General features: G+C 33.1%; 3 protein-coding genes across 8 annotated transcripts in view; 1 reads left to right on the plus strand and 2 right to left on the minus strand.

The window, feature by feature from the left end:
* LOC125830393 (protein MLN51 homolog) overlaps window positions 1-7,045 on the minus strand; it is a 9,264-nt gene extending 2,219 nt beyond the window's left edge. For 3 of the 6 annotated variants that reach the window (XM_049509579.1, XM_049509581.1, XM_049509582.1), the window contains exons 1-9: window positions 6,355-7,045; window positions 5,008-5,110; window positions 4,684-4,916; window positions 3,762-4,600; window positions 1,953-2,058; window positions 1,508-1,633; window positions 832-890; window positions 558-603; window positions 222-435 (exon numbers count right to left, since the gene is read on the minus strand). In XM_049509579.1, coding sequence (XP_049365536.1) covers window positions 408-435; window positions 558-603; window positions 832-890; window positions 1,508-1,633; window positions 1,953-2,058; window positions 3,762-4,600; window positions 4,684-4,916; window positions 5,008-5,110; window positions 6,355-6,818 — 2,004 coding nt within the window. In that variant the 5' untranslated portion in view covers window positions 6,819-7,045 and the 3' untranslated portion in view covers window positions 222-407. The remainder of the gene's footprint in view (window positions 1-221; window positions 436-557; window positions 604-831; window positions 891-1,507; window positions 1,634-1,952; window positions 2,059-3,761; window positions 4,601-4,683; window positions 4,917-5,007; window positions 5,111-6,354) is intronic. The other 3 variants (XM_049509580.1, XM_049509585.1, XM_049509584.1) reach the window with 2 other exon arrangements.
* Window positions 7,046-22,295: 15,250 nt separating this feature from the next.
* On the minus strand, window positions 22,296-35,316 carry LOC125830387 (coatomer subunit beta'-2-like). Its single transcript, XM_049509569.1, has 24 exons — window positions 35,155-35,316; window positions 34,875-34,895; window positions 34,705-34,766; window positions 34,295-34,349; window positions 31,500-31,536; window positions 31,063-31,388; window positions 30,835-30,966; window positions 30,595-30,743; window positions 28,531-28,599; window positions 27,858-28,008; window positions 27,699-27,764; window positions 26,847-27,035; window positions 26,380-26,520; window positions 26,200-26,274; window positions 25,919-26,095; window positions 25,731-25,822; window positions 25,532-25,648; window positions 25,194-25,308; window positions 24,995-25,066; window positions 24,106-24,302; window positions 23,936-24,029; window positions 23,299-23,405; window positions 22,856-22,982; window positions 22,296-22,587 (listed from the first exon to the last, which is right to left on the minus strand). Exons 1-24 carry the CDS (start codon window positions 35,155-35,157, stop codon window positions 22,372-22,374), a joined length of 2,790 nt encoding a protein of 929 aa, XP_049365526.1. The 5' UTR covers window positions 35,158-35,316; the 3' UTR covers window positions 22,296-22,371.
* Window positions 35,317-44,609: 9,293 nt separating this feature from the next.
* Window positions 44,610-59,518, plus strand: LOC125830397 (dihydroxy-acid dehydratase, chloroplastic-like). The gene is given in 15 exon segments (XM_049509589.1): window positions 44,610-44,792; window positions 44,794-45,315; window positions 46,827-46,898; window positions 49,829-49,876; window positions 55,807-55,961; window positions 56,047-56,241; window positions 56,314-56,425; window positions 56,529-56,598; window positions 56,686-56,744; window positions 56,876-56,999; window positions 57,097-57,167; window positions 57,671-57,772; window positions 57,908-57,988; window positions 58,848-59,006; window positions 59,085-59,518. Coding segments are annotated over 15 exon segments (1,872 nt in total). The 5' UTR covers window positions 44,610-44,741; the 3' UTR covers window positions 59,136-59,518.
* Window positions 59,519-72,089: the final 12,571 nt, after the last annotated feature.

Here is a 72,089-nt window from a genome sequence, read left to right on the forward strand (position 1 = left end):
ATCATTCAGATATGCATTCAGATTCAGACATCTAAATCTTAGTGAAAACAAATGAAGTCTTACAATAGTAATGCAAACCCTTTTTTAGTTTATCAAAGGCTATTATGCAGGCCCTTTAAGGATGATATTTTCTGGAAATTTCAAAATACCGGACAATTTGCAAAGAATAAGAAAATCAATTAGATTGAAGTCTGGGAGCTAAATCATTAACTAAAGCACACCTAATACATGAGATGTCACCATGCTCCAGATCAACATTTTTGGAGAAAACGAAGGACCAGAGAGAAGGCTGCAGCACCACAAGCTTCTTTAAGAGATTCGCAACATCCAACTAGAGATGGAATATTCAACTGTAGATTTTGACCTTAATTTGCTTATTTCAAACTGCTTCAACCAACGTAACCATCTCATTGGTCAAACTTCATTTCTGTATATCTGCACAGAAGATAGAGATTGAAGGAACTCAACATTCTAAATGAAGCCAATGAAAAACAGCAGTTTGAAAAAGTAATTTAAAATATGATGGTCTCATTTCAGCAATAAAAAGTGGAGCTTGCCTGCGAGGATTCTTCTGTCGCAGTCTGAAGTCATCATTTGTGAACTCTGGTAATGAAATAGGGGCACACAAGATCAATAATTTACAGGAGAAGTTTCATAGCACAAAAACAACATACCCAGTGAATCCCACAAAGTGGGGTCTAGGGAGGGTCGATTGTATGTAGACCTTGCCAATTCCTCGTGGAGGTAGAGAGGCTGTTTCTGAATACAAGTTCCGTAGCACAAGCTTCGTGGAAATATTAATTGAACAAAGTAACAGATAAGGGTTCTTACCAGGCGGAGTCTGTTGGGGCATCGGTTCACTATTTGGTTTACTTGTCTTATTCTCTTTGCTGCAGACAGGAAGTAATGTAATGTTTCTTTAAAACTTAGTAAGTCTATAATCAAACACTACTTTGGACATCTATAGCTACAGCACTTCTAAGAACCAAGCAATCACTCTAAAAGTGTAGAATTTTTTTTTAAAAGTTAGCCAATAAATACAGATGCTGAATCATATACAGACATTTAACTATCATTGGGAAAACATGGCACAAGAACTCTCTTTAAGATAGCACACTCTTGACATGAAAGATTCACTCAGATTTTCAAAAAGTGCCAAAACGGATGATAGACCCCTTGAATACTTAGAATTGTATTCATAGATTTGCCAAATTCTTTTGGGTTCACAAATAAGAACAAGCTTGGACTCGAAAGTAAATACTCTGATTGGGTCACTTTGTCCTAACTCCTTGTATTCTCATGTGAAATTTAATGCAAAAGTCATGATAAAAGTCAAACTTGTGTTATACTGAAAACAAGTTACTGATGAGTATGAGCAAAAAATAAAAGAGAAAATGCAAAGGAACAAGAATAACTGCATTGACCAAGAGTGTAACATATACATGCCAGTAGAAAGAAAAACAACGAAATCAACATATCATAACAATCTGCAAAGCATTCTACTGACATTGGAGTAGCACCGAGAGATGAAATCTGTCCACTAGGGCGAGGATGGTAAGCACCATCTGCAGTAACATATGGTGAACAGTATTGTGTGCCTAGTGCTCCAGCAGCACCAGCTAAAACTGGCAACCTGAAAAATTCAAACCAATATTTATCTAGTGACACCCAGTTACTCAAACTATAAAGCCGTATCTAAGATCAGGAGAGAACAGGAATTTTATTATATCCAATCCAAGAATTCAGAGAGAGAGATCCTACACATCACACAGCTGTCAATTCATTTTCCCCTCAAAATGTGAAGCATAAGACTAAAGAACCTACTCAATAATATCTCCATGCACTACACGCAAATTCTTCTCCTGTTTTTTCATTATTGTTATTATTATTATTATTTTGGAGGGGGAGGGGGACATTTAGGTTAGCATCAGATTAGGTAAAGATAGCCTCACCATGTCATTTCGGAATTGCCATGCGGTTGACCAACATATCCAGGGAAGGCCATGCCAACAGCAGGAACTCCAACGCCACCTGGGTGCTGGCCTCCAAATTGCACGACTGCAAATCCCATTACAGAAAAAAAATGTTTCCTTAAAAGTACAAATATCACTCTACTTAACAAACAGAAGTGATATGATTACCAGTTTAAAACACTTACTGGACTTGATATTACTAGAGCATAACTTATGGAAGAGAAAACCTAGCTACTAAACAGAACAAGAAAAAGCATATAGAAACAACATGCTGCATAAACCACTCCAAGAGGGAAATGTAACTTTAAAGAAGCTTGCCTAAACAAGATCACTACTGAACAAGTATGCTTAAGAGAGTGTTTCAGAACAAGTCCCATATTTTTCAAATCTGGTCGTATATTTGTTAGTTTAATTGGTTATTCTTTTGTTTAATTGTTATATCCAAACCATGCATGTTAGTTAGCTAATTTCTTTTTTTAGCGTGTTAATTAGTTAGTTGATTTAACTATTTATGTGTAATTTAGCTATTTAATGTTAATGTTGATTTGTTAATGTTAATTTGTTAGATAAGTTATTATCAATATAGTTGAATACTTAATTAGTTAAACCCTAATTTTTTAGAAGTTACATTTTTTCAAGACCAAAAACCCTATTTCTATTAGTACATACATTTTTTCAAAGTTCATTTTGTTAGTGCTTTAGGTCTTGAAGTTACAATACCTAAACCTATTTTTTTTAGAAGTTACATTTTTTCAAGACCTAAGCTCTAATTCAATTAGTACGTACATTTTTTCATGTTCATTTTGTTGGTGTTTGAGGTCTTGAAGTTATGACAATACCTAAACCCTATTTTTTTTAGAAGTTACATTTTTTCAAGACCTAAGCTCTAATTCAATTAGTACGTACATTTTTTCATGTTCATTTTGTTGGTGTTTGAGGTCTTGAAGTTATGACATGTAAACCCTAACTTATTAGAAGTTACATTTTTGCAAGACCTAAACCTTCATTCTATTAGTACGTACATTTTTCAAAAACCTAAACCATAATTCTATTAGTACGTACATTTCTACAAGACCTAAACCCTAATTTTCTTTTTCAAGTTCATTTTATTTGTATTCATTTATCAAACACTTTTTGTCAACTATTTCTTGTTAGTATGGTTGATACCTTCTATGGTAAGTTATAAGTTTATCATTCCTTTAATCGTCAACCCTATTTAAACTAATTGACGATTAACTAATTCATAGTTACAATGTATCATATGCAAAACAGATTAAATAAATGATCTTCACCATAAATTAATCAACTAATTAACAATTTTTTAACTAATTGAGTATTTAAATATATTGATAATAAATATATCTAACAAATTAACATTAACTAATCTAACAAGCTAACATTAATATTAAATAGCTAAATAACACATTAGTAATTAAACCAACTAACTAATTTAACACATCAAAAAAAAAAGCTAAAGAACATGCATGCTTTGGAAATAATAACTAAACAAAAGAATAAACAATTAAACTAACAAAGAATAAACAAATTAATAACAACTGTTAAAGGGCATGTTTGATTTTCCTCATATAGCGGCGCACTTATTTAGTGCTATACAAGTCTATTGACCATAATGGCCGTTAAGCCTGGTCCGTTAATGGAACTTATATAGCACACTAAATAAGTGCACTATATGTAGATTCTGTCAACTTTGTTTGGTCACTTTTTATTTTTCATCCATCGCATAGGTTCCAAACTAGCATATATTGATGCAGGCTATAAAAGGGTTACCTGGCAGAAAGGTTGGAGTCCCAGAAAACTTCTGATTACTGTGACCACTACCCATGTTTCCAGGTGCACCTACAATGTGAGCCCCATATCCCCTTCCAGGACCCTGAAGACTGCCTTGCCCTTTTGCAACCGTGGAACTCATTAATTTATTGGACTCTGAAGTAAATGCAAGCTCTCCAGGTTCACAAGTATTCATAACTTGTGCTGTTTTGGGGGGGGATGAAACTTGAGATCCAGCACCCGGTTGCTGTACTAACTGCTGACCAGTTACTTGCAGAAAAGGTTGCCCTCGACTTTGAGCAGAATATCGCTGGGCAGGGTGGAGCTGGGTTGGTAGAGAAACACTATTGACTTGATTATTGAGCACAGGCGATTGATAATTCCTATGCGGTGATGCATTAAATCCTCTTCCTTGGCCTCTCAATGCCTGGGAATGAGTAGACTTCATTGAAGAAGACAACCCCAGTGGCAACTGCACACTGGATGAAGGCTTCCCAGCAACTGCAGGAATAGAATCATCAATATTAAGCTTGTTTATGCCAAACGAATCATTCGGATCCTTCCGGATTATTGCAGTTGATTGTGCAGAAGCAGCACTTTCGCCTGAAAGAGAAGGCTGAACACTGCGGCTACTTGTCTCAGTTTGCATTTCCCTCTTGTGTGTTATTGTAGTCTCTTTACTGGAAGAGCCAGAAGGATAAAATGGTGGAGAAGCATAATTCAATCTTGACATAAACCTTTGATTTGCAGCTGTAACTGCATCTTTTTCTAAATCTGATACAGAAGCAGATGCTTTATTTTTGCTATAATGTGAAGGTTTTTCAACGGACTGACCAGATCTGAAAAATTAGATTTGACAAGAAGAATTGAAAAAGATCCTTCACAAGGAAAAAATGAGAATAATAGTTGAATTGAAACTTACTGCTTGTTTAGTGGAGGTGGTGCATCAATGTTGTCCTTAAAAGATGGTCTGTACCTCCTTGGTCCCCGACCTCTGATAGCTTTTGAAGGATTACTCTGAATGTTCTGGTTATTATCCTTAGTCTGATCATTACCATTGATGTACGCTTTGGGTCTTCTTCCTTGTGAAGCTCCACTATCAGCCCCTCTCATCCTACCACGACCTCGATAGCGACCCCTTGATATCCTCCTATCCTGAGAATTTTACAAAATCTTGTGAGCAAATGACTAGCAGACAGGAAAAATATAATGCTAGAATGAATAGCAAATAAATAAAAGCAGTCACCTCGTCATAATTCCTCTGCTCCACAGTCAACTCTTCAAACTTGTCATGGCCCCATTTACGATCATCTTTTGATTCCCATAACCTTCTTCCGCCAGACACTCGCCTAAACAAAGTATTTTTTTCATGATTAGTTGCCTAAATAATATGATTATATGAGACAATGACATAAACTAGTGATAATAAATGAAGTCTACTTACTAATGGTTAAATGGAGTAATAAATCATAATTACAACCTACAACATTCAGCACAACTACGACGTGAACAGGATGGGTTTTGGGAGAAAGATAAGAAGCATTATCAATTACACTAATATGTGCAAGCAATTAAGGAAACATATTTTTGTTTAAATTAATGACTGCACTTCCCTTTCAAGGTATTTCTCTTCCTTCAATGGTTAATTCATACAAGAGGCTGGGGAAGATAGTCAAGGAACCTAAAGATCACTATATTTTTAGTCTTTGTCTCAAAGCAGAATGAATTAGTTAATACTCCCTCCAGACCAAAATAATTGATGTTTAGGCTTGGGAACATGGATTAAGAAATTTACTTATTCCTAAAATTAAGAGGCTTTATTTGTAAAATACCCTTAGTTATGATAGTTTTTTCTTTTTAGGTTCACATAATTATCATTATCATTGGGGTTAAGAATGTGTCAAGGGTAAATTTGGGAAAAAGAATTAAATACATTCTTGGTTTTGTGAAACATCAATTATTTCTAAACTGGAGGGAGTAACAAAAGTGTGGTAGAGGTTTATCTTTAATAAGGGAAACACACATAAAGCACATTGTTATGCATATAGCCAGCTGCAGTGTTAAACCAGATGGCCCTCTTTAAGCCTTTTCAAGGAGGTTTTTGTTGACTGTTGCAGTTTGGATCAGGAAACCACAAAGGGAGCAAAGGAAAAGCAACCAAACTTGGAACTTGGATGCGATCAAGAAGGTAACTAGCTTGTGTTTTCGAAAACTTCCACCAGAAGATAGGCTTTCAAATTTTATAGGAAAATCAGACACAGACTCAAGTCTCAAGGTATAGTTATCCTTTATACAGGATTTGTTCAATCATCCGATATCCCAATCCATGCTGTGTAGGGCATGACACAACCCCTTTCAGCAGAGGTTTAACTAAAACCTTTGCAAAATCAGACACTTAATCAAGGTATAGGTGTCCAAAATAATAACATTATGAATGGTGACCTAACTACTTTGGGATTTAGGCAAGTTGATTGATTAATTTCACTAAATCAACAGTAAAACAACTTAAACATATACCACAAACACTAATTTACTCTCTCTCAATTCAAAAATTCATATTAAACTGAACTATCACAATTAAAGTGAAACTTACTTCTGTCGCCCGCCTACATTGTCTCCAAACCTATCATCGTGCATATAAAAAGCTCCAGTCTTGGGCACAGCATAGGGTTCATTTTCTTTTTTCTCCTCTTCCTGCAGCAAATCATGTTCATTCCCATCAACAACCCCTGGAGTAGAACCTCCTCCTTGCTCCACAACTTCCTTCACTCCCTCAGCCGTTTCCTCAACCACAGCCTCAACTTCCCCGTACAATTCTTCCTCCTCCTCCTCTACATACTCATCACCATCCTCATACACCGCCGCAGCACCTTGCCCCTCCGACTCATCATCAGAATCAACACTCCTTAAGGGCTTTTCAGTATTTTCACTTTCTCCGCCTCCGTCCTCATCATCACTTGCCTCTCTCCGCCTCATCTTCAACGACAGCATCGCTTCCTCCGGATCGCTCTCGTAATCAACATCTTCTCCTCCTGCTCCTGTTCCCGTTCCCGTCATCGCAAACAAACAAACAAATCAAAATCAAACTCCAGAAGCACTTTACACTAACACCATTTTCAAAAACAAATCTTTATCAGCAATTGAATCCAAAACCAAAACACTGAATCGAAAATAGAGCAGAATTTGAAGGAGAGTTAAGATTTTTGGGGCTCTGCGTAGTGAATTTGGAGTCTGAAAATGGTAGGGTTAGGTTAAAGTTTTGAAAAAAAGATTGGGTTTTTTTTGGATAATGATGGGGTTATAGAGTGAGGCTACTGATGTCACTCGCCAGTCGTCAGCGAACTTTATATATATAGAGGGAGTAAGATTTTCAACATTTGGTCCCGCAATGGGCCTTGCAGTGCACAACTTGAATTTAGTCGAAGTTTTAATGTGGGCTTTGGACATCGGATGAAAAACAAAAAAAAAATCTACATTTGGTCTACATTGTTGTTATTTTGAATTTTAATTATTAATTTTTTAAAAAAAATGTTCTTGGACTAATTTGATTTTTTTTTTTAAAAAAAAAAAAAATTCCAGTATGGACAAGTACATTAGTATATAGGTGAATTCAACAAAGTCAAATAAAGATGAAATATGATGCTATGAAATAGTCATATTTGTATTTTATATGAACCCGTTATACACACCAATTCTAATAGGTATAACGAAGACCATGACACATAAAGAATCATTGTGTCATTCATATATCAGTGCGGTATCATTTTTCATTATATTATCAACTAAGTTAATTGACGTGGAAGACTAAGATTGTCTTCACTTCATTCAAAATCAGATCTCATCAAGCATAAATCAAATACATCATCAATAAAAGAATATGAATGTCCTCATGATCATATATGAATTTCATATGCTTACAAAAGGAATATATAAAGTATACAAAAGAATTCATGCGAGACAGTTATCATCAAGTGTACGATATTTTTGAATAGATGTTAAGCACATAATTAATTAACACAATAATAAATTTAACAAGTATGTTTCAGAGTATGAATAATGTCAAATAATTATAAAAGTCATCACATAATTGAATATGTATTCAAACTTGACACTTGATATTAGTGTAGGTGCTTATCACCTCATATATGGTATTATCTTTATTTCTAACCCTTATTATCATTTAATTATGAAGACATTTCTTCTATCAGAGTTTTAGAGTTGAACTTATCTCGATCGGTAGTATAGCAAAATCACATAATTATTTTACCTTTTTTAGGGCTCCCAATATATTCAAATACGAGTTATGCATGAGTATACGTAACTATTAATACCCATAATATAATGATGAAAGTTAATCACGTCAAAAAGTCAACTCCAAACTTTTGAGATTAAATCTAAAATTTATTTCAAAATTGAGTTATCATAATACAAGGATCTTTTACCACATATTTCTCCCATAACTAATCACATTAGTTTTCATTTTTTTTCTTCTTTTAAATATGAGATCAAAATCCCTAATTTGCAACACAATTCATGAATTAAATTGCTATAACGTAAGTCATGAATAATCATTAAAATGAAGGTCAGAATCTTACCTCCATGATGAATCGTGAAAATTCTTCCAAAAACTCCTTAAACGGAAGTTTAGTGCTCCAAAATATGTTCGAAACAAGAAATCTTGATTATGCCCTTCTTTGCACACAGATCCCACTTCGCGAACATGGAACCTTGGACGTGGCTGGCACTCGAGAACCATTTTTTAGCCCCAAGCGATAATAGGCTTAAACAAACTATTATCTGAAAATACTCATTTGCAATAATAATAGTAATTTGCAAAATAATCTTTCAAGGAAAGAAAGTACTGAGAAACTCCTCAACTCTAATTATCTATGAAACCTCTAATACTAGGATAGATGTCGGGACAAGACCCACGACAATTCAACAATAACGGAAAATAAATGTGAAATTCTCTGAAAAGAAAGGAGGCTCACCAAAGCTATCTGAAGTGCAAAGTGATCTCAACGAAATGCCTATTGATGACCCTGAACACTTGTATCTACATCATAAAAGATACAGATCGAATGACATTAGTACATTGAATGCACGAGTATGTAATATACCCAAGGCGAAATAATTGAATGAAAGGACTGCAATAGATATAACATAAACTCAACTAGATGTAAAGAATTAAAGAAATGAAATCATTTAATATTACAAAATATTTTCTCATCTCTGAATTTCAACATAATAAGTGATATATTTAAAATACACTTTAACTCTATTGGGAGATTCTCTAACCGACAACCATCATTATGAGCTACATGATGATATAGCGTCTTGTTCACGCTGCCAGAACTATCATATATCGTGCAAGGATATAGAAACTCTCAACTAAGTGGATCCACTAAGCTCTGCCCGAAGGTACTAAGGATTCATCTAAAAAGTAAGATTTTGTCCCATGTTGACAATACATGATTTATGGGGATTGTGAGTTGTCTGAACTCTCACCCCATATTGGTGCTCAATACTACTCTCAATAATATATACTCTTGCTCAAATGTATAAAGACATATTATTTCTCTTGTTTGAGATAATTGTTCAAACTATCCTCTTAAAAGAGGTAACTGCTCTAAAATGTCTTTGAAACTCATTGTTCATTTAGAAAACAAGGTTTCTCTTTGCTCAATGTAAAAATACATTTTGGATTGAGATAATTACTAAAAAAGGGCCTCTTTAAGAGGTAATTGCTCTGTACTTAATCTTTCTGAAAACTCTTTTCATTTTTCTCAAAAAAGTCTACTCTTTTTCTTCATATAAAAATGAAACATTTGAGAAATATTTAGTTCCCTTACATTCTTTCTCAAACTCCTCTTTATTTGCTCAAAATTCAGTTTAAACAATAATATTTTATTTAAAAAATTCTCACTAAGAATTCAATGAATACTTAAAAATAGGCTGAAAATAGACATGAACAATCAACTCAATAATCGCAATACACAATGCACAACAATTCAATGATTAGAAATAGGAATTGAATAATCAACAACTCAAGAACTCAGAACTCAGTATCAACTCATCAAAAATACTCAAATCTAAGAATAGAACCTTAGATTACTCTATTACTAATTTGAAAGTAGATGTGGGGCGTGAGGACGAACTAGTCCAACATTAGAATAGTCTTAGATACCTGGAAGAACGAAGTTCTTTGGCGAAATTGAAGAAACTTGAAGAATGCTTGAACCCATACTTGAAGAATGTTTGAACCATAGATTTTCTCCTCTTAGAACCTTGCTCTAATGACTTGAAGTGTTAATGAACGTAAAATAACTGATTAACACTTTCTAAGCCTTTAATTAGGTGTAAAACCTCGTGGTTTAGGCTTAGAATAGGAGTTAAAACGATGTAGTTTAAGTACCAAACACATAAGGAAAAGACCAAACGAACCCAGCTTAAAAATTGACGAGGTGCCTTAAAAGGGAGGTTTCACGGACCATTTTAGGCTTCATGGTCCGTGAAACACTTCAAGGCCCTATAGCCAGTCGTGAAACTTCACCTGCCCGATAGGGCTTCACTAAAATGGGAGTAACTTTTTACTCCAAACTCGAAATGAGGCAAACTCGGTGGCATTGGAAAGAGGACTCAAAGACCTTTAATTGGATAGGCCATTGGCCACCTAATTCATTTTGTGATGAGAGATATAGTCGTTTGAATTTGACCCAAAACTTAAAAGTTGATGGGTGACTTGTACGGACCCCTAAGCGGACCGTACAAGCCACCATGGGTCGTCTAGGTGACCCCCACCTTGGCAGCCCTAGACGATTGGCCACCATGCCCTAAACGGTTTGTACACCCCTAAAACGGACCGCTTAGGGTGTCATGAAGGGTCCATGATCCATTTTGGGTTCGTGAACTTGCATGTTACCCTTTTTTAGCCTTATTCAAAGTCTAAGGTGTTACAGAACCCCTGGCCATTTGAACTATGCGGATCGTGTCCCTTGGGAGTGCAATGCTCAGTCACCCCATCATCTCTTTTTGAATACGATATCTTAGCTCACGACCACGAAAGACAATTTCTTGCACCAGAAACTACATAATTAGAAGAGTTTTCTCCCTCAACGGGACCAAGAAATGACTGATTAGACTCATTTTATTTCGTTCTTTATTTGTGATACATGAGACACACGTAACTGATCCTTATCTTGTCGAAATGATTATCTCAAGCACCCTTATGTGTCGATTACAAGGCAAAAAAAAAATGTTCTTAGTTTCTTTCTCTGTGTCACTTGATACGGCAAGTGAATATTAAAGGCTAAAAAGAATTGTTTAAAAATCTCTAGCAAGACTTTTTCAAGAAAAAATTGGTGTCTCCCTTATTCTGTTCTAGTACGCAAAACCACCTAAATTATGTGGGATATAAATCGAATATGCAAATAACTCCTAATATATCCTACGAACATGTTAAAACACTCAAAACTATGATCGTCTAAGCACATATTTAATCGTGGTCAACTTTTTGTTTTATTTTAACTAGATTTTAACTTAAATATCTGAATCGCTTCTTATCTCATGGGACTTATTCAAACCATCTACCTAAGTCCTAAATCATCATTCGAACCTATTAGAACTTTCAAACCTCAATTCTTATCAATTTATCCAAAATGGTGACTTAATTCATTTATTAAGTTTTCAACTTCTCAATTTTTAATTTTTCTCTATTACGCATCTAATTGGCTTAGAATTTGTGTCATTTATCATCTCGAGTGATAAATAACCTTATAAATTCATAAAAAGTGTTATTTAGGTGAAAAAAGTCTTAAAATTTAAAATATATGTATTAATCAATACATCAATAATGCTCTACGATATCGAAACAACGTTGCATCAGAAGAAAAAAAAAGGTGTAGCCTAGTTGAAATTTTTTTGTTTCAAAACTCATTTAAACCCTTCGAGTACCAACTTGAACCCCTCAAACAAGTCTCTAATGATAAATATGACCTACACAAAGTTTCAAATTCTAAAATAATGCATTGAAACTTGATTTTTAAAGTTAAATTATTACATTTATCTTGTGGACAACTAACATTTATACTATTAAAGGTTGATATTATGTGATTATTGAGTCAAGTAAGAAAACGTTCTATTTAAGAAAAATTACAGAGATATATGGAAATAAACTCATATTTGCTATAATGAAAAATACTATTTCACTTTCAAAAATTAGCAACAAAAGCTTTACAAAATCTATACAACTTCAACGAATTTCACAAAATTAGGAATTTATAAGATTATCTTTTTTCTTATAAATTTAACAAATTGAAAATTTTGGAGATTTTCTTCCATCCTTATTTTCTCTTTAGCATAAATCTTACATATAGTTATTCTCATCCTACCCCGTTTATCGTTGACATTACTTGCTACTTCCTTTTCACAGTCCATAGTGGTGGTTTTGTCACCATCTAACATCATATACTAAAAAATTGACAAAATTCTCTTAAAAAATAAATAACTATGTTCATTGCTAGTTTTTTTCATCGAAATTATTTTTTCGCTGGAGTTTCCTCTTATATGGCTTCCTCAACTTCTTCTATCATTGTATTTCATATGTATGTGATACATGAGACATACAATACATACATATGAAATACAATGGCATACACAAGAGAAACAAGTGGCATACACACAAGGCTTAAGTCATAGGCGACCTCTTAAAGTTGTCCGCATAGTTCACTTAGACACCTCAATCAGGATTTGTACCAATTGAACACTTAAATTGTTCAAAACATATATCCATTAAACACAAAATGCTTATGTGGCAAGAAAAGTGTAATTCACTGTCCTTGAGCGCATGAATAGATCCCAATATTATTATTTTTAATTTTTTAAAATTAATTTTGTAATTTTTTGAAACCTGGATACATTAACTAAATAACTAAAGTTAATAATAATTTAGTTCAACAATAATTTCTTAATAAAAAAAGGAAAACAAACCCCATACCCCTTCAACAATCGTCTTCTTCAGAGCACTCGTCTTCTTCAGTCAATTTAGAAGATTTACACTTTGTTTTGGTTCCACATTTTTTTCTTCATTTTTTTGTTTAAAAGAGAAACTGGATTCTTACCGGCCAAATTCCTAAGCCACCATCCCCCGCCACACTTCCCCATATACTCCTTCTTTCTTTCTAGCATTATTCCGCCATTCTCAATGTCATCGTCATTATCTTGGAGTTGTAGAAGAGAATTTCATCAAAAATATAATAATCAAATTGTGTCAAAAATAATTCCGGTGAAACACCATTTTTCCGGCAAGACTAATACAAATCTAAAATTATTTTCTTAAAATTGTTAAAGAATTCAAACCCTAAAGAACTCACAACGTAGAGAAATTAAAGAAATATGCGAATCTGAATTGACGTTTGAAAAAAAAAAGGTGAGATTTAGAGAAATGTCACAACAATGCTGATGGGTTTTAGAATAAAGGAGAGGGGGCAGGTGTATGGGTGGGGGAAAAAAATCCTTGTGTGAAATGAGAGAGAAAAAGTGGAATTACGATTATTATCGAAGTGTTTGTGGTTTTAGCTGGCAGTAACTCTATGTGTATGGAGGTGATGTGGTTGGGTGAGTGCTATGGCAAAGAAGAAATGGAGAAGAAAGGTTCTTTTTCTTATCTTTTTTTTTTGGGCAAAAAAAGTAGTTTTATTTTATTTTTCTTTCTAATTTATTTTTTTAATTGTTATTATGGGTCATGCCACATGTCTTTTTTTATTGGTTATTGTGCCACATCATCCGCGAGTGTATGTCACTCACTCTCTATTTTTAGTTGATTGTCAGAAAATGTTCAATAGGTATATATTTTAACTAAAAAAGGTGTTCAATTGGAACAAGTCTTAGATAAGGTGTCTAACTGAATTATGCGGACAACTTTAAGGGGTCGGAGATGACTTAAGCCTACATATGACATATATCTGACGGCTTAAGTCATGCGGCCCCTTATAGTTGTCCGCATAATTCACTTAGACACCTCAACTAAGGCTAGTACCTATTGAACACTTTTATCTATTTAAAACTTGTTCCTATTAGACATTTTTTGATAATAAGTAAAAAAAAAATAAAGTGTATGTAATACACTTGTTGTGGTGTGGCAAAATGACAAATTAAAAGATAACATGTGGCGTTGAGCACAACAATTATAGAAAAAAAGAATTTTATGTTAAAAAAGAATGAAAATGATTTCAAATAAATTTTTCGTCCAACCCTACCCCAACTCCCTTTCTTATTCATCTTCTTCCTAGCAAGATTTTCTTTCTCAAAGGACAAAATTTAATTTCTTTGCTAATTGCTTATATAATTATTTTTATTCCTAATACGTGAGAGAGAGATATTCAAAGAGACTGATACAAGAGTGATGAAGAAAGAGAGTCTGTCAATCGTCTTGAAATCGATAACAACGAGAAATCAAAAGGACCTAAATTAATTTTATCGAATCAATCTGATATTATTTTTGATAAGTTTAGTGGATTTACATTTTAATTTGAATTATAATATTTGTTCGAAGGTGATCGAGATGGACGTTGATCGTCTAACTTTTTTCGGCCTGATGTTCTTTTTTTTTTCCCTCCTAATTCAATTAGTTGATTCAATTTTTATTTTTTAATAAATATTGAAAAGAAATAGAATAGAAAAAGAAAAAAAATGAGTGCACTGGTCTTCAAGAAGATGACGACTTAAAGGGGGTGGGGTGGGGGCTCTTTTTTTTTTTTTTTTTTAAAGAATTAGTAGTACTTTTAAAAATATTTTTTTAAATATTAATTATTTAAATGTCAAGTGGCAGTTAAAGAAGAAAAAGTATTAAGTTTTTTTTGAAAAAAATAAAAATAAAACATTATTTAAGATTTTTTTCACACGCTCAGCGGAAGTGGCAATCATTTATTTTGCCACATCAACATTTACTGTTTAATAGGTATACTTTTTGAACAATTTAGGTGTTCAATAGGTAATAGTCATAGTTGAGGTGTCTATGTGAAATATGCGGACAACTTTAAGGGGCTGCAGATGACTTAAGCCTAACATACAATCACGATCCTATCAACAGAAATTACCATAACCATCACTTATTCCACCGTAACAAACGTAAAAATCATTTTCATACAAAAAAAAGAATGAAGAAAGAGTTTCGTTGAAGTATATTTATTCAAATTTTTTCAAATTTATATTGTCAGAGCAAGAATACATATTGATGAGATAGAGAACATGTACAACGCAATTTTTTTATCATATTATTGGGATAAAAACAGCTATAGCTTGATTGTTTAGCCATCTTCTAAAGTAATTTTTAAAATTTGCTCCAGAAAATTTAAAGAAGTTTCAATGAAACAGAAGAGTCGACAAGCAAATGAAAGATTTTGTTGAATACAAAATATAAGAAAGCAATTTTAAATAAAGATAGCATCAAATCCAATACTCAGAGAATAAACTACTAAGAAGAAACAATTTAATATAATGAAGAGTGTGTACGTGTGTGCGTGAGAAAGAGAGAAACATAAAATCTTGTTCTTTGTCTAGTTGACTGTTCATAAAATCAAGAAAAACAATAAAAATCTTCAATAAAAATCAATATGTGGATCAATTGAACATAAAATCAGATTGAGGAATTGACACAGACATACAACTATTATATACAATTGGTAACATATAGTCCAATATTAATTAACAATTAATAGTCTAAAAAAACTTAGCATGTATTAGCCTAAAAGAAATAAAACCAACTTTTATAGTTTTTTTCTTTTAATCATGTGCAACCAACCCGCATTAATTAAGGAGATGTGGGATTATTTTTTCTTCCTTGTTTTTAACTCCTATAATTAAGAAAGTTAGCTTTTCAATTTCTATAAATTCTCAAACTCAACTTTATTTAACCGTCTATTTAAAAAAATATTAACGCAATTTACAGAAATATAAAGATATATTTGATTGTAATTTTATGAATTAATTTTTTTTAGCAATCAACAATAATTAGTTTATTAAAAAACCGATTGACTACTTTTAAGAAGTGAAATATATATATTTATTTATATTAATTAACCCATTAAAAAAAGGTTACACCAACTTTTAAGGAATGAATTTTTTAAAAATCTTTAAATGACTTATTAAAAGATTGTGACTACTTTTAAGGTAAAAAAAAATGTATTATTAATGCTCTAACGTGTATTAATTATCACATAATTGACAATAATTTAATCAAATAATATTAAATGACATTTTATTAGAAACTGTAATAATACATAAGCATAAATTATACAATAATTAAAGTTGCAATTACATAATGTATACATAAAAAAATATATGTATACACAAAAAATTATTAATAAAAATAGACGTGTAAATTTTATTGATGTATACAGTAATTGTAGCATGTATACATAAACTTTATATTGTATACATAAGAATATTACCATCAATTATACGTATTACTATAATACAAGAATGAGATTTATATGATACATATATAAATTAAATTTTATTCATTAATTGTACATGTGATTCTGTTTATGTATACGGTAACTGCACTATGTATACATTGATTTGTATTCATATGTGTATTCATTGATTTGTATTCACATAATAAACTTGTATACTTTAATTTAAATTGAGATTGGAATTCATTGGTATACATTGAGTTGTATTCATCAAAATCAACATTCGGATTTTTTACAAGGATCTTACGAAAATCTTTCTTACCCATGAAATTGAGAACAAAAATTTCAAAATACTATAATATGAATTTTCGCCAAAAAAAAAAAATTAGTTCCACAAATCACAAAATTTTAAAATTAACGGGGAAAGAAATGCTACATAATTATATATTAAAAGAAATTTTTGAAAGGATCATCGATAAACATACAGTTATATCTAATTTGCATAGACAGTAGGGCTGTCAAAACGGGCCAGCCCAGCCCTACCCCTCCCAAGCCTCGGGGAGGGCCGGCTTTTCATTTCAAAGGGTTGTAAAATGGTCAACCCGGCCCAACCCCAGAAGGGTCGATGGCTGGGGCGGGCAGGCCCTCTTCTTTTTTTTTTTTTTTTATGTCAAATCAATGTTACAAACAGTAACATTGTTTCAATAATTCTAAATAAAATCTAGCAATAAATATTTAAAGAAAAAAATAATAATCTCTTAAGTAAATAATATCTGAAAAACAAACTAGTAAACTAAAAAACACTTATGACTAAAACTTTAGTTAGCAATACATAATTACTTAAAGTATTTTGTTAAATGAAATCAAGAAATTAATTAATTGTTCATGCCATAAAACATTCTATCACATATAATATAAATCGTGTTTACTATCCAAGTCTTATATTCAAAACTAAATCATAAAGATATTCATGAGGTAAGCTCCTTAGAAAAACTCCACAAACACTTATTTAGGCTTTCTAGTTTTTATTCTTTTTTTTTTAATATTTATTTTAATTAAAATTAAATAATTTGGCCCATGGGCCGACCCCGTCCCGACCCCAATCAAGCCTCAAGGGCTAAGGGCCTAAAAGGGTTGGGCTTATAAGCCTCGATTTTAAACGGGCTTGTAAAATACTATCCCAACCCTACCCCAATAACGGGTAGGGTCGGGCCGGTCCCATGGGCTAAGCCCTTTTTGACAACTCTAATAGACAGAGTGAATTAAGGAGAATAAGAGAAAATTTAGAAGAGAAACAAATATATATATATATATATATATATATATATATATATATATATATATGAAAAGGATTTTAGAAAGAAAACAAAAAAGGTTGAATAACCTAAATTTTCGCAAAAACAAAATTGAAAAAACTTCAATTCCACAAATCATGAAATTCAACAATTAATTGGACAAGAACAAGATTATATATAAAAGATGATTTTCAGAAGAATTAAGGAGAAGAATTGAAAAACAGGGAGAGAATCAAATATACGTATGAAAAGAATTCTAGAAAGAGAAAAAGGAGACAAAAAAAGAGAAGAACTCTATTTTAAAACGGTTGACAAAATTAAAAAAAAAGAGATAAAATAGGGAAAATAAAATAATAATTTTTTTTCTTTTCAAGAAAAAAAAAGCAGCAATCAAACGTGTGTGTAGAGAAAAATAAGGAGAACAAAAATACATTTTTTAAGATAAAGAAAAATAACTATTGAATGTCAAATAAATAAAACAAAGTGTTTTTCTTGCTAACAATTAAAAATGGGCTAGTTATTGCTAATCTAGTCTATAGGGTGTTATGTTGTGCCATTTTGTCCAAGAGAATCAATAAGTGAATCATAGCCCTAGATCGATTTCATTCATCGATAACATAAAATCTATTCTTCGTCTAGTTGGTTGTTCATTATTTATTTATTTATTATTTTTATTTTAGTTAATTGATAATTGTATCCTTGAATATTATTTTTTTGAAAAAATAATTAGAATTGGTATAATTCAGTAAGTAGTTAAATCAGAAATCCTAGTGAGTAAGATAGCTGGACTCATAATTTTATATCACTTATATGATCACGTGCACTTGAGTGTGCATTTGGACGTAATAAATTTTTTTGATGTCATTGAAGTAAATATATATATATACTGATAATTCTTGTATATAATGTGGAAGAGCTCATTTGAATATAAATTGCCATAACTTTTTTGAGAGCTGATTGTGCACATATCTCAAATATTTGTGTGGAATATTTATTTTATAGGAGATATGTGGTGGTCAAGATTACTGAAATGGTTGTACTAACTTTTATTCCCTATCCTAAGCCTCTATTGTGATTCTTTTATTATTTTGATATGAATAATGACGTGGAGGATGTGGTACTTAATGATTCGATAAAAAGGTTAACGAAATAGACTAGAAAAATGTGGGAAATTCATAGAAAAATTTAGGAGGAATAACTAATCAATCAAGTACTTTTAGTGAAAGTAAACCATCAACAACAAGTGTCCTAGGCAGTTAAGAAATTCAAATCATCAGTAATAGAAATTAAAGCATAAAGGGTGAGGTCTCAATGGGACGGTCCGGTCAGTTATTTTAAAAAAATTATACCATTTCAATTTTTTTGGATAGTTTATATTGAATAACCAAAATTAGATTTTTTAAAACCATTTCAATCATATCGGTTTCTCTTCGATATCGGTACGTTTCATTTAATTTTCATTTTTTTACTTTTAAAATATCATCTCAAATATACTATTATCAAAATATTTCTTTCGCAAATATGTTCTTGAAGAAGCACTTCAAGTCTTCAACAAGAAGACAAGAATGTAAAACATTGTTGCCGTATTGTTTGATATTAAGCATTTAATAAGATTGCTTGCATAAGTTTTATTGTATTGTTTGATAGAGTATCTATTATAGTATCTTTTAATTTTAAATCTAATTAATTAAAGGCTAACTAAAGAGCAAAGACTCAAAGTCGTCCAGTCACCAGAGACCTAGGACCTAGATTATATTTATATTTGAAAAATGTTATAAAATATATTTATATATTAAATTTAAGATATTATTAATATTAAAATATATTTACATGAGGTAATTCGGTTCGGTTCGGAAATTATTCGATTTTTCATAAATTAAAAAGACCATCCAAATTGTTCGAAACGATTATACACTTAAATAAAAATCTACAATTTTATTGAAAAAATGACATAAATCAATTTGGTTGGATCAATTCGATGGATTTTTCATATTCTTTTGAAACCCGTAACAAACCTAATAAAGGGTCACATCATATATATCCAGACATAGGCTAGAACATTATTAAACACATGGGGTGGACTCACCCTATGTCATGGGGTGTCGACCGACACTGTTTCATTAAAAAAAATTACTATAGTATTATATATATATATAAAAAAAAAAGTAGAAATATCTCTACAAATAACATTAATGACACTGCTTGAATAACTAAGTTTCTTGGCTCATTGGTTTGCAGCGTGAATAGAATGGTCATTCGCCTAGGCGCGGCCCGTCTTTTATACGCCAACTGGCTCTAGTTGAGGATCCAATGGGAGGTGATCATGGTCTAGCCTATTTTGCTCACTCAAATCTGTCACATGAGGTTCCCTTTGGAATAGGGAAATTTGGGTCAAAGAAGAAGTTTCTTGACAAGAAGACCCTGGAGGAGTGTAATTTTGGGGCACATGTACCAAGTTAAAAGTGTAATATCCTTATTACTCAGCTGTTGCAGGACTTGCAGTTTACTAGCTCTGTTTCCCTCAAAATAAAAAATGCTCAACTGATGGTGAACCTAAAGAATGCCTAGGATGAGATATCGTGTCGTAATCACGATATAAAATGCTTTTGATTTGAGGCCCATGTGGATTAAAATAGTACATGGTTGCTTAAATTGAGTTCCCTCTCTAAATGTTCTGTTTGTGTATGAGTAGCTAATATCCCCATATTAACTAACAAATTGTTAGCTTGAGTGTATTGGGTAGTGTTTCCCGAGTGACCATGAGTTAATATAGTCACACACATGGAGGCAATACGTACAGATGCCCAACACTGATCCGGGTCTCATTTTGGAAGAGTCGCGAAGCAATACTGGCATGTAAAGCTTCATTTGATTTCTCTTCTTTCTCCTATTGCCAGGAGAGAGCCAGATTTTGAAACCCAAGTGCAAGAGTAATATGTGAGCGCTTTAGCACCACCCTCTTGCTTGAGCCAGATTTTCATAAAAAGGGTGATTGAAAACAGATGGAAGTTAAAAACACTTTCTGCACTAATCCCGCTTCTATATATGGTATAAGTTTTTCTACATTCACAAGGGTATGTAATAATTTGGAAGGTACAAATTTACGCCTCTGAAAGAATAATGTAAAGCTATGAGGTGTCTAAAGCTATAAACCGAAGCTGGAAACAAATGTCTTTCTACAGCATCCTGACAAAACTCATTGCTACAAAATCACAACACTGGCTTAACAGACATCCAGTCCCTTCAACTGTCCTTCTAAGGCAGCAGAATCTTAGAATGAAAACAAAAAACAATCAGTAAAATTAGGAGGAAAGTGCAAGAAAGATCGCAAAAAGAGAAATATTAGATTTCTTTCAATCTTTTCATTAAGGCAAACGAAAGTGACACAGTAAGGCAATCGCTTAGAGAAGCTGATTATCCGTTGCACTTGATCTTCTACCAGGTGAAGTATAGACGTTGTACAGCCAAATATTTAACTACCACATGCCTTTCTTTGTTTTATTGCATCAATCCCAAGACGTTGTACAGCCAAATATTTAACTACCACATGCCTTTCTTTGTTTTATTGCATCAATCCCAAGAAAGTAGAACAAAGAATTTGGAAGCATTTTAATCGAACAATATGCAAAACAATGCTGTTGAAGGCGCATTTGAGGTAGGTTTAGACCCTAAAACTAGGTGTTGTATGTTGGGCACTTCATTTAGTTTAGAAAACACTTTAGTGGGGGTACCAAGGCTTATGACATGCACCACAGCATTCATGCGCTCTATTTTAAAGAGGACAGCACTAAACACGAACTCTAGATGGTAAAGCAAAGCATTAACAGAAAATTAATGTTATCGAAGAACAAATTTAAGAGATTAGGAATATAAAATTAAAATTGTAGTATAAGAACATATATATACTTCTTAATTCTTTTGACAATATAATTATTGTGTTTGTTTTTCCTTGCAGTATAATATATGTATATATTTGTGCCTTTGCAGAAAATCTTTAACTGCATTTTGTGCTGAAAACGCCAATATAAGTTCGACACTTATTTCATCTTTGAAAATTTTATAAGGGAGGTCCCTCAGGCTAATTAAAATAATAATGTTTCACAGACAAAGTCAGGAAGTAAAATGAGACATGAAGAGCCCTATCACATAGACATTTTAAGAACTTTCTCCAGGAAAAAATCACATTGCAATAGGAGTGTATGCACAATTCAACTCTCACCTTAAGGACGGATTACATACAACTGGAACCATCTGTCTTGGCTGAACCTAATGATGTGGTGGTGTAAGAACTGCAAAAGCATCAAAGCAGAAAAGTATGAGAGACAGAAAGTGAAAAATGGCAACATAAATAAGCAAAAAATATACACCAAACAATTATGTTAAGAGAAACGTGAAAACAAGATGAAGAAGAATCACAGGCAACAGACCTAATTTGTGCAAAGATAACAGGAAGCAGACTAAGGTGAGCCACAACACGATGAAAATCTTAACCACTTGTAGCAACATTTCAAGCTCAAATGACACAAGGATATCAAGAGTAGAGATGACTATTTGAGTCAGATACCCAAGAAAGCTTGATGAGAAAAACAATTGTATAAAGCTTCCCACACGGAAAAACAAACACAAAACACTACATTTGTCTTACTCTTACACAGATGCGCTATATTGTTTTCTCCCCTCCCTGAAGACAGGTGGGTATTGAGATGATTGTTTAAAATGTTTCAATCTAGGGTCAATTGTTTTACTATTTTGCAGGCGTAATGACAGAAGATGAAAATAAAAGAACCATAAAAAGAAAAGAGACGAATTTGGAATCTATGAAAGTGAAATTTAGCAACTAAAGAAATTCAATTAATCACCAGCAACAAAACTAGGATTTCACACCAACCCAACCAATTGCTTTTAGGCTGACGGTTTTCCTTCAGTATTCGTACCATACTCTTCATCACCGTCATTTCCATTAACGAGTACTGCACCATCAGTAGAGTCGGCATCCACCACAACAGCCTCTTCTTGGCCCTCTTGTTGAAGGTCATCTTCACCCCGTTCTTCTTGGCCCTCCTGTTGAAAGTCATCTTCACCCCGTTCTAGCACCTCATCACCATTCAGTTCTGCAGCCTGAACCAGTTAAACCAAGGGAAACAATCACTAACTGATTACTTTTTATCAAAGATAGGTTTAATAAAAAATAATCAAACTATTAACTTTTTTATAAAAAGGGGAACAATTATCAACTTCACGTAAACCTAGCTAAGTAAAAGCAGATGGCTTTTCTTTTACTTCTTATTTAAGAAAATGATCACATGTAAAGAAAACAAACTTTTTTAAAGGAAAAAAAAAAACAATTCTCATAAGCAAAAAAATTAGAAACATGTCCATCTTATACCTCATGATCCAACTCTCCATTTTCATGTGGTTCTTCATCCATTCTCAAGTTGCTGAAAGCTTCTACAAGGTTAGTAGTTGGTCTACCAGCATAATTTCCATAATCTGCCGCTGGTGGATAGACACCCCTACATAAAATAAGGAAAGCAACCAAATTGGTACCAAATTTTCCCAGTGAAACTGTCTGTTAATACAGAAGTTAATCTTTCAACAGACCATACATATTGGAATTAGAACACATCCCTTTTGAGTTCATACTCCAAGCAAGAAAGAAACGAGCAACAAATTGAGCAGCCAGTGTGAAACACTAGGGCAAAAACGAGGAACTTCCATAAACCAAAGCAGGTTCAACCAAAGCATTATTATTTTGAAAATGACACTGGCAGGTAGAGAAGAGAACATAACAAGATGCATGGAAAAAAGAAAGAGATGTGTACTGATTACCTTTCCTCCGCAACTCTAGCTTCAACAGCGTGTGCAATTTGCCAGTGCTCAAACAGGTTAGGATATTCTTCAGGGTCAGCCAAAGCTTCTGCTGCTTTCTGGTTAACCTGCATGCATAATTAATGCAAAACAAGGTCAAAGATCTTGTGCTTATGGCCGTGGAGAACAATTGGCAGTCTCAAACAGCATGAAGTCTGAACACTAAACATGGAATTTTCATTAACAATCAACCTTTACCAATTTCAGACTTAAGGTCAAATCCTTCGGTTAAAACAATCTGCATCTGGGAGGGAGTGTACATTCAGGCCATTGGCCTTTCCAAAACTTAAGAAGAAAAATGCTTGTGGCACACATCATATCAAATAGATACCACAGGAGTGAAAGAAAAAAAACAGTACAATGTCTGGATTTGTTCGACAACTCGCTACCACAGGTGTAAAAGAGCCCCATTAAAAAGTACAGAGGTTTGAAGTTTCTTTGCACCATTTGCTTAATGGTCAAGAAGCTTCATACCCCCTACATTAAAGTTGAAAATCCAGGTGACTGCTAACCTACAGAATAAGCCAGCTCTGGAAAAAAACTTTCCACAGTGCAGAAAGTACACAGAAAAGCAAACACAAAAAGGAAGATCACTGACCTTACTGAGGTCCTTTCTCCAAATTGAAACTATTTCAGGAACCTTACTAGGCAGATAAGATCTTGCCATAAATGCAGCCTCAGGTATCCGATTGCTGCAAACATAATACCACATGGAAATCATTACAATATGAAAAATATACATATATGCAGGATTATGAGAAAAGGTACCTGTCAACCAACAGCTGAATGCACTCCTCCACTTTACCCAACATGAACATGCAAAGGAATGCAACATTGTTTTTCCCGTGCTCTTTGGCAAAAGAAGCTAGTAGAGTTATTCCTTCAGCATCTCCAAGAGAAGAATAGAGTAGCAACAAACCACTCAAGTCATTTGCATGCTTCAAACACTCCTCTACCATCTCAAGCTGCAAAACATAGTAAAACAGCAGCAGTTATGAAAACATGATGAGAAGTTAATACGCACATGCATTTTGCAAAAGAAACATTACTAGGATGCTGCAGAAATAAACTCCAAAGCACCTTCTGCTACTTCACAACAAGAAGAACAATAGCATAACTCCATTGTACGCTAGTTAGGTTGGCTATATGAGTTCTCTAAATCCATTTCACTCCACCCCGACCTTGTTTAATTCAAATTCTCAGGATTCTCCAACATTTCTTTTGACATGTAAAAGATATAAACAGACAAACACTAATTGACTACAAACAGAAACAGAGGGAAAAACTTTAATAGATGACAGGACAACAGAGTATCAACTATTATCCTATACAGAGTGATATACTTGACTCTGCTACTTCCATCAACCAAGAGAAAGAGAAGTGTTAATCGGGTAGCAACCACATCATCGTGAAGCATATTGTGTATAAATTTCTTCGGCAACAGAAAAAGCAAGTGGCAGCTGCGGAATCTGCTATTGGGTTAGCTATTTTCTGAATCAAAGGTTTTCCGCAGAGAAATTTTTGGATACTAAAGTAGTTCACTTGAATGTAAGGAAGAAAGCTTAGCACTTAACTTCTACATGTTTTCTCTTTAAAAATTCAGCACATAATTACTTCACCAAAAAAATTGGATCAAGGGGCAATAAGTAACAGTTACCCTTCCACTTGACATGGCTAGGTCACCCAACTGCTTCCATTTGGACTCACTCTGTGCCACTACGGCAACATCCTGCATACATAGAAAGAGCCACAACTTTTAACAACATACAGTTTTTTTTCACACTAATAATTCTTAAAAAAAAAAAAAAAAGAGAGGTGCTGAGGAAAACCACATTTCACTAGTTATTAGCCCTCACCTTTGCGATCTCTAATTTACCTAGCTGTATAGCTAGTTCAAATCTGTAGTCAGGGTCTGTAGCAACTTCTAATGCTTCCTCTATCATTCCGCGTGATTCCAAGAAATGAGCAACGCTGGTAGGAAAAATCATTCAATAAAACATCAGGTAACTATATAGTAGACAAAAATCAAGACTTACAAACTAGTTGTATTCGACACAACTTATTATAGGAACCAGTACAGCACAAGCTTTATTCATTTTTACAACATAAAATTACAGCATCGGCATCTCTAATTTTAAAAATGCAGTTGATCACATTTTACAACCATGTTGAAAGACTTAAACAGGTAAAATACCTGTTGTGATGCTCCTTAGGAATTGATGGTAAGACCTCATTTGCTCTGTCCCAGTCACCACGCATCACAAGTGTCTTGTACTCAATCAAGCCAAGGAGTAAAGTATATCCCACAACACTACAGGAAAGGAGATGAGTTTATGTATCTATTAAAACAATTTTTGGTTTCCCTTGTTAAAAGCTCACACAAGCTTACTCACTTAAACTCCTTGTCAATCAGGAAAACCCTGCTCTGATTAGCAAGATATCCCAGTAGGTACATGGGCCGATCAAGGTGAAACATTGTGGTCACCTAAAATTAACAAAAAGTATGTCCCTAACTCAGCATGAGAAAAGATGTTTTGCAAATATAATTGCCGAGAGGAGCAGTACAGAGGATCTATCATACCTCACCACCAACACAATAGTTAAGTCTCCAGGAAGAATTATTGTAAATGAAGCAATCCCCAACCCAAATCCCAGTCCTGACCCGTTCATTGATCTCATTAAGAAGTTCAAAAGCTTCTTCAACACCTTGTTCATCTACTGATTTTCCACTATCTAAATGGGCAGAGACCACATCTCGCTGCAGGTTTATCATCAAACAGCAGGAGGATTGTTAATACAATAATGCATGGAAGAAAAAACTTTAACCCGTGAACTTTAAAATTAGTGAAAGAGAGCTCTTACATTATACTTAAGTATGTAGAACGATGTATCACTTGCAATTGCCACCAGATCACCACTGTCGGCCCAGTATAGATTCTGAAGAAGTTGAAGCAAAAGAAAACAGCAGAAAATTAGAACTACCCGCTAAAAGAGTAAAGCGCCACTCTACACTATATTGAGGTAAAGCTTTATATATCTTACTTTGACATTAACATCAATTCTCCGTATCAACCTGCACTCAGCCCAATCATAGAAACAAATGAAATCATTTGAGCACATTGCCAATAAAGTACCCCCATAGATGTGCTCAGCAGAGAAAGTAGGTCGGATGCTCTTCTTCTCCTGAAAGATATTCATCATAATTTACTTTTGGGTCAGAATTTGAAGAAATAAACTAACTACAACTTGTTTGCTTCAGCTTCAAGATAAAAAGAAAGCAATTGCATTTTAAAGTTTATTTAACTTATTGCACGAGGTGAACTAGTAACTTACTTCTCAAGCTTAGATGTAATTCATTAAAAGTAAAGGGTTTAAAACAGAAAGCGCGGAGATGGGCTGGGGGTATTGGATTCGAATATTTGAAGCAATGCATCATAAGACAAATCAAATGACAGCTAATGCAAATCATAATACAATTGCAAAAGGTGTTTGGAAGGACAAATTTGGACCTGGAAACTTTTGCTGAAAATCTTAATCTTTGAAGTACTTTCCCTCACAGCATATTCTCCATCCGAAGACCAAACAAATTCCAGAGCTGAGCCAAACGACCTGTTTCTCCAAGCCAGAGCAGTATATATGATATATTCTCCATCTCCACAAACAACCACAAACCTTCCATTTGGATTATGCTTCAAATTCTGTGAACAGGAAGTGCAAGATTTTCAGTAAATGAACTTCAGTAGTCAATCTTCTAGTGCTAACCCAATTGAAAAAGACAGAAAATGCCAACTACTATATTATATTCATACTCTTTAAACTACTAAACAAGATTTTTTTTATAACTGTGGTGTTCGGGCCAGTTTGTGCACGCCTCGACTAATTCCATGGGGTACCTGCTACCTCACACCACCACAACTATGTCCACCAAGGCTTGGACAGATGGGAAGAAATCAACTAAATGTTTTTGTCTCCATTGGGATTTGAACCTATGACCTCATGGTTCTCAACCACTTCATTGACCACTAAACCATAACTTTGGTTGCATGAAAGCCCAAGAATATTACAATGAATTCTTCAAGTTATTAAAACTGAAAGCAAACGAACTATAAGGAATATAAAAAGAACAACTTTTCGGAACCCTGTCAATAAAGATTAATCACCCATCTTACATACAAAGTTCAAATGGTGCGTATGGTTTCAAATATATGGACAGCTCGTTTAACTAATAGAGTAATAGCAACAGCCTTTCACTGGGGACCGATCTAATTCACTTGTCTTATTTTTTGATAGCCTTAATTCACTTGTTATAAAACAGATTATACAAGATTACACCAATATGCATATGCAGTAATCAAACTCACTTGTGGGTAGAGGTCACAGGATCCCAATTCCTTGACAGCCAAAGGCAGTCTTTCTCCATCAGCAACCTGAAAGATAAAGCAGACACAGAATTCATATAACACTACTGAGGCAGTAAGAACAATCAGGTGGGCAAAAGTAGAGGCAGTGTGATGTCATACCTCATAATCTGCCCCTACACTCTTGATGTTAACAGTCTGAACTTCATTGTGCTTAGCCCAAATAACTTTTCCACTGTTATCCATACTGGCAACAGGTACTTCTCGACCAAGTTTCACCATGATGGTTCCCTCATCATAACCAATTACAACCCTGTACATGTAGCACAATCATCATAACTGCAACTAGAACTAAAGAAATACAAAGAACCCAAAAGAAAATAATAACTTGGTGCCCGAGCCAACTTGCACGCACCTAGACTAATTCCACCGAGTACCTGCTACCTCCCACCAACACAGGTACCGGTTAACTCTGTCCACCAACACTTGGACAGATGGAAGAAATCACCTAGTATTTTTGTATCTATTGGGATTTGAACCTGAGACCTCATGGTTCTCACCCCACTTCATGAACCACTAGGACACACCCTTGGGTGCACAAAGAACACAACTAATATGACAATCTAATTCTTTTTTCTACAATTTTTCCTTAGTCGCAGATATTTTATCAATTTGTTAGGACGCAGCTAATAATGACCTTTCCCTATTTCCTTGTCCAGAAAAACTTTTCTAGCTATGAACAAGCAAACTAATTGAAAAGAAAATTGAAGTTACAAGCAAATGTTCAGACTTCCAAAGAGAACAATACCGCTATAAATTAATTGAAAACACTCACCTCCTTGAACTTCTCATGTAACCAATTGCCCATACTCTTTCAAGACCATAATTCAAAGTGTTCTCAAGTCTACATGAAGTTGCCAACAAACAAAAAGGATTAGTAACTCAAGCACAAACGACTTAAGAGAGAATGTAAGGAGTCAGAATAACAAGAATGCATACAAAACCAATTGACTCATCATTTCGAGAACACAGTCACCAAAAGAAGAAATACCCTGTTTTAAGTGATAGAAAGTTCTTATTTTGATAATTGTGGCTTCTGGGCCAGCTTTCACACACCTCGACTACTTACACAAGATATTTGTCACCTCCCACTAGCAACATATACCAGGTAAAATTTTGTCCACCAAATCTAGGACAAATGGGAAGAATCACCTATTTTATTTTATTGTATTTTGTCTCTACTGGAATTTGAACCTGAGACCTCATGTTCTAAACACACTTCTTTGACCGCTAGGCCACACCCTTGGGTTCAAGTTATAGAAATTTTTCACTCAAATAGAAGTTCAGCTTCTTAGAGAAATTGTGGAATGTAACAACTTTTAAGGTTAACCAATCATTTTCGCCCCCAAAAAACTGAAAGTGAAAAAGTAGCATCACAAAATTGGCACTATGTTAATTTTACCACAAGATGCTAAGCTTCAGTCTGTGAATAGGAAAACGGGAAACCTACTTCAGCTATAGCGTACAACAGAAAAGGGGACTTCGAAATCGTTTCAATGCACCAACTGATTTTGCTCAAAAGTATCTCATAAAGCAGGTCCAGCTATGGTACAAAGATGTGTAAATCCAACACCATATGATAGATTATGTTTGTATGACACAAAAAGTCTGGGGAAGGATATCCATTAATCTCTCAGTCCAAAGTCCAAACCCCACAACAAAAAGAAGTTCCTCCAGGTAACAAGGACATGAAAATACCATTGAAGTCTGGAAGAGAAAGCACGATTATGATGACCATGCCCCGAAGAGAGAATCCATATGGACCAATTACACTCAAAGTCCTTTTCAATATATGAATACAAGTGAGAACCAAGAAATGAAATAAAAGAGTGAAAGTAAAAAAGAAAGGATGATGAGAAACGAGAAGTTTCTGTACCATCTCAGGCTGCTGTTTGATTCACCCCAGACTTTGTTTTAAGGAATTGAAAAGACAAAAAGGCTGTGTTAAAAGCTGAAAAGGGGTCACATGTAACTCTTGTATTACTAATTTGGTGCAAATAGTTCTTTATAGGAAAATGATAATAATTCTATTAAAGAAATGGGGGTGCTGAGATAGGCGTCCAATTTGGACAAAGGGAATGGTAAATAGACACTTCATGCAGCTTGAAAACTGTAACAAGATTTCAGTGGTGAAGGCACAGCTCTTAACAGATAAAGTATGACTTATCACTTACTTTATATTGGTCGTCAAATGTAAATCAATATGAAAATTCACATAGCCTTCTACTTACCTGGTGCAACTGATTTAAACAACTCTAAACAATAATAGAAAAGGATTTTCCTCTTTAAAAAATGGTTAAAATATGTACATATACATTTTTCTCAAAAAAAAATATGTACATATACATGTAGAGCAATCAGGGGTCATTTGGTAGAGAACATTAGAAAAAATATTGCATTAGTAAAGCAAGGGATTTTAGTGCATGCATTAGCATGATTAAAGATACAATTACCCATCAAAATATTTTCCACATCCTTTACACCGAATTTGTGGAGGGTATTTTTGTAAACAAGTATTTTTTTTAGAAATTATGCAATGTATGTCACTTTTAAGACACCAAACCAAATGTTGCATAAGAAATAATCTCAACATAACTAACACAAGCATAACTAATATCAGCATTGCAAGTGTCAGCAAAACTAATACACCAAATTCAACACTATTCTTATACACCCTACCAAATGACCCCTTAGTGTCTTCTCGAAGGTAACGGAAACCAACAAGTATAAGACAACTTCCTAGAAACAGTCATTTTTCAAAAATAAGCAAACCCAATCTTTTGTCATTGATACAAAAATTTTGAGCTAAGCTGAGATAATTAGGTAATCCGGCCATTACCTATAAGTGGTTGAGTGCCATATACGAACAGTACCATCTTCAGAACCTGTAATTATAATCGGAAGCTCGGGATGAAAACATACAGCAGAGACATTGTGAGTGTGGCCTTCAAGAGTCTGAACACAACTTTTTGTCTGATAGTCCCACACCTGTTTCATGGATAACAATACATAAATAATTCAAATCCTAAATAATAAGAATGGAACATAGGAACATAGGAACAAATAAAGACTGGCAAACCTTAGCAGTGTGATCATCAGAACCAGTAATTAGATAAGGTTTATCACCCCCGGTGAAATAGTCTACACAGTTAACCCCTTTAAGATGAGCATCCAGCGTGAAATTTGGATCAGGAGAGCCAAGGTTCCAAATCTAAAAATGTTACATAGGTGAATGACTTGAATGAATATGTTAACCAATTTCTTGGAGGAAGAACGGAATGAGATGAGGAAGCGAAAAAACACTTACCTTTATAGTCCGATCAAGAGATGCACTAGCAAAAGTATTGGTGTCTTTCGGATTAAAGGTGACTTGCATCACATAATGGGAATGACCTTCAAATATTTGAGTGCATAACCATCCCTTCTCCCAATCCCAGAGCTTTATTAGCATGTCATCAGATGATGACAGCACATATGGTAGAGTAGGATGGACAGCCACACACCTAATATAATCTGTGTGTGCCTCGAATACTTTGACTTTATCCATGGTATTGTAATTGTAAACACGAATAAACATGTCATCGGCACCAGCAACAACCCATTGCTTGCGTGGTATAAACTTCGCTGACCTAACTGCAAAACAATAACATAGGTGTATAAAAATACTGCAAACCTTAAGTAAAGCAAAAGGTTGCTCGGGCAAATCCTGACTCAAAAGAGACCATTTGGATACCACAAACTAACCTGGTAATTCAGTAACTTCGAATGATTTAGCCATTGTCTGCATCAAAATGAATTATCCATCAACATTCTTGTCGACAATGCTATTAAATGCATTTTTCTTTTTCAGTATTCAAAGTGCAGATGCAATGTCTTTTTCATCTTAACTAACCGAAGAAGTTAGATTTGCAAATAAGCAAAGAATAGTAGCATCTGCGATGATTCAAAGAACATGAACACTTCATTTTAAAATTATGAACTCCTGTGAGAGCCATTATTGATTTCAGATACAATACTAAGGAACACTTTTCAAACTAATGTTAATAATCTAACTTGTTGGTCCTCCATTGTGGCAAAAACAAGATGTTACCTGAAGAATGCAAAGCAGGTAAAGGAAGAAAAGGTAACGGCTAGAAAGCCAAAAGGCCGCACAGGTAAAGAATAAATCAAAGTGACTCAAGTTCACTAGTAAACTTATCTTTTCGAAGTAAACAACAAGCATTAAAGCCAAAATCATTTTCACATCTATAAGTAACTCTTCCAGGTTAACCAGATTCCTAATAGTCAACAACTTGCTCGTATCTTGCATCCCAATATTGGCTCCCTCCCCACAAAGTATCTGGGTTTGCCTCTTGGGGGAAAACATAGCTTTACAGCTATTTGGAATGGGGGTTTCAAGTGGATGGGAAAGAAGTGGTCAAATTGGAAGCGACAGAAATACTGTAATTAACCATGTTCTAGATGCTTTCCACACTTACACCACGTCACTCTTTCCTACCCCTGGCTCTATCTTAAAGTGCATGAAAAATTGAGAAGATATTTTCATTGGAATGCAACACAAACAAAATAAATTTGCTTTTGTTAAGTGGAAAAATGTTAATTTGACCAAAATTTTGGTGGTCTTGGAATTATGAATTTGAAACACCATAATGGAAGTCATTAGATGAAATGGCATTGGAAGTTCAAGTGTTCAACAAGGAGGAAAACACATTTCAAAAGAAACTACTTTTTAATAAGATAAGGTAAAGCACTTTGGAGAAATTGTTGATACGAAAATTTACTCTGGATTCTTGGTGTACCAGAGTCTCAAGTTCACCACATGGCACTGTTTTATGGTAACACATTGGACAAATTTTGTAGCAAACTATAGTTTTTACTAGGAAATGATAGAAAATCAGCACACGGGTGTGGCCTAGTGGTCTGGGTGCAAACCTTGTCAACCAAGGATCAGATTCCAGCAGAGACAAAAAACACTAGCTGATTTTTTCCCATCTACCTAAGTCTTGATGGATAGAGTTATTAGGTACCCGTGCTAGTGGTGAAACATAGTTTGTTTATTGTCGCTTCTTCAGGGTTACGCTGATTGGCAAGAAAAAGTATGTCTTAAAACCTTGATGACGACACTAAAACGCTGCCTAAGAAAGGCAAAGTGTTGTTTTGTGCCTCACTCAGGGCTTAAGCGTGCCATTGACATTAGTGACAGGTTGAATAGTCAAAGTGCACGCAAGCTGCCTTGGACACATCGTTAACATGAAAAGAAAATCTAATTTGGGAAGAAAAGTTGGTTGGGATACTACCCTTACAAGAATAGCATTTAATTTCTTTTTATTGAGAAAATCATTCACAACATTTCTACTCTCCACAATGCTGAAATTGTTGATATTATAGTACTCAAGGATGGGACCTTTCTCTTAGAAGAAACATTAATGACAGGAAAATTCGAAGAACATAACTTGAGGCTAACAACATTGTTCTAAACCAACATCAGTGTCATTCCATTAAATGGGGGAGCCAAACAGATGGAGATGATGTTCTCAAAAGCTAACACAGATTGCTGACCATGGAAGAAGACTTGGCACAGCAAAGCCCTTCTAAAGGTTTACTGTTTTTCTTGGTTAGTAGCTAGGGAAATCGGCCTCACTCAAACTAATCCTTAGAGAAGAGGGTGTCAGCTGTGAAGAGAGATGCCCTATAAGCGAAGAACATCAAAAAGATACTAGTCATCTATTTTGCACTGCAAGGTGACTCGCCAACAGTGGTGCATGTTTAAGCCATACTGAGACCAGGCCACACACCACTTGAGAGCTTCTGAAGTTCTGGAACAAAGATGGACTGAATAAGAGAACTCAACAAGTCCGGAATACTATCCCCTAGGCCATTTGGTGAATTTGTGGGCAGTTAGGACCAAAAGGAACCATAGAACTTTTTAAGATTAACCATAAGTTCCTAAACAAAAAAAAAAAAAGATTTAACCATAAGTTTAGCGCAATGTCCATGGTAGCTTTTTGGTGCAACCTAGACTATATATAGGATGTGGATGCTATGTTAGATATAACTGGAAACTTGCACATCTTGTAACTATATTTTGGCACTAACTTAATGTTTTTCTTTCATTAAAAACTCTTTATTGAGCATCAAAAAAGTTTGCATATCATCTTTTTTTTTGATAAATAAGTTTGCAGATCGTCTTTCTATACTTCCATCCAATCCTCCCAACCTAAGTCTGCTATGTAAACATATTAACACATTGAAGAATCAACACACAACCAACACAAAAAGTCTAGTGGTCACGTTCCATGACGTGTTCATTTAATCGTGGCTTGAATTAAGCTACCATCAGACCAGCTATTGTAGGTCTCCACATTTGTATATGAAAATTTGGTCCAAGGCCATATAAGATAAACCCTCTAGTCATATCGCGTTACACGCATTCTATTTTGGAATGTCCTATCTCTATGGCATTCTATGAGAATGTCACACATGTCTCTCAGAAGATTCAAGAATTCAAACTTACTAGAAAACAACACAATTTTCAGTACCTGGGTCTGGTAGTTCCAGATGCATACAGTCCCTGAATACAAACTTGCCAATATCCTGCAAGAAGGAAGAAAAAGAATGAGCTGCGGAGAGCTAAAATTAATGATAAAATAAACAGCTCGTCTTAATCAAGCAAACTCAATATCTATGCTTGCTTTCTAGTTTTAAAATGTTATATATTGGAATGACTGGGCCCTATTAGAGAGAAATGGATATAGAGAATTCATGTAGCTGATGCCAAATAGTCGTGAGTTGAGGTAGTTGATTGAATTGTTTATTGGAGGGATACGTTTCTAGGAAAAGAAAAAAATTTAACTTTTGTTTATATTTTGGAGTGGGAGATAAAGTGGGGGTGAGCTTAGTGCATCAGAAAACAAATTGATATAATTTCATAAAATGGAAGTTCAATTACCATGGCTCGGAAGGATGTAGATCCACTGACTTTACCCTTTCCGATCTTTGAGCAAGTTTTCTCTGATCCAACAACAACAGTCAGCATAATGTAAGTACATACCAACAAAAAAAAAAAAATACCACATACAAAACAACCAGTATTATTCGAATTTGAACAATGCTACATACCTTAATCTCCAACCTCAGAGGCTGTCATTTCGAGTTCCAGATTGGGCAATAGCACAATGCAGCAAGTGAAATTAAGTTAGTAATCACAACATACCAGATCTCAAACAAACTAAAAACCCTAAACGAGTCATGAATCTTCATAACAATTGGTGCAAACTAATAATTTAAAAATACTCGAACAATATGCAAAAATTCGAGCGGAAGACATAACCGGATCGGATTGAATCAGATCCGAGAACGCAAAAGTCATTACAAACTGCTTGAAACTAGAAAAACTCACCATTTTCGTAAACGGAACTTTGTGGATGAATTGAGTGAATCAGAAATTCGTGAATGAAGAAGCCCTAGAGATCAGAGTGAGTGAGGGGAAATTCCAGTTAACGGCGAAGAGATCTCTTCCAACTTGAAATGGAGATCGAAAGCAAGGTAGAAAAATCAGTAGATGTGTTTTGCTCATCTAACAGCGGAACCTCTGTGTAATAAAATGGCAAAATGAGAGATGGTATGAAGATGATACTATTACTCCACAATCCCAACACCAAATGTTCAACCTTTATATTTTTTACTTTTATTTACTCTTGACAAATAAATATTTCACATTTGACAATTTAAATTATAATTTACTAGTAATATTTTATTATATATATATGCATATTTTTATACTAATATACTTGAGACTTTGAAATATATGAATTAATTTTTTGATTATGAATCTTTCTTTTCGAAATTATATGGAAAATTCTAATATTTAGGGACCATTTAATTGGTGAGATAATTGAGTTAGAATTTCAAAATATAAATTATTTAATTATTTATCTAATGCTTCAAATATATATATATATATATATATATATATATATATATATATATATATATAAAAATAGGATTACAAATTTATGGACTCTTTATATTATAAGGTGAAATGACTTGTGAGGCGTTTATATTAGACTCACATTGTAAATTGGATCCTTCAACTTCACGAAGTTTCAACTAGACATTTGAACTCGTTTAAAGTAAGAATTTTAAGCTTCTTTAACGGTTGATCGAACTTATATGGCATTTATTTTTCTCAATAGGACTGAGTCTGTGACAACACTCTCTTAAAAGCGACTGTGAGTATGTGTATGAAAATTAACTTAAAATCAGAATAAGATCTAAAAAATAATTGAATGAGAAAATATTTTAATAATGGTAAAACACTAGATTTATACCTGAAAAATGGTAGTCTACACCTTGAAATCTCAGATCTGGCCGTGTATACACTTTTCTGGCGTTGCTCCGACATTTTCGTCATTGAAGCAACATCTTAGGATCATTATTGTCTTCATTTCCTCTAACATAGACTCGATCTATTCGAATCTATAAACACTAGATTTATACCTGGAAAATGATGGTCTACACTAGGGGTGGGCATAAATATCGAAAAATCGAACCGAATCGAAAAAAATCGGTTCTTCGGTGTCGGGTTTTTTTCGGAACTTCGATTCTTCGGTTTGGAGTTCGGTGTAAGGATCCCGAAACTACGGTGCATCGAAGAACCGAAGTTTTATTAAATAAATTTAAAAGTATTTATTATATTACTTAATTTTTAACTTTACTTGGCCCATTTCAATTTTTATATTTAGATCCTAAACTTAAATAGCAAAAATCTAAATAACAAAATAGTAAACCCTAAAGACCTAAAGTCTAAACTAAACAAAACTCAATTTAATTCAAGTTTGAGCAGCAACTTGGTGTTTCTACTTTCTACTTTATGATTTTATCATTTTATGTTGTTACTTTGAAGTGAGAACAACAAATTGATGTTCTTACCTTTTATTGTTAGACGGTTAGTTGTTACTTTGAAGTTTGAAATGTGAAGTGAATAACAATTGTTACTTTATCATATTCTCTCTTTATTTTTGTTGACATCGAAAAACCGATTTAAAAACACCGAACTAAACCGAACCGAAGTAGAAAAAACCGAACCGAACCGATCTAGTTTGGTTTGAAATATGGTGCACACTTTTCTAAAACCGAATACCGAAGAACCGAACCGAAATTTGATTAAACCGACCAAAGAACCGAACGCCCATCCCTAGTCTACACCTTGAAATCTCAAATCTGATTGTGTATACATCTGGCATTGCTCTGATATTTTCGTCATTGAAGCAACGTCTTATGATCATTATTGTCTTCATTTCCTACAACATAGACCCGATCTATTCGAATCTTTAAACACTAGATTTATACTTGAAAATGGTAGTCTACACCTTGAAATCTTAGATCTGACTATGTATACACCTTTCTGGCATTGCTCCACCATTTTCATCATTGAAGCAATGTCTTAGGATCATTATTTTCTTCATCTCCTCCAACATAGACTCAATCTATTTGAATCTATATTTTCGGCACTCATTAAAATCAGTCAATTTTTTTTATGGTCACACGTATATATTTATGTGCATGTGTGAGTTATTGTTGTAATTAGGCATTGTTACATGCCGGAAATTGCAACTCCGATGAACCTTACCCTTTCGTGTTCCACTTTTCGGTGAGCTTCATTTCTTAGACGATTTCATATTTTGTATTTTTATATATTTTGATTTGTTTGTTCTAATGCATCATAAATAGTGGTGGAGCTCTTTGGTGAGTTATAATGGAAAAGATGGCTATTAATTTTTACAAAATATCATTTCTAGCCACATTAAAAATTTTCATATAAAATTCAAACGTTAAAAAAGAAATAAAGAATAAAAAAAAAAAGTTAGTAGATGAATATAAAAATGACATGGTCAATAATATTGATATGATATGGCATTAATTTTTCTGACGTGGATATGATGTATCACTCGTGTCAAAGCAAGTGAACATGCATTGACTAAGTGGATTAAAATTCTTATTTTGAACTGTCACGATTCAATCCATCGGGTCGTGTGGCACATACTCTAACACCTAGATAGGAGAACTCTTACCCCTAACTGGACATTAAATGCGGAAGTGAATAAAAATGAAAGTTAACACCCTATTTAAATGTTAAAAATGCTCAACCTTGATAAAAATAAAATGTTTTTGTCAAGAAATACGCAAACTCTTTCCAAGGAACTAGTCTAAATAGGCACAAGAGTTTCTAAGAGAATACAAGATTTATATTAAATAGACACAGTTTCCACCATGAAGGAAGAAGAGTAGAAATTGTCGGAGATCATCTCCATCTAACAAACATCATTGACCCTACAATCAAACCATACCAAGTGGTCTAACAACCGTAGTATCAATACAAACAACACGTACTGGAAGACATCATCGATCAACCCGACCATGTAATATCAAATTAATTGTTCAAAATGAAACATGTAATATGACAATCACTAGATCCAAACTTTAGCCACACACTTTTAGTATCCCCAATCTAACCATCATGACCCATAACTCTTAATTTCATCCTTCCTACCTTATTTTCATTGCCAATCGTACCATATAGGTCACTTCACACTCATATTAGATCATAACTTAACCATCTATCAAATAGAGATTTCTCGCACCACTTATTTTATCAAACCCGGAGTCCCTTCACTGACCCTGTTAACCAGTCGGCCAGCCTCCTACTAAATCACCTTGACTCACTCCCCCCTATTTGATATATTCCAAACCCCTTTAACAATGATAAATCGTCCCAACAAATAAGTTATGCAACAGACCCCCAATTATCAGCTTGACCTAATGACTACAACTTAGTAAAATAGATAACATATATATATAACCTCCACCAGAATTCTAACCCTGACTCCCTATACTTACCCAGACTTATGTTTACATGAATACGTTTCACAATGTTACGGCCAACTATAGCTAATCCATCATACCTTTCAAGCAACTCAAGCCCCTAAGGATCATTAAGACACCTATTACAATGTTTTAACATACAATTTCGATCTACACAAGAATCATCCCATTATTTAGACACAAGTTTCAGCCACTCAAAGACTAACATATAACAATCACATTATGAAGAAATAAACTTGATTCGTTTATGAAATCAACATACGAGAGAACAATCAAACACGTACAAGGCGTGGTACCTGAGTCAGTCATATAGTAACATATATTAGGTAACGTACTCGAGCCAACTAATAATAACGTGTACCAGACATGATACCCAAGTCAACCAATAGTAACTTGTACCATGTGTGGTACCCCAGTCAATTAATAATACTACATGTACCAATTGTAGTACTTGAACGAATCAATAAAATGTATCAGAAACGTATCTGAGTCAATCAAGAGATAACATGTATCAGGCTTAGTACCCGATCCAACTAAGGGATACACAAACCGTCACAATCACAATCACACTTGTAAATTAAATACAAGTAAACAAACACCCTCACTACATAAGATTATCAACAATCCATTAGTTTACATTCGATCCTTATGGTTTCCCAACATGCATATCACATGTTTCATTATAGAGATAACTAACATGCATACAACTTAACTTGGGACACAATAATCATCACCAACCTTCGGACAATTTTTGGTTTGGAACCCAATTTTCCACAACTCACTTTCCCAGAATAACACCAAGCAATCATCACAAGGTTAACATTGATAATAAAGTTTATCATTAATCTAAGACATAAGTAACTTCATATTCGACTATTCTGATCCGTGCCTAATGACCTATGCATGCAATCTCCAATAATATACAAGATATGATATAAGTAAAGACAAATCTAACTACTCAATGAATAACCTAGCCTACTTGAACGCCAAACAACTATTGAAAAACTCTTAACACGATTTTTTGACTTCGTGGGACAAATTATGATGAACGTAGATAAAAAATTGATGGATTTGATCTACCTTGCACTAGAATTTCTCCTCTCCCTTGTCCCCAAGCTTGGACCAGCTTTTGAAAGGTTTTAGGCATAGTCCTCGTATGTTTTACTATTGAAAAGAAAGAGGAAAATTAAAAGAATTTACATTTCCTTGTTTCTTCCCCGTTGATTCCACTATAGCGTCTGACATGCGCCATAGCAGGAATTCCTGCTATGAATAACGTCATCCCAGATCAAATTTCAAATCCTAAATTTCGTTGTGTCACTCCAATTTAAAATGATAACGTATTCTTAAAAAAAATTGGGACTCATCACGAGATTCCTATTGAAAAACGACATATTAGGTCGTTACATGAACGAGTTCAAGTGTCTAGTTGAAACTTCGTGAAGTAGAATGATCTAGTTTACAATGTTAGTCAAGTATAAAGGCCACTCAGGTCATTCCACCATGTGATAATTATTATAATATTATTTTTATATTATATTTTATGTAGAATAAAAATCTCAATATTTCTTATTTCAAGATAAATCAATAAAATTATAAATTTTCCCTAGTTCGGGATCCCCCTTAAATCTTTTATTAAAGACATGATTAAACTAGAAATAAATAATTGTTTCAGTTTATTTGATGTAACGACCTATTTCGCTGTTATTCGAACGATACCTCGTGCAAAATTTCAAATTTTTTTGAAACACATTGCCCAATTAAATTAGGGTGACATGACGAAATTTCAAATTACAAATTGATCTGGGTTGACACATCATGCCATAGTGAGAATTTTCCGGCTATGGCGCGCCGTTGTAGCAGTTGCATGGTTACTATAGCGGGACAGACAAGCTCAGACCCTAGAAAATATGTTTTTTTATTATTTTCCTCTTACTCTTCATTGGTAAAATAGACAAGGGTTACTCAAAAAACTATCCTATGTTGCTCCAAGCTTATGAACCATGGAGAGGATGGATTCCAGCGCAAAGAGAGTAAAACCCTACGAATTTCAAGCCTATATTCTTCAAGATTCACCCCACGAAGCTAGAAGCTCATGTTCAGCAATTGCTTAATATCCAAATAAGTTAGGCTTAACTTTGTTTTCATAACACGTTGTAGATTGTCGGAGATTTCATGTATAATCCTTCGGGCATGAAGTTTCGAGGGATGAAATCATTATTGGTTATTGTTGCTTAGGATGGTAAGGCACTTGATTGAAAATATTGGCCTGTTGAAAGTTGTTGGATGATATTCTATGGTGGTAAGTTATGGATAAGTTGAGTATGTACCTGCCTGGAGAGGTAGTAATATTTATACAGTATGTGGTTTGGGAGCTGAAAATGGATGAATTTGAAATGATAATTGTAACTTTTTTTGCGCTGAAAATCCTCTATTCCATTGTTCTCAGGCTTAGAGTGGCTCGAGAAATATTATTGGAGTAATCCTCGTCTGTTTTCTCCCTGAAAAGTGGGAGGAAAATAAAAGGCATCACTTAATTAGGGTCTCGTCTATCAATCCCGCTATAGCGGTGTCGTCATAGTGGAAGATTTTCTACTATGGCAAGCTGACGTCAGCTCGGATCAATTCAGATTTAAGTAATTTCGTTGTGTGCCTCAGTTTTAATTTGACATCAAAATTCAAGACATTTTTGAGACTTCGCATAAGACGTATTTAAATAAAGACAGTTTGGATCGTTAATTATACCACCTTTTCTCATGCAGAAATAATATTCATTCGTGAAGTAAGTCGAAAATGTGCTTGATTGTGACCAACGACCCATCACATTTAGGAAATGTGTAGTTTTTCTTTGAAAATCGATATTCCAGTCACCAAGTACGAACATTTTGTTGCATGTATGACTTGTTAGAATGGAGAATGCAATTAAAGGAGACGACACAAAACTTCTTTCACCAAACTTTTTTTTCACACATGATCTTCATCAAAATGGTGAGATAAAAGTTCAAATAATAATATGGCAGTCTTATTCATTAAGGAATTGCCAACATCAACATTTTAGAAGTTGAGATATAAGATTGAAGTGCGTCGTCTCTGAGATATAAAGCAACGCTTTCATCAGAGGGAGTGAAACACATGTTATACTATTTTTCTTAATCATGATTTTGTCCCAATTGAATTTTCCTAGTAAGACTTTTAATGGGGCAACATTAAAGGCGTATTATGAGATGTGTGTAGCCTTTTTTACTCAATAGACTTTTTTCCGTGAGATTTTTCCTAGTAAGGTTTTAATGGCACGCTTTATCTATGGACATCCAAGCGCGAGTGTTATAAATTCATTGAATGGGTGGATTGACCATTTAATTAATACATGAATTACTTACATTCATCTATACATATTTCCTAAGTTTGGAACCATTTTAGATAAAAATATATCTATTAATTTGGGCATTAATATAACGATATTTGAAGTGATTTCTCAACTTATAAATAGGGTTGTCATTCACCATTGTAAGACATTTGAATACGATAATATCTACAATCTACTCTCCACATCTTTTGATCTATATTCTGATACTCCTTCTGTCCCATTTTATGTGACACCGTTTGACTTGACACAATGTTTAAGATAAAAATGAAGACTTTTGAAACTTGTGGTTTAAAACAATCCTGAGATATTTGTGTGATTGAAAATCATTTTATTAAGGGTAAAAAATTAATTTTAAAGTTAAAATTGTGTCTAATTATAGTAAGGTTACACTCTTTTTGCGACGATCTAAAAAGAAAAGAGCACACCATAAAATAGGACAGAGTGAATAGTATATTACTCATAGTTTACAACAAAACTTAAAAAATAAATCAAATATTAATAAAAATGTCAGAAGTTACAATAAATTCATGTAAACAACAAAGGAACTAATCTTACTAAAATCGGAAAAGGGTCAAAAATACTCTTAAACTATCCGAAATAGATCATATTTACCCTTAAACTATATTTAGCTCAAAACTACCCTTCCCGTCAAACTATTGGGTCAAAAATTCCCTTCTTATTATTGGGAGTTGTTAAATGCCACATGTATGCCATGTGGATGCCACATTGCACGTCAATAGGGTTCCACTGCCACATAGACTAAATGGAAAAGGGTCAAAAATACCCTTAAACTATCCGAAATAGCTCATATTTACCCTTAAACTATATTTCGGCTCTAAACTACCCTTCCCGTCAAACTATTGGGTCAAAAGTATCTTTCTTATTAACATAAGTTGTTAAATGCCATGTGGATGCCATATTGCATGCCAATAGGGTTCCACTGCCACATAGATTAAATCCCTAAATCTTAATTACTCTCCCCCTTCATTTTATTATTTTTCAAAAACAATTTCACCCCTTCTCTCTCATTTCGCGGCTAGGGTTTCACAATTTTCTTCGTGGCTGGGTTTCAAAGTGGATATTCGTAGTTGTAGGTTAATTAGTAAATCTTTTTTCTTATTTTATTATGTTTACGATTTCAAAGCATGATAGTTAGGATTTCATAACTTTCCCCTCATTTCGCGGCTAGGGTTTCATAGCTTTCTTTGAGGCTGGGTTTCAAAGTGGATATTCGTGGTTGTAGGTTAGTAAATCTTTTTTCTTATTTTATTATGTTTGCGATTTCAAAGCATGATAGTTAAGATTTCACAACTTTCCCCTCATTTCGCGGCTAGAGTTTCATAGCTTTCTTCAGGGCTGGGTTTCAAAGTGGATATTCGTGGTTGTAAACATAATAAAATAAGAAAAAAAGATTTACTAACCTACAACCACAAATATCCACTTTGAAAACCAGCGACGAAGAAAACTGTGAAACCCTAGCCGCGAAATGAGGGAGAAGGGATGAAATTATTTCTGGAAAATAATAAAATAAGGGAAAAATGAGTAATTAAGCCACAGTGGAACCCATTGGCGTGCAATGTGGCATCTATGTGGCATCCACATGGCATTAAACAACTTCCGTTAATAAGAAGGACACTTTTGACCCAATAGTTTGACGAAAAGGATAGTTTTGAGCCGAAATATAGTTTAAGGGTAAATATGAGCTATTTCGGATAGATTAAGGGTATTTTTGACCCTTTTCCTTTTAGTCTATGTGGCAGTGGAACCCTATTGGCACGCAATGTGGCATCCATGTGGCATTTAACAACTTCCGTTAATAAGGACACTTTTGACCCAATAGTTTGACGAAAAGGGTAGTTTTGAGCTGAAATATAATTTAAGGATTAACATGAGCTATTTCAGATAGTTTAAGGATATTTTTAACTCTTTTCCGTACTAAAATTCAAACTACAATTGTAAAACACACTACATAACAAATTCAAACTACTAAAATCCTAAAACCATACTACATAAAAACTAATATTAAGAAAAAACAATTAATAACTAATCAACTATAAAACATTTCCAAATCAAATAGAAAATCAAAAGATCACATAACAACGTCCAATAATTACTTTTTTTTTCTCTTCTTCATTCAATCTCCTTTTCAAAAATACCATTTTCCTACTGGATTTCATTAAGCACATTCTGCAAGTTTTTTTCTGATTCTTTTAGCAATGTCTTTAGAAGATCTCTATCTTTTACAACATTCTTGATATTAAATGTGTGAAATTTCATATTAATGTGTAAAGTTATTGTATTAACGTTGAAAAAGGGTCTCCTCACTTGTGAAAACATGGTGTTACTCTATTTATGGACATATTTTCTACTTACAAAAGATAATCACATCCATCATTTTTCTAAAATAACAAAATAAGGAAACAAGTGAATATCTAGATATTTTAAAGTGAACTACTTAAATTTAATTGAAACCGCAATACAATACAATGTAACACACACCAAATGAAAAAACGAAATAAATAAATAAAATAGAAATCCATATCATGAATCATGTTTTCGTATATAATTTTATAATTTCTTTCTCTATCGTTCATCTCTTTAATTCTTACTTATCTCACTCAAGAGTCCAACACTACCCACCCTGACAATTGACAATATCTATTTTTGTCTCTAATCCCCCACAAAAACCCTCTGAACAGCTTCTCCGCCGTCACTTACAGCCAATCTCCGCCACTATGCAAGCCCATTTTCTCTCCCCCACTATATACCCCACCACCACCACCACCACCACCACCACCACCACCAGCTTTCAGCCCCCTTTTCCCCAAATGTAGGGCCCACTCAAGAAAACCACCCACTCTCACCATCCGAGCTTCAACCGAAACATCCACCCCACCACCACCACAGACCACTACCTCAACAGACCCATCTCAGCAACTCAACAAATACAGCAGCCGCATTACTCAACCCAAGTCCCAGGGTGGTTCACAGGCGATTCTGTATGGAGTAGGATTAACTGATGAGGATATGAACAAACCCCAAATTGGGATATCCTCTGTTTGGTATGAAGGCAATACTTGTAATATGCATTTGTTAAAGCTTGCTGAAGCTGTTAAAGAAGGGGTTACAGAAACTGGCATGGTGGGGTTCAGGTTTAATACTATTGGTGTTAGTGATGCTATTTCTATGGGGACTAGAGGCATGTGTTTTAGTTTGCAGTCAAGAGATTTGATTGCTGATAGTATTGAAACTGTCATGTCTGCTCAGTGGTATGATGGGAATATTGCCATTCCTGGATGTGATAAGAATGTGAGCCTCTTTTATTCTTTTTGTAGAAAGAATTTTTAAAAATATGCAGTGATAGAGTAAGGAACTTACACTATTAGTGTAATGTGACTGTTGTTAATTACCACATTTGCAGGTTATATATTAATGCATGTGATTGTCTTTTAATTTACCTGATTTGGATAAATTATTTTGGATTTACATACATCGTCAGGGCGTAAATGTAACTCCTTACTGAATTATTCCCTTCTAGGTAGTGCTTCCTTGTTGAAAGATTCTGTTTTTTTTTGATGTTCCTGATAATTTGCGAAATTGTGAACCTTATTCTTAATTGTGAGTTAAAGTATTTGGGTCGAGGGTCTTTTGGAGATAGGGACCCGTGGGATTACACTGGGTACGTTGTTATTGTTGTTGAGTTAAGAGCTAAGTTGTGCGGATTCTTCACTTTCGATGCCGCACCCGTGTCAGATTCTCCAAAAATACAATACTTTTGGCGAATCCGACACGCACCCCTTGACATTTTTGAAGAGTCTGAGCAACATAGGTTAAGAGTATTCAATTATTATGTGAATAAAAGATGCAAACTTTGCTATTATTGTGGAGAAAAAGATGTATGTTTTGCAATTTTATAGATATATTTAATGCATTTGCTGTTTTACTTTCAACAAATTACTGTCTATCCTTGTACGAACTCACACTCTCTTGTTTAGGTTAAATTTCTTTGAGTAGATAAGATTCTTGGTTGATTTCCGGAATGAATAGTGATTCTTGGAACTACAACACTTCCAATTAGAAGTGTATTAAAGTATATTATTTTAAAGATTTTTGTATAAAAGTTTGTGGATTTGATTTAATTTGAGAAAGCAAAAAAGACATGAATTCTAGATATTAGGTGACTTTCTGTTGTGAAGATTTATTCAGTTATGCAATTTCTTCAAAATACCAAATATTTTTATCTGACATGTTACATGTTTTTTTCTTTCAAAAAGTTGTTCCATGACCTGCACTGGTTATAACCAGTGGTGGAGCTAGGATCTTCACCAAATGGATTCAAAATATAAATAAGTAAATCACATGAAGAAGCCAAGAGGATTCAACATCTAATTTGATCTTGTATATATAATGTTATTTTCCGGCGACCTTACGCCCCTTACATCTGCCCACAGTTATAACACACTCAAGTTAAATTGTAATACGTTAAAAAATTTCACATAGCAATTCAAGATTAAGTAAATATAACTTTCTGGCTTGTTAACAATTTCCTGCAATTTGCTTCTTTTGTGCTTTTGTGGTGTTCTCTTTCACTAAACTTCTGCCAATCTATAAGCACATGCTATAGTATTGTAGTTCTATTTTTAGCGGTTAGAGCGGGTGGTACTGAGTAGTCTTGATGGAGTGAAAAGAATGAGACTCTTCTTGGTAACAGGACCCAAACCATTGAGCTACCCCCTAATCATTTTCTTCTCTTGTCTAATTCCAGCTGCCTTTCATGCTGTATCTCATTGAAATGATAACTTCTTGTTGTAATATGGCAGATGCCAGGTACAATTATGGCGATGGGAAGACTAAATAGGCCAAGTATCATGATATATGGTGGAACCATTAAGGTGAGATTGGAACACTCACATTTTAATTCTTTTTTGTGCATCTAAAGCCTTTTTTCATGTAAAAATAGACGTTATCTTCTAAATTTGTCTGCTTGGAACCATTCCATCCCTTTCAATATTTCTTTGGGATTTGTTGAAGTTGAATAACTGTGGAGAATAAACAAAAGGAGAGATAACTAGGATAATATATTTGTGGTGTCTTCAAGGAGTAAATCTCGGGAAGCAAGTTCGTGGGTATTTGTTTGAGTTTTACTTGATTAAAAACTAGGACAATATATTTCATTGTACCCAGGATTCCCGCAGTTAATAAAAGAAAGGGAAAAGAATCGAAAATACCCCTCAACTTTGATTTATTGTTTGATTTTACCCTCGCCGTTAAAATGAAGTTAATTTTACCCCTCCCGTTATTAATTTCACCAAATTTACCCCTCATTAGACGGAATCCCCAAAATTGACCCAAATTACCCAAATTTTTAAAAAAAACCCTATTTCCTATTTTTAACCCAATGCCCCGCCCCATTTAGAATAACCCGGTTAACCCTATTTTACCCATTCTTCCAAATTTCCTTTACCCATTTACCCATTCCCTCTTTGAATAGATAATCTCCTTTGTCTCCCAAATTTTCCATATAACCCAATGCCCTTTACCAAAATTTTCCTCAAAAGCTCAAGCATAGAACCAGCAGAAGAGGCCACTAAGATGCAGACACCCCTTAAGATGAAAGGAGGCTCACGCTTAGAACCAGCTAAGCATTTGAATTCTCGGAGGACAAATATTACTGAAAATTATGATTCAGGGAGCTCTGGATCTAGAAAGAGATCTAGGTCCAGCACAGGTGAGGAATCTGATGGCCATCCAGATGAAACCCAGAAATTCAAAAGGCATATTGAAAATAAAAGCAGCATTTCAGCAAAAAGTTCCCGGTTGATGAAAAAATTCAGAAAATTGGAGGCAGCTTATTTCATGACGAGACGCAGGGTTATTAAAAGGGACAAATCTATGAGAAGTTAATGGGTAAAGGGCATTGGGTTATAGGGAAAATTTGGGAGAAAAAGGAGATTATCTATTCAAATAGAGAATGGTAAATGGGTAAAGGAAATTTGGGAGAATGGGTAAAATAGGGTTAATCGGGTTATTCTAAATGGGGCGAGGCATTGGGTTAAAAATAGGAAATTGAGTTTTTTTTTTTTTTTTTTAAATCGGGTAATTTTGGTTAATTTTGGTTAATTTGGGTCAATTTTGGGGATTCCGTCTAATGAGGGGTAAATTTGGTGAAATTAGTAACGGGAAGGGTAAAATTAACTTCATTTTAATGGCGAGGGTAAAATCAAACAATAAACCAAAGTTGAGGGGTATTGTTGACCCTTTTCCCTAAAAGAAATAGGGAAAAAGAAAGACATTGGGTCCATCAAAAGAAACACGAAAAAGAGAGCTAGCTCGTTACATTTGGTACCAGGAATATTTAACTTTCAGACAGGAATATGGAAAATATAAAGACATGGTGTAGTATTTGAAATCTATTTGATATATCGGGAAAATGCGAGAGTAGAGGGAAGTCCTCAATATGAAAAGCCGCCTTTACAAGACATCTAGAGAATCTGTGTTAGTGACATGGTGGCGTATGTGGCTCTTTTGCACCTCCTTTTACATGATTTTCCTGTATATTCAGCAGATCATGTTTGGCTTATTTGAGGTTTTCATTTGTCTTTCCTGCGAAACTTTGTGATATAGTATTACGACTGGTCAGATTTCTTTGGAAATCTTGTATGTTAATTGTAGGTAATCATATGGTATATCCGTTATGTTTGAGTGAAGGAGTTGTTTATTTAGTGAAAAAAGATATATCTTCATGATGATTGTGGTCTGCTGTCCGGTGCAAAGCCACAAGACCATGCATCTTTTTCAATCAAATCATGACAAAGTTTCTTCTCTTGCTTGTAATTTTCTCGCGTATCACTAAAAAATTATTTCTAAAAATCCCACAAGCATTTTTACAAATTATTAATCAGATTTTCTTAATAAGTTGTTTATGTAGTCGCTAAATCTTCATAAACTTTAACAAATAAAGCATGGAAAAAAGTACATGTCAATCTGCTATAAACTTCTTTATCGTTCCATTATTTGTCATTGCAACAAAGAGAATTTTTTTTGATGCATCAGAAAATGCCAATGAAAATGGAGAACTTGTTATGGATGGGATAGGAGACAGAGCAATCCAAATGGTGTAGGACATGTAAAACCGGTGTTACCACAAATTTATATATTCTTAGCTGTCTTTTTAGGGAAAGAAGTTTGGGGGGGAGTGGGGGACTTTTAGAGGTTGAGAATTGGAATAAGAGAGCATGAATGTAGAGATAGTTTTTTAGGTTTAACTGCTAGAAGGACAGAAGGAATGGTAATGATTAGAGATCACATTAGCTTCTTGCAGGCTTCTAAGTGTCTGCTGTTGCTGCCAATGTACTCCAAAGTACAGCTGATAACAACTAGATATGCCAATACATCAATTGTTTAATCATAAGGGTGACCAACTTTCTAGAAATAATGCTAATTAAAAAACGGCATTAAAGGTTAACAACTCAATGGGAAAGACTAGAGATCACATAAGCTGCTTATAAGCTTCTGAATGTCTGCTGTATGCTGTTGCTGCCAATGTTCTCCAAGATACAGCTGATAACTAGAAAATGCCAGTACATCAATTACTTCATTGCTTAATCATAAGGGTGACCACATTCTTGAAATAATGCTAAATAAAAAGCGACATAAAAGGTTAACAACTCTAGACTCTTTTTTTTTGAGAAAGTTAACAACTCTAGACTCTTATTAACATAATGACAGGTAAAATGATATTTCAAGAGCATTTATTGTATTACATGTTGTTCTGCTTGCTTCTGAATTATTTTTGATCCTTTACCTTTTCTCTGATGTACAGCCTGGTCATTTCCAAGGGCACACATTCGACATAGTATCCGCTTTCCAGGTATGTCTGTTGATTTGTTAGTTTACTGTTTTAATGTCTTCCTACTGCTGTTTTTAGCAGTTCTTCTGTCAGTTTTGCCTTTGAGCACAGTAAGTGCCTGTTTGGCCAATCTGCCAAAATTGCTTATTTTGAGAAGCACTTTTGTAAAAAAAAACTTTTTAGGGAAGTACTTTTGGAGCTCAACAATTTGTGTTTGGCTAATTCATTTGGTAAGTGTTTTTTTTTAAAAGTTTAGATAAACATATTGTGCATTCACCAATTTTTTCAAAAAGTGCTTTTGGGTGTCAAATTATGGAAAATGACAAGTATCAAGGCACGTTTTACAACTAGGATTACTTAAAAAGATTTTAATATACATTTTTAGGGAAAGACTTTAAAATATGTGGAAATAAATATTAACTTGAATCTTTTTTAGAGATAGCTTTGTTATTCCAAAGAGAAAAAGGAGAGATAGAGGTAATGGACGATAGAAGGATGGGAGAAGTAATTCATATTTATATTTTGATGGACTATTCCAAAGTGGGAGAGGAGAAGAAGGATAGAAAAAAAAGAGAGGAAGGAAACTACACAGTAAAAACCAAAAAGGATAAAAGAACTGTATTTAATTGAAAGATATGTTAAATTAATGAGAGATAGTTTGGTAAATATGAATTAATGGTAAGAATATTTGTCTTGAAAATAATAATAATTTTCCTTCTGCTTCTTGGGAAAAGCATAAATTTGTAGCTTCTTCTTCTGCTTAAGAGCGCCTTTTTATTGGGCTAACACCTAAATTTTTTTTTTCTTTTTCTGAAAAGTATGCTTTAGCCTCCAAGAAGCTTAGCCAAACACACTATAAATGTCAGTTTAGACTTTAGACAAGGTTTGAATAGGCCTTGAGGCACACGGCGAATAATATGCTTGCTTGTGATAAATTCATATCAATGGACATCGTCTAGAAAAAGTACCACTAAACTAGGAGAAAACATGTTCTTGTTGAAGTTCTCGTTAACCTATGTAAGTACTTGAGGAACCATGGAGGACCTGTGTTATCAAAGGCGCTCGCCTTAGCACCTAGGCGAGAGGCGAGGCGAGGTTGTGTCGCCGTTCTACTGCAAGGCGAGGGCTATGAAAAAGGGGAGCAGAAGGTGATGAGTCAAGAAGAAAGGCGTCACTTTATTTTCTTTAAGAAGTCAAAGATATATCTTTCAAATTTAAAATGTAATTTTAGGGTTTTTGTCTCACTTACCTCTTTTCAGTCAACTACGCGATTCTGAGTTCTCCATCTTTGTCATCAGATTTCAGCTGCAAAGGTTATGGTCAATCTCTGTTCTTCTAGTTCTTTCTTCTTCTTCCTTTTTGCTCCCCTGTTTCTGGCTTCTTCCTTTTCTGTTTTGGTGACTAGGCGGGGTGGCAGATTCTTCTTCTTCTTTCTCCTCTGTTTACACCGCTTTCGGGCAACTGCGCACTGGCCAATCTGTCCAGTTTTTTATTTTTTATTTTCTGCCTGATTGGATTTTTTTGGATAAGGTTAACAGGTATTATAAACAAGAGAAGTACACCAATAGTGTGCTCCTGAAGTAATTACATCAAAAGTATAAAGGAACAACCAAAACAAAATCTATCACCTATATCCCTTATAAACTATCTAAAAATAGGGTAAAGTCCCTTGGATCCTTAGGTACAGTATGGATACATCTAGTTATAAACTATCTAAATATAGGGTAAAGTCCCCTGGATCCTTAGGTACAATATGGATACATCTAGAGCCGTCAAAATGGGATTAGCCCATGGGGCCGACCCAACCCAACCCGTTATTGGGGTACGGTCGGGATAGGATTTTTCGAGCTCATTTAAAATTAGGGCTTATAAGCCCAATCCATATAAGCCCTTGGCCCTTGAGGCTTGATCGGGGTCGGGCCGGAGTCGGCTCATGGGCCAAAACTATTTATTTAAGGGTAACTTACAACAATTTCACTACTATATGAGCTAATTACTTTAATGCACATTATGTTGTAATATTATGAATCTTACTAGAACGTCTAGATACATGTATCTCATGATACATAGACTCAAAATTAGGTTAATTTGCTATAGATACACTCTACTCAAGTGGATTCGCAAGTGACAAACCCCGCGCCCTCGTTCTCCCTCCCATCTTGCTTGCCACTCTCTTATCTCGCTCGCGTATTTGGGATGCATCATGCATCACACCAGATACATGTATCGCATATCTAGTATCCTAAATACATGCTGATTACACTAGATTTTTTGCTAGTCTTATTGAAACAACACCATTGTTTGTCATAATTGATTTGAAAATCTTCTCATTTTCTTGATGTTATAGAATTTTAAGTTTGGAAAGGAAAAAAAAAGAAGGGCTAGGCTCGCCCCAACCCTCGGCCCTTCTAAGGTTGGGTTGGGTTAAGCATTTTCAGGCCCTTCCAGATGAAGGGTTGCCCGCCCTAGCCCTTCAAATTCCTTGGCCCACAAGGCTTGGGGCGAGTGGGCTGGGCCGACCCTTTTTGACAACTCTTAGATACATCAAAAGTAGAGTTGTCAAAAACGGCCGGCCCAGCCCCACCCCACCCGACCCAAGCCTGGCGGGCTAAGGAATTTGATGGGCTAGGGCAGATCGACCCTTCACTTGGAAGGGCCTGAAAATGCTCAACCCAACCCAACCCTTGAAGCGCCGAGGGTTGGGGCAGGCTAGCCCTTCTTTTTTTTATTTTTTTTCTTGTCAAACTTAAAATTCTATAACTTCAAGAAAATGAGAAGATTTTCAAATCAAATATGACAAACAATGGTGTTGTTTCAATAACACTAGCAAAAAATCTAGTGTGATTAACATGTATCTAGGATACTAGATACACGAGATAAATGTATCTGGTGTGATGCATCCTAGATACGCGAGCCAGATAAGAGAGTGGTGAGCGAGATGGGAGGGAGGCGAGGGAGCGAGATTTGTAGGATACATGCGAATCCACTTGAATAGAGTGTATCTAGAAAAAATTAACCTAATTTTGAGTCAATGTATCCCAAGGACGTACCAAAATTAGGTAAGATTCGTTATATTACAACATAACATGCATTTAAGTAATTAGCTCATATACTAGTGAGCAGTGTTCAGGGAAGCATGAAGCGGAAAAAAGCGATAACCACGCTTCACACTTTAAGCAATGAAGCGCTCACATACTCATTCTAGTCTGTGAAGCGTAGAAGGCTCGCATCGCTTCATCGCTTTAAGTGATGAAGCGCTCGCTTTCCTGAACACTGCTAGTGAGATTGTTGTAAGTTATCCTTAAATAAATAATTTTGGCCCATGGGCCCACCCCAATCAAGCCTCAAGGGCCAAGGACTTATATGGGTTGGGCTTATAAGCCCTAGTTTTAAATGGGCTTGAAAAATTCTATCCCAACCCTACCCCAATAACTGATTGGGTTGGGCCGGCCTCATGGGCTAAACCCATTTTGACGGCTCTAATAAAGTAAAAGGTTGCTAAGCAGTTCATTTTTAGACTTTGGAAGGGAATTTAGTTGTATACTAGTTAGTACATTAATTTTTTGCCTATAAACAGTAATATGTTATTGATATTGAGATTTTGGTTATTTATATATACCTATTTTAATTTTTGGTAATAATTGGCGCCTCACTTCAAAAAGACTGAGCGCTTCGCCTCTTGCCTTAATGAGGCAGGCCCTTGTCGCCTTACGTCTTCTAAAGGGAGCTTTTGTAGAAAGAGAGCAAGTTTCCAAAAGGATGGGATTCTTTGGATGATTTTTTCTTTTCTTTGGTAAGTAAAGCATTTACACAGAAATGCACTAAGGAGGTACGACAAGTCAGCAAAAGCTTTACTAGATTACTATCCTAATGAACTTAGGAAGGCAATGCAAATTCTTAGCCATTTAAGTTTTTTTATTCTAACCTAATCTAAAATAGTTAGACATATATTCTTATAAGATTTCTTACCTTGTGTCATTCCCTCTAAACACATTCATTTGTCTTCTTTGTATCAAATTCTGGTGGAGGATGTTCTTGATGTTCTTTGTTTGTTGATTACAGTAAAATTAATGCCGATGTTTGGTGTGTGTGTGCGCGCCTCTATATATGGAGATAAATGATCACATGGAGGGGGATGGAAGGAGACGGGGAAGGAAAAGGACGGAGAAGAAAAAATGTGGTGCATGAGATGAGAGGTAAAAGAAGGGAAATGAGGAGTTGGGGGAGAAGATAAGTGGGGGTGAAGGAAAAATTGGTCCATGGAAGTTAAAATTATTACATGGAATGTAAGGGGGATGAATGACCCTAATAAGAGGACCACCATCGAAGTAGAAATTAGGGACGCATACTGATATGAATTCACCAAATAAAACTGGTGATATTGACATATAGCATTATTAGAAAAAGGGGGGGGGGGAGGGGGAGGTGGGTGAAGTATGCCTATATTCTGTCTTGGAGCTTCATTTGTTGTCATCATTCATAGATGCCATTATGTTACAAATGGGATTTGGGCAAAAATGGAGGAAATGGATCAACTTTTGCATCTCTTCTGAGATATTTTGTCTTGGTCAATGGAAATCCATGCAGCTTTTCCAGGAGTTCGAGGGGTTTGTCTGAGGTTTGAGACAAGGGGACCCACTATTACCAATATTCCTTTTAATAATGGAAGCATTACGCAAGATGATGGATAAAGGTGTCATGGAAGGATTCATATAGGGTTTCAAAGTCGCAGTTGGGAGCGCTGGGACACTTGGTTTCTTATTTGTTATTTGTAGATGATTCTTTGGTTTTCTTGTGACGTAGACAAGACTCAATTGGACTACTTAGGACAAGTCCTCACTTGTTTCACTTGGTGTGGTGGAAGACTGACACATCTCCTTAAAAATAGGGAGGGCATGGTATTAAAGACTTGAAGGTGTTCAACAAAGCAACAAAGCTTTGATGGATTTGGCTGTGGAGGTTTTGGCAGAGGTAAATACTTTTTGGAGAGGGGTCATAGTTGGTAAATACAAAGCAATGGAAGGAGAATCTTAGCTAGTGAATGTTTAACAAGGTGTGTTTTTTCACTTTGCCAAGTACTAGAGGGGTGATCGTGAGTCATGACTGTGGAAAATCTTAGCTAATGAATATTGTCTGCGTTAGCTGGTGTTGTATGTGCAAAGAGGCAGGTGAGGTCATGGATCATCTTTTTCTTCATTGTGGTCTTACCGTGAGATTATGGTGGGATATGTTTAGGTGGTTTGGTACTTCATGGACAATGCCAATTGCCAAGAACTATGAAATTATTGAGGTTCAGCTGGAAAAGCAGGAGGAGAAGACGTAGGTCATGGGTATTGGTTCCACTAAATGTGGGTAGTGTGGAGAGAGAAATAAGAGACCTTTTGAGGGGCTAGAGTCGAGTTTTTCTCAATTGAGGAGTCTCCGATTGCTTATTTTCTTTGGTGCACCCATAGAGTTACCAGTTGTATAGGAGATTGGGTGGTGTTTGTAGCGAATAATTTCTTTTTTGTAAATTCTCTACCTTTTGGTATACCCCTTGTATATGACCATATTTTTGGTCTTAATTATGAATGAAAGTACGTTTATTTGATCAAAAAAATATAAATTGTCAATGAATACATTGTTGAAGCACAATTGATGTGCAGGTGACATTGTGTGGCAACTGTGTATCTTTTTCTTGACAAGTGCCTTTCCTTTATGAATTGTGACAACTTTAATAGATACTCTTGTTTGTAAAAGCAATTAATGTTGTTCCTGAGCAGCTTCCAGATGTACCACAGTTGTAGTTGTTATGGTTTATATGATCGAAGCATGCTGTGTGACTTTACTTTTTTAGTATGAGAAGGCTAAACTTAAAAAGCAGCTCTTTGTCTAAGACGTTTGAATCATCAATCTTCAATTCTGTTAAAGCTCTGGTGATAGCTTTTTTTCTGCTTTGATTTTATTTGCAGGTGTATGGAGAGTATGTTAGTGGTGCTGTTAGTGATGAACAGAGGATGAATGTAGTTCGTAATTCATGTCCTGGTGCGGGGGCTTGTGGTGGAATGTATACAGCAAACACCATGGCATCTGCTATTGAGGCAATGGGCATGTCACTGCCTTATAGGTAGAAGAATATGATGTAGTAGTACTTTGTTTAACAATATTCATTGCTAATACGTCCTTCCTTCACCTCCTTTTCAATGCAAAAGCTCTTCCACACCAGCTGAAGACTCACTAAAGTTGGATGAGTGTCGCCTAGCCGGAAAATATCTTCTGGAATTGTTAAAGATGGACTTGAAACCTCGAGATATCATCACAAAAAAGTCCCTTCGAAATGCAATGGTAGTCGTCATGGCACTTGGTGGATCTACCAATGCCGTACTACATTTAATTGCTATTGCAAGGTGAGCAAATTTTCCACATCGTTCCCTATACTTTTGGATTGAGTATGTGAGTCATGATTATTATCTCCACAGGTCTGTTGGTTTGGAATTAACTCTAGATGACTTCCAAAAGGTTAGCGATGAGGTTCCTTTCCTTGCAGATCTGAAGCCTAGTGGAAAATATGTTATGGAGGATGTGCACAAGGTTTGTTCAATACTGCGTTTGCCAATTCATTTTTAGTTTTGGTTACATGGGCATTCACTGCTGTTGATTTTGTTCTGATCAATTGACGAGCTTAATTATTTAGATTGGAGGTACACCCGCAGTCATCCGCCACCTGTTGGAGCTTGGGTATATGGATGGGGACTGTATGACTGGTATGTACTTTGACGATAAGAAGATATTTTCTTGTACTGGTTATCTAATAATTGGTGGCACTCATTTCACTTGCTTTTGATTTGCAGTCACAGGAAAGACTCTGGCTGAAAATGCAAAGCTATTTCCTTCTTTAGCTGAAGGCCAGGTAGGTCTTTTTACCAATGTGGCTTCTTCCCATGTGCTGCAGTAATTTTGTCATAGGTCTTCTGCTCCTGAGTGAATTAGGAATGCAAAACTATAGATACTCAATTTGGTCCATCTTTCTTTTTCTTCTAGCAAATTATAAGACCACTATCAAACCCCATCAAAGAAACAGGCCACATCCAGATATTATATGGGAATCTTGCACCAGAGGGGAGCGTGGCAAAGATCACTGGAAAAGAAGGACTATACTTTTCTGGTACATCGTCTTTCTTCAATATTTAATTTTTGGTGTCTGTGGACACTGTTTATATGCTTCTTGAATATATAAATAATTACGGGAATTCGTTCATCAGGCCCCGCCTTAGTGTTTGAAGGAGAGGAGGCTATGCTTGCAGCTATCTCAGAAGATCCTTTGAGTTTTAAGGCAAGCCAGTTAATCCTTTTTCCATCCTTTTTCATTTACTTCGATCCTGATAAACTAGGGAATGGGTCGAGGAGACAATATGTAATTAGGTGTTTGACAAGGCCTCAAAGAAGAAGAGATGGAATCCCAGCTTTGTTTATTTGTCTTCTTGTATCTCTCTGCAGTAATTTTGTTTTTAATTAATTTGGATGAGTTGCTGTAGTTAAACACATCTTGTTGGGACTTCAGATAGGTAAAGTAGATACTTTGTCAAAGTGTCACGCTACTGAGAGTTACTTCTGCTGATTTCTTCAGTTTCAGCTCGCATTTGGTCTCGTAGACTTCGCTTGGATTTGCCTAGCAGCAAAGTATCTTTTAAGCATGGATTTATTCCGAGTTCTCTTGTCAGTTATTAGTGATAGTCATTTTCTTTTGTTGAATAGTAACTGGCTGCAATTGTGTGGGCAGTTCCCATGTGTTGGGTATTAGGTATCTAGACATCTCATCTGTGTACAATATTTCAGGGAAAAGTTGTAGTCATTAGAGGAGAGGGACCTAAGGGAGGACCAGGTATGGCTGAAATGCTGACACCCACAAGTGCAATTATGGGTGCAGGTCTTGGGAAGGTACGTAATGGGAGATCTCTCTCTTCCTTGTCTATTGTATTTTTGTTATAGTCAAAATTGATAATTGACATGTATTTCTTATGGTATCTCTCTCTGCCTTGCTGATTTTTTATTTGGTTCTTTTTTGAACAATAGGATGTTGCTTTACTTACTGATGGAAGATTTTCTGGAGGTTCTCATGGATACGTTGTGGGGCATATATGTCCTGAAGCACAGGTGCATTAACTTCTGTTTCTGAACTTGTTGCATGTTCTACATCATGTAGAATTTGTTCCTTTCCTCCATTCATATTGCTTTCACTATGTTGTCTGGTTGACCATTATAGCTTGTAGTTTGCAGCCTTCAGGAACTTGTGAACCACCTTAATATTCTGGATATGTGAATAATCTCTAAAATGGATCCAATCCTTGATTAGGCGCACATTACATGTTAGAACCCTGCTGCAGACAAAAGCATGTGACATTTAACTTTTAAGTGGAAGAGGGCAGGAAGGGTTTTTTCTTTTTTTTGGGGGGGGGAGGGGGGGGGGGGATTATCCAACAAGTTTCGACTGTTTCGCCATCGGGACTTTCTTGTTGTAAAAGAAAAAATAAAAGAAGATGCCAGACGCTATGAGCATCTCCCCTAATGCATTTATTGTTTAACCACAATAGAAGCACGTTGCATAATGCAGTTAAGAGTTTTACTTGTAAAAGTGCCAGTGAAAAGTTGCCAAAGTTTCTTCACTAATGTTCCCATCTTGAGTTACCAAATGCAATGTGTTTTAAGAGGAGGACCAGTGGTTTAGTAGCCAGATTTTTCCTGGTTTGTTTTCTCATGTGCACCCCCTCTTCTCCACCACACACACACACACCTAGTTTGAGTGTGCTCATGCAGACATGACTTGTCTAATTTATAAAGTGTTAATAATGTATTTCGTTGTATAAAAAATGTGTTGTTGATGCAACTATGGATCTCCGTGGAGTCGTGGTGATAACAGTTTTAGAACATAAACATGCATTATAAACGTAGAGGACCTATCTGTACAATCTTGTTTTATTGTCATTGAGAATCACGCAATTCAAACTTTTACCAGGAAGGAGGTCCAATTGGTCTTGTTCAAAATGGAGACATAATAACAATCGACATTCAGAAAAAGAAAATGGACGTTCAGTTATCAGACGAGGTGTTGGAACATCGTAGAAAAAATTGGACAGCCCCTGCATATAAGGCTGACAGAGGGGTTCTCTACAAGGTACAAGAGTACTTGACAGTGGAAAGTTATTGAATGCAAACATCGTAATGTCTGACATAATTATTATATTTCTTGCAGTATATAAAAAATGTACAATCCGCTTCTAAGGGATGTGTTACCGATGAATAGAGACGAAGCATATTTACCAAAAGCAAAGAGTGAACCTGGGAACGCCTGATTTTTCTTGCAGCTGCAATTGGGGCATCTGCATGGCTCGTAGCTCTTTTATTAGTAGAGGTATTCGATTTATGTTTGCAGGTGTAACTTTATAGTAGTTGGTTCTGTTTTTCGTTCTTCATTTCCCCATTTTTCCTACTCTGCATTTCTGTAACTCCCAGCTTGTTGATTGGTAATTGAAATTGTATAATGCTTGGTGAAATAATATTTGATAAAAGAACAATCACTTCTACTTTGGAAATTCCCAAAAGTATGTAATAATCTCTGAGATTGGTCACTAGCTAGGAGGTTTTTCAGACTTGCTCCAAGTTTATTGATCAAGTTCCTCAGTATTCCAATTTCATTCATTAGTTTGTTTTTCGTTAAACTAGTTATTACGTTGCATCTCTGAAAGTATTTGATAGATTACGTTACATCATACCAAACTACCTATGGAGAAAATTATGAATGATGAAACTTCATTGTTGATTGAAATCATTGTAAACTAGTCCAATTTCATAAGCAAATTTCTCAAAGAAAAATGTTTCAAATCTATGGCATAATTTATTGTTGATGTAGCATTACTGATAATACATAGACCTCCAGATCGAGCGTCTTTAGATAATAGATTCTGGTTTCCAGTTTTTCGCGCATCACAACTCTCCTCTTTCACAACCCCCATTTTAGTCCATGTTTACATTGCATGTCCAAATACAAGAACAAAAGAGAAAACTGTGAGCATTTAAATGTATTGATTCAGTTGAGTTACGTTGAGTTTTAAACGTTAAGTTCAATCCTAGTTAATATATTAGGTTATCGAGTTGTAATCTTTATCCACTTTTGAGATTATAATCTGGAGTAAATATTGTTTCAAGCTAGAAGTTACTTTGAGGGGGTGAAAGGCTTAGAGCTAAATTCTTCTTACTATAAGTTAAGAGTAAACTTGAAGAGTTAGCAGCAAACAAGTGATAGTGAGGGAAATAAATTAGAATAAATATTTTAAGTTATAAAGTTGTGATCTGAATTTGGCTTGTTGTTATAAAGGAGTTGAGTTAAGTCCGACAAAGATATATCATTATTCTTACACGTTTGAGTTGGATTATTTTTGACGTAAAAAAATATGTTTTTTTTTTTTTTTTCACTTTGTTTCACATTATTTATTCTTAGTTTGAATAAATAATCTTTGATAGTTTTGCCTATAAAATTAGTTTCATCACTCCGGTGGTTCTCTGACCCATTATTTTTTTTAGAGCTTTCACATGTAGCAAACATAAAAATTATATTTGTATGTTATAGCTGTAATTTGCATAATTGCGCTCCACAACAAATTTTATGTTTGCTATGGAGCTTTGGATTTGTATAAATCGCAAGATACATCCAATTTATATACAAATTATTCAGTTTTGTATAAATTCATTTATACATTGTAATTTGTATAATAAGATCTGTATTTGTATAATTATAAGTGTATATGACGAAAATATATGTATTTGTATTTGTATATACACTTTTCTCTCGCTTTATACAAACACAAATGCATTTTATACATTTGTATACCGAATGGGTAATTGTATATTGAAAAATGACTAATTGTATACCGAATTAGATGGTAAAAAAATGGGATGTTTGCTGCGAATTATAAATAAAATAAACTATGACTATAGCATTAATTTGAATTAATAGTTTGCTATTTCATACAATTTTTCCTTATTTTTATAAGGATAAAAAACTTAAGTATACAAATTAAGTACCTTAATTACTACTATATAGCAATAGTTTTTTTTCGTCTATATGACAATAGTTTTTTTTTTTTTTCAAAAATAGGATTTAATATAAAAAAAAAAAAAAAGCAGAAAAAGTCAGCCACGATTTAGTAAGATCCCCTGATTTCCTCCAATTCTTTTACCTTCCACGATTTACTCAAATTAGTTATATATTCTCTCCCATCAAAAAAAGATTTTTTAACAAAAATAAAACTCTCTTTCTACACGTTCTGGTCGACTGTTTACTCATGGATGCTAACAAATTTCAATTCTAATTCAACACAACGGACGATGAGACGCATCAGGTATTTCAGATAAATCGTGATTGATTTGGTGTTTTTTAAGTGATTATTTTAATTACATGTTTTTTGTGTTACAATCTGAATTAAGGACGTTTAAAAATCACTTTTGTAGATTGAATTTGTCTATATTGAGTGGTGTAATTGATTGTGCAATTTACGTTGTTTGTATTCACCAATTTAGTGATATTTTTTTGGTAATTATTGTTTGATTTAATTTGTAGGGTTTTGTGGTTTATTATAGGATTCACATTTCGTGAATCTGTTTTAGTAAATTAGTTGCTGAAAATAATGATGTTTTTTAGTTGGTGTATAAACAATACAGTTTATACAGAAATATTGGTAGATTAATATGTGTAATTGATAGTGTGAAAGGTGAAGATGATTTGGTGTAATTGGTATTGCTTATTATGTTTTCATAAACAACATAAGTCATAAATTTTGGTATATTATTAGGAGAAATTAATATTTTATTTGACATAATATGGTATATTATGATTTAAAGGGACGTCGACATTCTTTTATATTTTTTGATTTATATTTAGTTGGTGTAAATTTTATCAACTTGTTATTGAAGTATATGGTATATGGTGTAATTGTGTATATGGTGTAAATGTAGAGTTTGGTGCAATATCAACTTGTAAAATTTATGATATATATATTGAAGTAATAGTATATCAAATTTTTATATTAGGTTTTTAATACCACCAACATTCTTTTAGTTTTTGGTATATTTGATAGTGTAGTTGATCTATTTTTTGATATTTTACTACTTATTAGAAGTGAGAGTTGAGGTGTACCAACATTGCACTATTAAATTGTACAAAAGGGATCATGAATTGTACTATATATGTTTGGCCTACTTATTGTTGAATCAACATGTGGATTGCATGTGTTTCAATATTTTAGATACAAATAATTCCCTACAATTTTCAATGTCTTCACTATTCCAATTCTCTTTTTATTTTTTATTTTACTCCTATTTAGAAATGGTAGGACCAACATTGCACTAAAGAGTTGGACTAAAAGTTATAGAAATTGTACATTGAGGCCCACCAAAAAGATGAACTATTCTTTTTTTCTACTTTCCATTCTCCCCTTTTACTCTCTTTAGTTTATCTTTCATCTTAAATTTTTCATACATCTTTAAAATATTTTGAATTATTAATTATTATGAATTATAATGTTTTGATTTTTACGTAGTTTACAAATATATAAATTTCATTTTAAAAAAATTGAAGATATCATACGCAAATTTATGGTCAAACTTAAACTATTTGATTCGTGAGAAATAAAAAGTGTCACATAAAATGGGACAGACGAAGGATAACTCTCAATTAAATTTATTTCACTTTTTAGTTTCCATTTTTAACATAATTTTTGAAGTTGGATTTGTAGGAATTCTATAGTAGACCCATTTAAATTTGACTTTTTTTGTTTTAAATTAGAGAACTTGGCCGCACTTCGCACGATCATTAAAATTAAATATTTTTGATTAATTTTATATTTACTCTGTTGTTTAATCGTAATATTATTATTTGTTTTAATAATATGAAGATTGTGAAAAAAAAAAACCTTCACAAATTTTACATCTATTAAATGAGGAAGAATATATTTTTTTATCAAATAAGTTAAAATATATTTCCTAATAACAAATTCTTCCATTGCATGAAGTTGATCCTTTAATATATAATATATATTCCGGTGTACCATTCTCCTTAAATGTCTAAGAAATATCTCATAATGTCAAATAACACTGTAATACTCCCTTTCTCCCTAATTACTTGTCCACTTTTAAATTGACACATTTATTAAGAAATCAATAAATGACATAGTGAGTTTATCATTTTACCCCTATTAATTATGAAGTAGATGAAAAGTTCTGCAATTTTCAAAGTAATTAGTCATTTAATTGAGGGTATAATAGGTAAAAAAAATGTTCTTTCTTGATTTGTCAAAATGGACAAGTAATTAGAGACAACTATAAAAGGAAAAGTGAACAAGTAATTAGGGACAAAGGGAGTATTAAACAAATGCATCAGCAAATGAAATTTATATTAAAAATATATTGAATGATGACGTAATGATACCTTAATAGAATTTCCTATCCATTTAAAAAAAAAAAAAACTTCACCCTTTCCATTTCGTTATATCTTCTTAATTAGTAGAAGAATCATCATTTATTATATTCTACTCCACCTTAATTGTACCATCAGAGTTTTAAGAATAAACATTAAATTTTAAATTGAAATAAAAAATCATTGAAAAATGACAGAAAAAATAATAATAGTATATGAAAATTAAAATAAGGTGCAAGAAAAGCCTTTTCACGATAATTTTTTAAAATATATTAATAACAATTAAAATGAAGCTGTTATTTTATCTTTAAAATTAAGTTTGATTGAATTGAATTAGTACACTGAGAAAAAATATTAAACTAATAACTTTTTAATGTTATTAAATGCATTTTCTTTTTAATTGAGTAGTAGATTAAAAGTTCCGAATTAGGATATTAAAATAATATCTTACTCTCTCCTTAATTATTATGGTATTGCAAACATTTATTTTCCTTAAATGGTGATTCATTTTTCATTTACAGTTATATCCAATTAATTTCTAATGTATTGAATGTGGTTATGGGATATTGAAATAATATCTTTATCTTTCCTTAATCATAATAAAATTATAATTTAACATTTATTATCTGAAATGATAATTTTGTTTTAATTCCTAGAACATATTGTTTACTATATTGAATGTAATTATAATAAAACATATTGTATTTAGTATGACAAAAGAACTCAAAAATTGGAGAAATTAGATAAATAGTAATCTTAGCTTCTAAGAAATGTCACATCATCATTTACATATCCAACTTTATATATATAAAAGAGTTAAAAAAGAAAAAATAAGTGATTTAAGAAATTATATAAATAACATTAGTGATCAGATGAAGATTAAGAAAAAACGTCAAATAAATTAGTAGTATTGATGATGATAAAAGTTAAATAAATCATTTTTTCTATTATTTAAATTTTTAACATAAAATTTCCAATCTTTTAAAATTAAAAATTAAAAAAAATTCGACACAAAAATTATTTTAAAGAAAAATATAACCAAAATTGTCAGAAAAAATTGATAAAAATAAATAAGTATCTATTACTATGAATGGTGTCACTACATTTTCTATTTTAACTTTATTGTTACATATGGATAGAAACTTTTAGAAGAAGAAATGATTCAAAAATTTAAAAATAATGATTCCTTAAATAGTGATTCCTTTTCCATTTACAGCTTTTCAAATAATTTTTAATGTATTATATATGGCTATGGATATTGGAATAATAATTTTAGCTTTCCTTAATCACAATAAATTATATTTTAACCTTTGTTTTTGTGAAATGATAATTTTCTTTTCATTCGTACAACATATTCATTAATATATTAAATGTAATTATAATAAACATGTTGTATTTAGTATGACAAAAGAGTTCAAAATTTTAAAAAATTAAATAAATAATAATCCTAACTTCTAAGAAATGTCACAAATATATATCTCTAAGAAAATGATATAAATTACATTAATGATGAAATGAAGATTAAGAAAAGAAGTAAAACAAATTAATAATAATATTGATGATGATAGGAGTTAAATAAATCATTTTTTATTTTTTGTAAATTTTCAATATAAATTTTTCAGTCTTTTAAAATTAGAAAATGCTAAAAAAAAAAAACTAAAACTAAAAATCGAGGCAACAATTATTTTAAGGAAAAAATAACAAAAAATGTCAGAAACATTGATAAGAATAAATAAGTATCTATTGCTAAGAAGGTGTCATCCTACATTTTCTATTTTAGCTTTATTATTACATATAGATAGAAACTTTAAGATGAAGAATGATCCAAAAAATTTTAAAATAACAAATCAATTATGTAAAATACATGTGTAATTCTTATAAAGTTATAATAACTAATTTCTTCAAATGAATAATTAAATAAAATAAAAAAAAGTAATTAAGAAAATAATATAAATAACACTAATTATGAAATTAATAGCATTGATGAGGAAAGGAACTAAATATGATCATCTTTTTAAATTCTTTTTTAAGAAAATATATATAAACTTTAATTAAAGATAAATAAGAAAAAAAAACTTTAAAGATACAAAAAATCAAGACAAAATAAAAGAAGAAAGAAATTAGAAGAATAATGAGGTTGAAAGAAATAATATCTAATTTTCTGTCTTTTCAAATCACAAATTTTTTTTTTGCTTGTTCTCCTCCTAATTTGATACGAATTCCAAAATAGAATGATTTTTTCTCCAAATAATTTTTCTTACCCTTTGAAACACTAATCAACCTTCTTATAAATTTGTCAACCACAATGAATTTTCTCTCCTTGTAGGAGGAATAAACATTTTTTCAAAAAGTCTTTTATTTTGAAAAGAACATTTTGTTACATAATCTCTTTCTTTACATCAATGTCTTCACAAGAATCATGAGATATTCGATCTCTCTTTCTCTTTTGTTAAAAAAGTCACATGACCTAGAAATTTGATGGACATCTTAGCGACAGAAATTGATACCATATATTGATCATCATCATTGTCAGAAGAAGAAGAGCCAAAGTGAAGAAATTTGTTCTTATTTGTAACAAATGGTCAACTATTTTTTTTATAGGCTAAATAATTATAAACAGTTATGAAAAATGAATAGTTTTTATCTTTTCATCTTCCATTTTCATTTACTTAAATCTATATTAGTGTATTGGATGTTATAAAGGGCATAATTAATCGGGTATGATATAAATACTCTTTTAAAAAAAAATACAAATAAGAAATACAAAACAAAGATAAAATGTCAAAAAAAGGAGAAAAAAGATGAATAGAAATACTGGTCATAGAGAGATGCCACATCAGATTGTCTATATTTAGCTTTATATATACATATATAGGTTCATGCCCTTAGATGTTATATTATTACTTTAGCTGGCATCGACATTTTTGTAAATCTGATATCTACTTTGGAACATTTTATAATGTGGCATAGGCTGACAATTGAGATCATAAATTTAAAAATAATAAAATTTAATTTAATATAATACTAATATCAATATCATAAAGATATATATATATATATATATATATATAATATATATATATATATATATATTATATATATATATTTAAAAAATATATAAAAAGTATTATAAATTGTAATAATTAACCGCTTTATTTTTTTAAAATCATATAACTAATTTGATTTACACTCCAAAATTCATAGGTGTCACATAATTTAGACATTAATTATTCATTACTCAATATATGTAATTATATCAATGACATATAAATTGAAATAAAAAATTACATATTTTATTTGAAAATCACGTAATAGTACTATAAGGTATAATAATTAACAACTTAACATATTTTAAAATTTTAGTTGACTCTCCAAATTCCATATGTCTCATGTAATTGAGACAGAGAAAAACATATATTGGTTTAAAATTAATAAAAATATTATAAATTATAATAATTAACAACTTAAAATTTATAAAAAAAATCCTTTAAAAAAATTTAGTTGGCTCTCAAAATTCAATCGGTATTACAATAATTAAAACATAGAAATTAATATAGATTGGACTCCTGCAAACATTTATGTTTCCTTTTTTAAAATTTTTTCTTTTATACTTTATATAAATAAATTTTTTATGTAAAAAGTATTATAAATTATAATAATTAATAGCTTAAAATATTTAAAAACATATAAAAAGTTTTGTTAACTTTCAAAATTTCATCTATACTACATAAATTGGGAGAAATATAGATATATAGATATTTTAAGTTGCTAATGATTGTGAGTTATAGTACGTTTTATGTCATTTTCATATATATTACTCGCTTTGTCCTGATTTATGTGATACAAATGAAATTTCAAAAGTCAATGCATTTTTTATAAGTTTTTTTTTTTAAAAATTAACTTGTTATTTATTGTGATTTATAATATATTTACGTAAAACATACTCTAAATAAAAATAATTAGCAACTTAAAATATATAAAAACATACTAAAAAATTGATTAACTTCAAAGTTCATATGTACCACATAAATTAAAACAGAAACAACAACATATATTGGGCCCCGTGCTGGCACGGGGTCCCAATCTAGTATATATATATATATATATTGAAGTAATTGTTAATTTTTTAGTTATTCATAAACAACATATTTGAGATAATATTTTCATGTAAACAAAAACAATCTGAATACAAAAAGTTTGGATGCATTGAAATCATCATTCTATTTGTAATACAAGTAGATACGTTAATTACGATATTGAATGAGTGATATATGATGTGAACATCAAATATTCCAGCACATATTTTGAAAGTGATAATGATACCATCAATTACAAAAAAATAATTAGCCAAACCACCAAGTAACGACCGTAAGAAGGGATTCAACGAAGGAAAATTCAAGAGGAGTAAAGTCACTTGTAGTAAATGTAGTACATTAGAGCATAACAAAAAGACTTGTCCAATATTGCTTGTTAGAACTAACATTGATGTATTATTTTCAATTATTTTTTTCGTTGTTTTTTGGCAAGAATTCTGAATTTTTTTAAGAATGTTAATTGCACTTTTGTCCAACTTTAATTACTGTTGATTGGTTTATTGGTATTATATTGATCAATTAATTGTCATATCATTGGTATTGATAAGAAATAAAATGTGTGATTTTCAACCATTTGAACTATGATAAAAATTGATTTGGTAGTTAAAGATATTGGTGTAATTATTGTCAAAACGTTGGAAATTGATTGTTAGTTAAATACAATGTTGCATTCTTGGTGAAAAATACAATACAAAATGTTCCAAATAATTGGTTCTATATATTATGACTGAATGTTGGTGTTATATACAAACCTACCACAATAAATTCATACCATGATCGAAATATAAAGGGGCATTTTGACAACCAATGAAATACAACATTGTGATGTATTCTTCATTCATTTGAAAACAAAATGTGTAATTACTTAATATTGGTGTAATAAGCACACATATACAATTAGTGTAATAATAGTTTAATTAGTTCACACGTTCATAATAATAGACGTATGAGTTAGCAAAAATATTGATATTAAATACCAACTTCAAATCAACATAATATTGGTGTAGTAATGACATATGGAAATAAAATCGGTGGTATATATTGGCTAAATTATTGGTATTATACGCCAACCTCACATTGATGTGTGTGTGTGTTTTTTAATGTTTTGGTCTAGAATTCTATAACTTTTATCCCACTTTCATTACAGTTGATTGGTTTATTGGTATTTGAATGATTAACGTACACATACACAATAGGTGTACTAGAATTGTAATTAGTTCACAAGTTCGTAATGATTCAAGAAAAAATTAAACGGAAGAAGATGGAAGGGTTTAGACTTTTGACAGATGAAGAAGAAGGTTTGAATTTATCTAGGGAGTAACTATCAACTTTATTGGTAACATAAAAGGCTGTATTAAAAAAGAAAGAAAATAAATATGATCTGTAAGGCCATTAAATGTAAAACGAGGAGAGAATAAAATCAAAGAAACGTGTATGGATGAATTTGTAATTAAATTGATAAAATTTAATATCCTAAGTATTCTCTACACAAAAAAGGCACATAATACAAAAAATATGAGAGAGAAAATCAAAAAAATTAAGAGATAAACTTGATAAAATTTAATATCCTAATTATACTCCACATAAAAAGGCACATACTACAAAAAATGGAGAGAGGAAAATCGAAAATATTAGTTCACATAAATACAAAAATTAATTATTTGTTATGTTTGTAAATTAAAAACTATGTTTGTAATTAAATAGAAGTATGTTGATATTTTATTAATTAAAGTGTTAAGTAGTATATTATTGTAAATTTCACTTTTTAATTACAATAGCTAATTTTGCTTATATCCATTCATTTGAAGATTCACTTTTCTAAATCTTTAAAAATTTAATTTTTTTATAAAATAATCAAGACAATTACCTCTGATACTATAATGAATCTCATACTTACAAATATAGTTACATTTTGTAAAAAAAAAAGGTACTTCCTTCATTTTATTTTATGTGGGACTATTTGATTAGACATTGTATTTTTTTTTTTTAAAAGGAAGACTTTTAAAATTATGGTCTAAAATAATCTTTATATAATTGTATGACTGTAATCGTTTCATTAAAAGCAAAAGAGAAAATCAAAGTTAAATTATTTCTAGTTAAAGTAAGTGATATTCTTTTGAGAAAATTACATTAATTAGACACAAAATACAAACTAATTACTCTCCAATAGTCCATTCTTAGATATCTCCATTTATGTCCATGCGGCTCAAACATATCACCTAACGTGTTCTCTTTATTCTAGGCCTATTTCGCGCCAAAGCCCTAATCTTTCGTCCTATCATTAATTATTTTTGTCCTATCAGTAATTATTTTTGTTCTTTTTTCATTTTTCATTTTTATTTTTTAATTTTGTTCTTTTTCCATTTATTATTATTATTTTTTTTCATTTATCATTTTTGTCTATTTTTTTATTTTTTAATTAGAGATACCATTTGATTACATTTTTATTATTTGTTTACTGTTGTAAATAAAAATTATGGATGTCACGTAACACATTTACTATTCATGACTTTAAGATTTCTTTATGACATAGAAAATTTTCTTTATGACTTTGGAGGCTTATAATAAATGTATAACAAATACACTCCTACCATATGAATTTCTATGCGGAAAGATGTAGATAGAGAAATATTGAAAGAATAGTAACTATAAAGATATCTCTATTTTGCTATTTAAAGTTATAATATATTATTTTTATTTTATAACACGTTATCAACATGATAATTTTTATAAGGTATGTTTCGATGATATAACTATTTCTATTTTCATATTCTAAACACAAGTATACATTTACATATTTTAAGTTTTTATGATCTCTAAATAATATATGGTGCAAGTATACTTCATTATTACTAAAGAGTAGTGTATATGTTATTCTTAATTTTTAATGGTTAAAATTTTATTATATTAATCTAATTTAACTATTTTTTTTGATACTTTTCATCATGTCAAATTTGTCAAAATTGAAGTTCGTGGCACTTGATATTTTTGACAAAAAATATCTATCATAGGTATTCGATGCTAAAATTCACCTAGACGCTAAAGGTCTTGGTACCACTATTACTATGGTAATGCAACATTGAGTTAGGACAAAGTGAAAATTATGATTTTTTCGTCGTCATCTGGATGAAGGATTAAAGATCAAATATTTAATCGTGAAAGATTGGGTAGGATTCATTCAAATCTTAAATACAGAAAAGAAGTGACAAATAAATAAATAATAATAATTAGGCTAGAAGATGTTTTCTCAATAGTCCCAAACTTTTAATTTTTACACTTTTGCCTCTATATTTCTTACTTCAGTTATATGTAATTGTGGGAATAACTTCTGCTATTGTTGGACAACTGAACTAGTTGTGGAAACAACAAGTTCTGTTGTCCAAGAATTACAGCTGTTGTTTAATTATTGCATAACACAAATGTAGATATAATCGTTCTTGTTCTTTTTACTTATAAATAGAATTAACATTCGTCTTGTAAGCAGGTGTTGCAACTGTCAAGAATTGTTCTTTCAGATGAAGAATCCTTGACAAATCGTTAAATTGCCGAACTAGCTTCAAAACCCCAAGACTATAATATAATATTAAAAGCAGCTAATTATACATAATAAATTTAAATAATAATTTAACTAAAAATCATACAATGAAAACACCAATTTAATTACTTACGGCGAATGTCCACGGAAAACCATGAAGATTATACTGAGATTTGGTTGAATCTAGCTCTTTCAAAAGATAGCTAATGGTAAGATCAAAGCTTACTCGACCTCATGGATATGAATCAAACACAATTTTTTTCGACGCTATCTTTAACCAATGAATTTTGATTTTTTTATCGAACACAATATACAATGCAAAAATCAAATCATACTAATAACAACCATTTGCTTTAAGGTCAAATTTGGATCACATTTTTTTTCTACGAGTACAATGCATTCGGAAAATTATTCATTTTATCAATCAAAATTTAACATTCTTTTTTCAATGTACGCTAATTGTTGACAAGAGGAGGAGGAGAATGCCATCGAAGTCCAATGATAATAGCGAATTCATTAATGTCGAAACAAGACAAACCATTATAATCAGTTCAAATCTCATTTTTCTTTTCAGAAAATATACAATGAAGACAAAGACCATGTACTAACTTTATTGGAAGTTATACTACACATCTTTATCCAACTTAAAAGGTGACAAAAACAAGTTTTTTTAAAATCATTTTCAATATTTCGTGCGATTAGAATCTTTCTAGACTCAACAAACTGAGCTTCGAAATCGACTCTCGCATTGGCTTTTTAATCATAAGACCCAGACACATTCAAGTGAGTCTAATTTATACGTATCATTAGAAATGATTTTGATATAATTTGGAGAGGATTCAATACATTCTTCTTCTTTTTCATCTGACTGCTCACTTTCACTTTCATCACTTTTTTCTTCTCCATTTGATTTATCTCCATCACTTTCATCACCTTTTCCTCTCTACTTGATTTATCTCCATCACTTTCATCACCTTTTCCTCTCTACTTGATTTATCTCCATCACTTTCATCATCTTTTTTGCTCCCCTTGAATTTTTGTTGCTATTCTCATCACATTTTTGTTCACCTGATTGGTCACTACTGCTTTTACTATTTTTTTCATCTCACTACATTGCTTGTCGCTATTTTCATCACTTTTTTCTTCTCTAAATGGTTA

The sequence above is a fragment of the Solanum verrucosum genome, unplaced genomic scaffold, assembly GCF_900185275.1.
Source record: "Solanum verrucosum unplaced genomic scaffold, falcon-dt-bn FXZP01000228.1, whole genome shotgun sequence".
Taxonomy (NCBI): domain Eukaryota; kingdom Viridiplantae; phylum Streptophyta; class Magnoliopsida; order Solanales; family Solanaceae; genus Solanum; species Solanum verrucosum.

Bases quoted from the DNA above. Each gene is read 5' to 3' on its own strand.
- LOC125830387 (XM_049509569.1), bottom strand. The intron at 30,744-30,834 runs GTTTGCCAGTCT...TCCATGAAACAG, and splicing joins CTGATGATCACACTGCTAAG to GTGTGGGACTATCAGACAAA. The intron at 27,036-27,698 runs GTGAGTTTGATT...TCCTGTTCACAG, and splicing joins CCTGTGACCTCTACCCACAA to AATTTGAAGCATAATCCAAA.